Source organism: Cottoperca gobio, chromosome 10 (genome assembly GCF_900634415.1).
Source record: "Cottoperca gobio chromosome 10, fCotGob3.1, whole genome shotgun sequence".
Taxonomy (NCBI): Eukaryota; Metazoa; Chordata; class Actinopteri; order Perciformes; family Bovichtidae; genus Cottoperca; species Cottoperca gobio.
The window spans coordinates 6206646-6266470 of NC_041364.1; the positions used below are offsets into that span (position 1 = coordinate 6206646).

A 59825-nucleotide genomic window follows, 5' to 3' on the forward strand; every position below is an offset into this window, starting at 1 on the left:
ACATTTCTCTTCATTGACAGACCACCACGCATGTTTACTCAGAATGTATATGACTTTGGGCATCAACAGGATATGTAGCTAGAGTACAAGAAGCATCTGCAGGCTACATTTAGCAGAAACAGTTAACTTGTGGGTTCTGCCTCAATCCCATACAACCAGAATTGTTTTTAAATAATAGTTGGTAAATCATTTTAGAACCTTTTGTTGGTATTTAAAAAAAAAGCATTTTAACCAAGGTGTTACGAAATGTTTTATGTTAAGTTTTGTAACATTTAAAGGTTCAATGTGGAAGATATGCCAGAATTTAAACTTAAAACAATAAAACAATGAATTAACATTAACAACAGAATGTGAAGAGGTCACAGTGTTGACCTTATGTCAAAGACTTCTATGTGTTGCAGAGTTGCTACTTAATAATAATAAATTGATGGCTTAAAAAGCTTAAGGTTGTAGACTGGGCAACTAGTTAGCTTAGCTTAGCTTAGCTTAGCTTAGTTTAGCCAGAAGAATGGAAACAGGGAGAAACAGCTATCCTTTCCAGGCCGAACTGGCCGGTGTTCATAGAGTTTTTGTTTTTTAATGTCTGATGTCAGTAGTTACTGTATGGTCCTCGACCGCGGCATGAGTCCGCCTCGCAGCCACCGACAGCACAGAGCAGCCTGTCAGACTGGATCAATCTAATCCTTTTAATTTATCCTCCCAATTTGGACTGATCCTCCTTTTTGTTGAAATCTGATTGGCTCTGTTATTTTGATCGTGACTGCATTGCAGTTGTGTATGTCAGTGTGCATCTATGTGTGAGCATGTGTAACTATTTTAGCACTCTACTGACTCACTGTGTTTTGGTACAGAGGTTAGCAGCAGTTGGCGGTAAACTGTTCCTTCTCACCTCGTCTTGCCTAGCGGGTCTTGTTTTGATTCAGTGCGGTGGTGACGTGCTTATAGAAACTTAGTCAGCAAGACTTCCTAAAGTGTGTTGAAGGTCTTCAGCATAATAAGATTCCATTTTTATTTTTTTCACAAAAACTGTATTAGTGTTAAAATGACCGCCCGCACCCTTTCCCCCGCGCGCATAGAAGGCCTCTACATTTTTAATTCCCGGACTTCCCCCTGTTTGCAGTCATTGTGCTAAGCTAGAATGATGGTTGTAGTTTCATACTTACAGAACACAAATGAGACCGATGTCAATCTTCTCTTCAAACTCTACAAGAAATATTTCTCTGTCCATGTCAAGCCTTTTCTTTAACTTCTTCATATTATCACTGCAATAATGTGTGTGTGTGTGTGTGTGTGTGTGTGTGTGTGTGTGTGTGTGTGTGTGTGTGTGTGTGTGTGTGTGTGTGTGTGTGTGTATGTGTGTGTGTGTGTGTGTGTGTGTGTGTGTGTGTGTGCGCGTGTCTGTGTGCGTGTGTGTGTGTGTGTGTGGAAAATGTCTTAGCCCCTTCTGTGAAACTGAAAGCTAGACAAAAAAGACAAGAATAGCCCCTGTGCATTCACACCTCACTCTGACCACACTGCAGCTGAATGTTCCATGTATCATTGTTTGTCACTTTGTATGTCTGAAAGCATCAACCAAAGCCTCTCATTTAAATTGCATAATTATTTTTATTTATTTAGTTTCAGCAAGTATGACAAAAAGGTTATTTTAATACATTTACCACATAGAAATGTATGTAGTTAAAACAAACTGGGGCTCCTCCCCTAAGATATATTTGATCATCAAACACTTCCTGCGTTCTAAATATATTTGTATTCAATAGGGATGATACGATGCACAGAGAGTTTATGGATCCTGTTCATTTTCAACTTGTGTCCCTAGTTGAGCTTTTACATAATCAGTGTAGGTAAAATATATATTTAGCTTTCAATATCATAAAACCACAATACACTACGAATATAAAACACAATACAGCAATATCTAGAACCAGTGTTTGGTTTGTCCTTAGACCCTTGATTTAGATATGGGAAACATTCTCAAAATAAACCCTTTAATGGGAAAATAAGATCCCTCTCCCAGGACGGAGAGACATGAACATCAGACCAACACTGTTCTACGCCAGAGCTTAATCCAGAAGGGAAGTCATGTGCCTGCTCAGTACAAACAGTAGAGAACTCCTGTTATTGCTCGGTTCAGTGTTTGCACCTTTTCTATTTTTAGCTTTGTGCAGAAATCAACAATTGTTCTATGAGTTTTAAATCCTTCCTTAAATATCCCCCCCTGCTTGATGGACTGTGACCCTCACCCTGCCCACTGATTATTTATTTATCAATTTACTCTTTAGTTAATCTTTCAATAAAACATGGTCTCTGCTATTCCCTCGGTGTTTTGTCATTCACCAGTGTTTGTCATTAAACATTGAGTAAGAATCTTTATTCAATCCTTAGAACATAAAGAATATCCAGGCTAATGTAGGATATATTAAGATGGCAAAGTTGTCTCCAAGAGAAGTTGCATGATGTTTTTGATTACAGTGACAAATATTAGCGTGAAAGAAAATTGTCATTACTTTATAGCAAGTACGCGTACTTGTAATGGATTATACTTTAAGAATCTTTAGTTACTTAGGTTACACTTTTTCATGTACACTTCTAAGTGCAAGACTTTAAAGTGACATTTATAAAAGGAAACGTTCAGCCTTAACAGAGTGGGAGGTGGAAATATTTAGGAGAAAGTGACGTGTTGAACTCCACAGGACTGAATACATTAACTGTTGCTTGTTGGGAGAAACTTTTACAAGCTAGTTGTGTTTCTGAACAAGAGGTCATGAGTTCCTATAAATCTCTGAAGAGCTTGTGAGAATAAATAACGAGGTTAAGTTCAGTACATTCTGTCGTAGACATGTTTTTTTGTTAACATGCTTTTTGCAGAGCAAGTGAAAGCAACACAATTACCTCATTTCTTTTTTTTTCTATATATATATATATGTATATTCAGCTCTGATTGACTATCAGCTCACTGCCAGCAGAGAAGACTTTTGTTCAGAGGGTGTGTCATCGAAGCAGAACTTGGTTAATATTAACTACAGTTATCAACTCATACAGGTGAACAGTGTAGTTGTGTCACTATGAAGATAAATATATTGCCACCACACCCTGTTTGTCTGTCCACAGCGAGCCAGTTTGCACCTGCTACGGACCAATCCTTTTTCTATGAGGGTTTACTCTCACTCTGTGCTCTCAGAGAGCGCGGGCACTGCATGAGAAGATTACACATTTCAATTATAACCATGGCAAAGCACTGGCACATGGTGTGTCTGTGGAGTTTCTGGCACCTTAATGTTGCAGCTTTCAATCTGGACACCACGAGCGTGATGCAGAGAAATGGAGATGCAGGAAGCCTGTTTGGATTTTCTGTTGCCTTCCACCAGCAGCTGAACCCGAGCAGAAAGAACCTGTGAGTGACAATTATAGGTATTTGAGGAACGTTTGAGTTAATGAAATTAGAGTTTGCATCTGTTTCTAACCAGCTGAGGTATATTTCAACAGATTGCTGGTGGGAGCGCCACGATCAAAACACCAGAACCAAGAGAATGTTACAGGTGTTGTTTACCAGTGTGATCTCACAACATCATCCGAGCGCTGCCAGCCCATTGAGTTTGATAATGAAGGTCTGTTTTTTAATTTATTATATAACTCATCTTTGTCTGTACTGATCGTGGCTCAACTTGTTTATTTTCTCCAGAGTTCCTCGATAGTAAAAGCATAAACAACCAGTGGATGGGAGTAAAAGTGACGAGTCAGGGTCCTGGTAAAAATGTAATGGTAAGCAAAACACTCCACGTTTCAATAATAAAATAAAGAAATCTGTCGAAAATCAAAATAGTTGTATCATCCTTCCCTTGTAGACCTGCGCTCATCGATACCAGCAGTGGAGCCCGAGCCCGAGCCTTCATATCCCTCACTTGGTGACGGGTCAGTGTTACCTGTTAGGGGATGACCTGCAGGTCGGGAAGGACGAGAGGACGTGGAGGAGGGTGGTTTGTGATTATGAACATCTAAACAGACGTCAAAAGGACCAGGATTGGTTTGCATACTGCCAACAGGGTCACGGAGCATCTTTTGCAAAAGACAACACATCTCTGATATTTGGAGCACCAGGAGCGTATCAGTGGAAAGGTACATTAGATTTAGAGCTCAGGTATTTGTTTTATCAGCCAAAATTAAGAAGCATGTACGCCTAGTCATTACAGACTAAGTGGAAATAAGCGTTTATTTTCTATCTTTTATTGCATTTTAAGAAACAGACACATTTAAGGTTTAAAAATCGTGTTTACATTCAGGTCTTTTTAACCTGAAGCAATATTTTACTTGACTTTCCATCACAATATCAATGCACATAATGCAACATTTTAAGTCTTATTATTCGCCGTTGTCTCGCTTTAAAGGAATCGTACGAATGGAGCCCTTGGACAACCTGGACATCTCCAGTGCAGAGCGCCGTGAGACTGGGGATATTGACCAGTTCAACCTGAAACTCATTCCTCTCCAGAGAAACAGTTACCTGGGTGAGTTTATATTCTGGTCTGAGTCAGTTGGGGCATTAATTGCTTTATATATCCAATGGTTAATAAAATACTTAAATGGACATATCATTTTCAGGAGTAAAAATCCTCTTATAAGTACTTAGAAGTATAATAAAAGTCTATCTTTATTCCTTCTTATATTGTATAATTTCATCATAAACAGCCTCACATTCTGTCTTCCAGGTTTCTCCACCGACTCTGGTATGGCCCTCCTCACACAGGGCGCGCTGACCATCGTATCAGGAGCGCCCAGAGGAGGATACAGCGGCCAGGTGGCTTTTCTTAAGGCGGACCCTTTAGCACAGAGAAGTTTGTCTGTAGAATTAGTTCTCTCTGGTCCCGGCCTGGCTTCCTCATTTGGCTACGATGTGGCAGTGGTGGATCTCAACGGTGATGGGTAGGTTTACTGATGACTTCTATTCTAATACTTTTTGCATGATCTAAAGATGTCAGTCCGTCAATCCTACACTATGGTTCAAAGTAAAATCCTATGATATTTTGTATGCATATTCATGGTTCCCAGATGATCCTTGCTCAGGATTTATTTACCCCATGAGATTGCCCTTGAAAAAACAAAAAAATGAACGTCCAGATTTACATGAATTTTGCTGCAGATGTAAAAATCCTCAGTGGATGAATTGTAACGTTTTAGTAACCCCTATGGCCTTAACCAGTTCTTGTCACTTGCACACAAGAAATATCCAAATAATATTCAAATCTAATGGGAGACTGCCATGACATTTGCTGACCACATCCATGTCCCCCAGAGGATACACCCTTTCCATTTTGGACACACTGAGTCTTATTCTAGCAACGCCCTCCGTGCAAAATGTGATTTTTTTTTCCAGTTTGGATTTGTAATGCTGGCCTTGTGAATTGTACATGCACACACTACATGCCCAAACCTTTAGTACACAATTCATATCATTACTTTAGCATTCTGCCAAAACAAACAGTGTAAGTGTTGCTGTTTTGTGTTGTTTTGGTGTGTGCAGGTGGGAGGACCTCGCTGTAGGAGCACCGGAGTTCTTTGTGGCAGATGGTTTGGTTGGAGGAGCAGTCTACATTTACATCAACAACAAGGGAAAAAACTGGGAGAAGATTATTCCAACTCAACTTCTTGGACATAAAGACTCCATGTTCGGCCTTGCAGTGGAAAACATAGGAGACGTCAATCAAGATGGTTATGGAGGTTGTGACATTTTTATATTTCTCGCACTGATTAAACGGACAGGAAGTTAAAAAATGTATACTTGTGTTAATCTTTAAATTCTCAACTTTTCATAGTCGACACTTTAAAGTAGTAATGTGTAACATTTGCTGAACTACGTCTGTGGACACGAGGGAATTACAAGTTATGGTACTTATTCTAAAACATACAGCAATATCTAGCTGAAGTTTTCCCACACTAAAAGATTTATCAAATCATAACATTTTCTTTAAATACACTTACTATCTATGTCTCTAATTCCTGTTGTCTCTCCACTTTGTCTTTATACTCATCTTTGACAGATATTGCCGTCGGGGCACCATATGATGGTTCAGGTCGAGTACACCTTTACTACGGTTCATCAGATGGCATCAACAAAAAGCCAGCGCAGGTGAGGTTTACGAAAAGGTCGCCAGTTCAGTTCAAGTCAGCAAAAATAGACATTTTAAATTAAATTCCAATATTTTGACTTTTTCAGGTGCTCTCATCGAGATCCAATAAAGTTTCTCTGTTTGGATATTCTCTGTCTGGCAACTTGGACGTGGATTACAATCAGTACCCTGATCTGGCTGTGGGATCTCTGTCTGATTCTGTTTTTGTGTACAGGTAATTTTACAGCACAGACACTTGAAGAAGATAGATTGTCTGGAGCTTTATGGTTTAACTTGACTTTAAACTTTTCAAGTTAAATATATCCCAGAAAAGAATTGCGGATTAAAACTTTATTGACTTAATTTTCATTCATTTTTGTCTTTGCTTGTGTCTTACATGTCAATTTGTTTAGGATATCTTTTCCTTTCCCAATATTTACCTCCTTTTTATGTTTTAGAAATGATTCACATATCCGTATCAGGCCATCTCGCGTAGCACTTTGTAGACACCGTTAGAAAGTCATGATAGCAAAACCTTTTTTGTTCATGCTTCTTACAACTATTATGCTTCATCTTACCAGATCTCAAACCCCTGAATTGATTTAAGCGGTTATATTTGTCTCTGTTTCAGAGCAAGGCCCGTGGTGAGTGTCAGCAGCTCTCTGAAGGTAACACCAACTGAAATAGATATCACAAAGGAACAATGCGATAAACGAACATGGTAAGATATACAAAAACACAAATGTCAACACAATCCAACGACAACCTTATCGTCTACTGATCCAAAGTGTTATTTTTAAAAGTTATTTTGCAGCTCGGGCATGCTTTACCTACATGGCACATCCAGCATCGTTCAACCCTGAACTGAGTAAGCTTCCTTATTGTCGGTTCAGTATTCTCCATGCTAAATATAAGGTGTTCCTCTATTATAGATATTTAATTTCTTTGTGACATAGATCTGTAGAATATTATGCTTTTTAGTGTACAAATTAGAGTCTTAGTCGACAAAGTAACTAAGTGTTATAAAGATACTCAACGTCAAACTTAAAGTAATGATGTTTTGTTTTTTTAAATAGACAAATGTAATTACTGCCCTGTTTCTTATCTCCATGGCTGGTACTCATTAGTGAAATTATACTTTATGAAGGTATGACATCAAGCCAGCTGTTCAGGAGGAGTAATATTACTTAATGGCATAAGTCATAGTAAAAGTTGTAAAATTGTTTGCTGCAGTAATAATGGTGGTTAATGTTGTAATAACACGAGTAGTGGCGAGGTGATAGCAGTAGTTTGTCCATGTAACTAGTCTATATATTATACAGTTAGTAATATTCCTTTTCCTTCACAGTGCTCAACTACACTTTGGAGGCAGATGCTGAGAGGAGAAAAGTGAGGCTTCCTCCCAGAGTGGATTTTCTGGATTCACCTCGAGGGTCATTGCAGCTGCCTGGACAGAAGAAACAAATCTGCACTGACATCCGAATCCAACTTCTGGTGCTGTTTCATTGTGCAACGTCCCTTTTTAAAGAGTCCCATCAAACACTCAGACTGTACACCTGAAACCTAAATAAAACCTTTCTGTTGCAGCGTGATATTAAGGACAGGCTGCACAGTATCCCCGTCTCCGTCTCTGTGTCTCTGTGGAGATCCAGTCAGACAACCAGGACGAGTGCAGATCTGCCCAACGTGTCTCCTGTCCTTAACCTCTTCCAGCAAATGAGCACCGTCTCAGAGGTATTTACATGTGTTATTATCCATCTGTCTGTATACCTCTTTGTCAGCCAAACTGTGAGAACTGAACTATATAGGGAGCGTACAGTGAGAGAGATATGATCAGAGGATACTGGAAGCCAATTCAAGATTTAAAAAGTTAAAGTTTTGTTGATATTAAAACGATTTTGAATGTGTTTTAACGAAACTAATTTGAATGAGTTGTTTTGTGTGTGATCATGGACACGCCTCCAACAAAGCTGTGTCACTTTACGACTGTTGGTATGTCTTGAGAAAAGTCTTTGACTCGCAGCATCACAAACGAGGGAAGGTTTTGTGTGTGTGTGTGTGTGTGTGTGTGTGTGTGTGTGTGTTGTACTCATCCTGCTCTGTTGTTTTTCACAGATTATCCTAATAAACGAGGGATGTGGCAGGGACAACATTTGCCAGAGTAACCTACAGCTACAGTACAAGTTCTGCTCCAGGGAAACACAAAATAATCAAGATGTTTTTAAATCACTCGCCAGGTAAGTGCAAAAAAAGGTCAACCAAGAACTAACCAAACTCAAAAAAAAGCTAAGCTATGTAACTACGGGTCCTGCTAGTCAAAGCAATACTCTAAATCCAAACTCCCTGCTCCTCTGGTGTTGTGTAACGTCTGCAGAGAGGATGGCGTTGCAGTCATCACTCCCTCTGCTGAAGACATGGCTTTGGAGATCACTGTGACGAACAGAAACGGGGACGACGCACACCAGAGTCACTCAGTCATCAGCCTCCCGGAGACTCTTCATTACTCCTCTATAGTCTACAGCACGGCATCAGTAGGTGTACAAGTGCTCGTACCATACACGTGTTTGTTAGAGTCGCTAATATGGAAAAGTTGATGAATAGCATTATTGGGATTACTGTGTAATATGTATGAAAAATACACAATGTTTTTGTTAGTATTATCCAGTGGTGGAAGAAGTACTCAGTAGAATATAAGTAGAAGTAGAAATACTGTTATAAATCATGCATTTAAAATGTTACTTAAGTAAAAGTACAAAAGCATTTGCATCAGTTTACACAAAAGTGCAGAAAGTATATATTCTCTATATTATATAATTAGATTATTATTACGGATGCATTAAAGTATAAATCACTTTAATGTTTCAGCTGCTGAAGGTGGGGCTAATCTTAAGTAATTAAGTTATTTCCTATCTATCTCCATGATTTATTTGTTGATTATATTTTGTATTATTAATCTCAATCTAAGTAATTAGTAATTACAGTTATTAAATAAATAAAGGGGACTATAATGTTTTCCTTTGAATTGTAATTTAATTAAAATACTTACAGTAAGTAAATTACAAATACCTGAAAGTTAAAGTGCAGTAGTTGAGTTAATATACCTTTTTTACTTATAATGGGATTATCTAAACAGACCCTTCCTGTTGTTTTCTCAATAGAGACACATTTCCTTGTTTTCTGCATGTTCACAGGAAACACAAGTGACTTGTACAGCCAATGGCAAAGGAACAAAAATTAATTGTGAACTGGGAAATCCACTGCGAAGAGATGCTGAAGTGAGTCGCACCGCTCGGTTTCCTCCACATGTATATGAACTACAATCTGCATGAACTGTATCACAGATATTTCTGTCCCTTCAGGTCACTTTTTATGTCCTACTCACAACATCTGGCATCTCACTGAGTACAAAAGACGTCAACGTCACCCTGCAACTTCAAACGTAAGTAGGTTGATCAAAATGGAAACTTGCACCTTTTTCTTTTTCTTAGTGAGCTGGAGATGATTATGAATAAACATGTCGTGTTATTCCTGTGACGCAGGACGAGTGTGCAGTCTATACAACCAGTCGAGGCAATAGCCAAAGTGGTTTTTGAGCTGGAGCTGCAAGTATATGGGTAAGTACAAGACTGTTGTTTCTTAACGTCTTTTAAATTGTGTTTTATGTTTGTTGCCAGTTTTTTGCTGCAGAAATATATCCAAATGTATGTTCTTAAAGCTATTTGCGATAACTTTCGGGCTTGAACATTGTTTTAAATGCTTTGGAAAGATTAAAGAATATAACATTAAGGAGTATCTCTGTTTGTCAGACTAGCCAGGCCTTCTCAAGTGTCACTCGGTGAGAACTTCAGCGGTGAAAGCGCCGTAAAATCAGTGGATGAAATTGGAACGCCGGTTCAATATGAATTTAGGGTGAGCTGTCGTTGCTATCTTACTGTAAAGTGCATTTAATTGTTTTTATCCCCCCACGCTAACAAGTCAAGAGAAACTGCTATAATATGTCATTTTTGCACCAGATAACAAATTTGGGCAGACCACTGAAATCTTTCGCCAATGCATCATTAAACATCTCCTGGCCAAAGGAGAACTCTGTGGGAAAATGGCTTCTGTACTTGACTCAGATCAGCAGTAGAGGTGTACAGTCTGTCCCCTGCTCACCTGAGAACGAGGTCAATCCACTTAAACATGTAAAGGTAATGAGCACCTCTTCCTTTTTTTGTTTTATTTTTCAAAGATTCAAGCAATGCCTGTAGTAATAAACACCTCTAACCTGATGCTGTGTGACATTCAGGGGTGGCATGACCCCTCGAGGAAAAGACGTGACACTGAACATGAAGCTTTCTCTACTGACGGATTCCGATTTCTTCCAAAAAAAAGGAAATACAAAACCCTGGTAAGAAATCATTATTATTATTATTATTGTTGGGATTGTTGATGGTGTGCGCCTCCGAAGTGGGAATTTATTATTGTTCTTCTGCTGTTTGTTTCACGGTGGTTGTTATATTTTCTCTTGTTTCTTAGTTTTTTTGCATAAGTTTTGATTTACTACACACTGATCTTTTATTTCTGTAACCTGCGCATCTCTAGAAGCCTCCGCCCAGGGACTACAGCGGAGCTTCTAGCTATATGTGGTGCAATACATGCATTGTGCATTGTCCCTGATATAATTAAAAAACATTTTGCAGAAAGAAAGGGATGTAGCAACATTGTTCATTGTCCCATGAGAGTGTCTGGCCTGTCGTCCTCCCTTTCAGACCTGCTCCGATGGACTGACGTGTGTGCAGATAAGCTGTCCTCTGCGGGGTTTGGACAGTAATGCAGTGATTGTTCTGCATTCACGTCTCTGGAACACCACATTTACAGAGGTGTTTTCCTTCCATATGTTTGAAATGCATCAGTTCTGACGGTTTTGTTGCTTTTAGATCTTCCAAGAATTATTCACATTTTAGTTTTGTTCCTCTTTGTTGCATGTTGCCAGCCGGTCTGACAACATCACTCTTTTATTTGTTTGCCCTTCCCATTTAGGATTACAGCTATTTGAACTACCTGGACATTGTAGTGGATGCTACTCTCAGTTTAACAAACTCTCCAGAGAATATTGAACTTAAATCGGAGAAGCCTGGGACAAAGGTAAAGCCAAGTGTTTTTGTTAAATGACTTACATACGTTGTGTTTGACGATGAATCTGTTCAGGCTTACATAATGGTTTAAATTCCCTGCGTAATTTTTGCAGTACCATCACACTGATGTAACTAACATGACAAACAGGTGAACACACTGATATCTGTATATCCACAGGTAAAACTTACAGTGTTCCTCGAGAGAAAGAATGAATATTTCACCAAAGTCGCCTGGTGGATAATCCTTCTGACGGTCATCTCGTTGCTCCTGTTGTTGGCAGTTCTTGGCTTCTTGTTGTGGAAGGTAACTAATAACTTCAATGTACAAAATTGTTCTTGTGAAAGAAGAAAGATTGCTAAGATAATACTGCTATTCCATGTATGCAAGTACTAAGGTTATCATACTTCTGGAAGTTCTTTTCATTGGTTCAGTTTTCTATCTAAATTAACCGATTGTTACATTTTTCTGCATCCATGTTAAAGATTTACCGTCATTAATAAGGTATTAAATAAAAACGTCATTCAGAAATGATACAGTAAAAAGTATTTCAGAGGAATTAACGCAATGCATTATATTCAGGTTTCACCTTTTGTATGATAATAAAATTGCAGTTTACTCGATTGCAGTATAGTTAATATTCTCTACATATATAATGTTGTGAAAAGCATTGCCTCTTAATGTGAAAGCATTTAAGTGAAGTAGATAAAGGTAGGATTAATGACTTTTTACTAGCATTTTGATGTAGTACCTCAGTAAATGTTGTATTGACTCTTATATCTTCTGTTCTTGTCAGCGTGGATGCATCAACTGCCTCGCTCACAACAAGAAGCCCTCACATGATGAAGATGCAAAGACAGAGACCGCTCCCCTTAAAGGCTAGAAGGAGCATCAGTTGTACGGGACACATGCCATGAACACAAGATGATAAGGTTTCTCTCCGGCTCAGATATCATCTACTACGTGAACTAATTACGTGATACAAGTTTTTAGCTGCTTTTGTAAAAAAATGAAATGAAATAAAATACATACAAACTTTTCTTGAGGGTTTTTTAATGAAGCAGAAAATATCACTTGTTTGATACCAAAAAACTGTTACAACAACATGAAAAAAGTTGTGCTATACTTTCACCATGAAGGAATGTGCGAGTGGTGGGGACGGATGAGAGGTCGTGATAAGGAACAATTTACCTGAAATTTAAGGGGAAAATTGCAGCCACCACATCCTAATGGGACCGCTGATCATCGAAAGCACATGTGATTACAATACTGTTGCTCGTGACATACTGTGTTTGTAGTTGTGCAACATTACTGTGTTTGTGGTGAAGTCGTGCACAAAGGTCCCTTCTGCCTTTGAAGGGTTTCATTCATTCAATTTGACATAAAAACTCAACAATTAGATTGCTCGTGATTAAAAGTAGTATGTTAATGTTTTAGCCAAAACTTTAGAATGAAACCCTTCTTTTGCTTTTTTTTTTTGTACAGGTGAAATAGCCCGTTTGAGTAGAAGTGTACTTCTGTTACAACCGAGAGAACTTCACGATTCCTCGTTCAACAGAAAAGTGTCCTTTCACAGCATCTATACATTCTTTTTTTTATACCCTTCGTCTTTATCGCTGCCCTTTTTTGTGATCCTATCAGACTTTCATCATCTTTCACTAAATGGTTCACCATTTTGAGAAATACGCTTATTGGTTTTCTTGCTAAGAGTTGGAGCTAGCAGCTAGTTAGCTTAAAAAACGTGACAGACAGTTCGTTCAAAAGGCGCCTCTAAAGATCACTAATTATAATGTTTTATCTAGTTTGCTTAATTTGTACAAAACCTATGTATAAAAACGACAATTTGCAGTTTTACGGGGGTTACGTGTGTTTCTGATCTTTATGCTAAGCTAAGCTAACTGGCTGCGGCATCAATCTTCTCACTTAACTCTTGGCAAGTAAATAAGAGTATTTCCCATCCTTTAAGTTCACTCTCTTCACTCCTCCCTTCAATACTCTTTGATTTTATCTTCATCGAAACACATTCAGCGTACGAAAATTAGGAGCCATCGTCTCTCATTTCTTGACAGCATTTTGTCTTTTCGTCAACATTCAATCCAATTTCACGCTCGCTCGGTATTCATCATCTTTTGTTGCTTTTTAGGAAAAATAAGTAGAAAAGCACGGTATTAAAAAAACATCCCAGAACTGTGAAACCAGAACATACAACAAACAATATAAAACCATCATACAAACACACACATTCACACACACACACACACACACACACACACACACACACACACACACACACACACACACACACACACACACACGGCTCCTTAACAATCTCTGGTTTAGGCTTAAAACGGCACAAAAATAAATTGCTGGTCTTATCGCCTAATAGTGTACGATAATTAAGTGATTTTTGAAATGATTAGTTCATGTAAAGTATCAATAAATACTTGATTTGTCTTTTTTTTATGCCAGAGAAAGTCAAAAGACAAACAATTTTAAAAGATAAAAACACCTTAAAAACCATAATAAGAACAATTAAATATTATATTACAAATAAATTAAAAACATCAATATATTACATTAATCAACCCCTTGTTGTCACAAGTAACCCCAAATTAATTTGAGGTACATTCAAAATAAGCCCCTTGTTTGGTCACACTATTGACTTTTTTAAATCTCCAAGCCAAAATACGGAGGTTTGATTAAGCGAGTAAATTAAATCTTACTACTTCCACAAGATGAAAAATGAACCACAACCGTAATGGAACTAAGAAGTTTGCTGCTGTTTTACTTTTTGTTTCTCCAGCACTGCACACCATTGAGCATCAAGACTACAACGGGTCAAACGAATGGTTCAAAAAGAAGTGGCAGTAGTCATAAAGTTTTGTTTGTAATTATCAATGCCTGGTCTTACCTCCTTCGTGACTTGGGAAGGAGGAAAGTTATTCATTTTAACCTATTTATTTTGTGCTATTAACAGGTTTTATTATTGCTAAATTAGCCTGTTTTTGTGTTTTGTTTTACTGCTGGTGTTACACAATGGAATTACTTTTTTCTTTCTTCATAATGTGCTTGAGTTTCCACCTCCAGATTGTAATAACCAGCTATCTCCACATGGTGGCAACAGTGACCATGAAAGGCAAAGACAACAAAGGAACCAGGGAGAAAGAGAGCTGGCTGGTTGCAGATTGGATCCGACCGTGGCTGTTGTTTTTGTTCCACTTGGAACCGTTTCTCTCTCGGACTCGAGGCGGCTTTGCGGGGTTGGAAGCGGGGCTGCGAGGGGGTTTGTTGTAGGGCGGGGAGTAAGGCCCATAGCCGGGCCAATCATCATTGTACCTTTCACCCTGATCTCCACCTGCTGAGCCACTGCCCTCCTCACCTGAAACAAAGAAAAAGAAAAAGGACTGATGTGTGGAAGGGAAATAAAAAAGGTTTTATACAGATAAGTTATATCGATGGTGATACATGCCCTACAGATCACACACACAGGCAGGGGTGGAGGTGAAATACTCTAGTACAAAGTATAAGTATGTCAGTATAATCAGTGTAAAGAATTAAAAGTAAAAGTACGCAAAGCAAAAAAAGTCACCTGTGACTGTTAAACTATTATATAATTAATTATTATACTCCTGCATTAATATAAGAGCAGGATTTCACTGTTGTAGTTGGTTGAGGTGGAGCTAACTTCAACTATTTTGTATAGTTAAATGAATGCAGCTCATTTATATTCCCATTACGGATTAATCTGCTGATTATTTTTTCTATTTCAATCAATCGATTGGTTTGTAAAAATTCAGGAAATCGTTTTTAACATCTGTCATCTTTGGTTAATTAATAGAAAGTGGCATGAAAAGACTCCAGTGAATGTACTTAGTTACATTCCACCACTGCATACAGTTAATGCATCACTTAATACTCCTTCAAATATAAAGACTGACTGTCCATGAAGTCCATGTCCTGTCCGCTCTGAGCGTGTCTCAGTTTGTTGGTCACCACCCTCAGCTCCATGATCAGCTGTCTGGTCCTCACATCCGGCCTGGCTATGTCCACTTCCACCTCGGGGTTGTTGATCTGGCTGACAAGCCCGTCGCCCGTCACGTCCGGCAGGTACCTGAGTGTACACACACACACAAACACACACACACACACATACACACACGTGAATTGTTACATATAATGCCTTTAAGCTTAAAGCAACCTTTTTGTTCCTAACAAATATGGATTTCTTGAACTATTATATTTTGATACGCTAACAGCATGGTTCTTTGGTCCACACTGAAATGTCTCTACAGCTGTTGATTGGGTTGCCATAAAATGTTTTGCTTTTAAATGCTGAAGGCTGGGGGCTCTTAGTCTTGTTTTTTAATCCGTAGCCGTTTTGCTTCGTTGCTTGGGTTCATTTCTTTCAAGGTCTGTCTGTTGATTTTTAAGTAGAAACTCAGCGGCCCGTAAATTGTACAATATCTACAGAAGAAGCTGCAACATATTTTCCGTTCTACTATATTATACACTGGAATGTCCTCAATATATTTGTTACCAATGTTTTATGAGGGAAAAACAAGCGCAGATAATTAATTAGAGTAAATAAAAAATGTTTGCATTGCATAATCGTAATGTGATGTGAATGATATGTAAGGTAATGATCGGGAAATGGTATGTTTGGCTGCAGTCCCACTTATAAAACTGTTGCAGCTTGAACATCATGAACACAAAATCATCCATTATGCATCCAGCTACACACACACACACACACACACACACACACACACGCGCACACACACAGGTGACTGGTGATGGCAAAATGAAATACATTCAGTTCCATCTGTTGCATCCTTTCCACCTCTGCACCATCACTCACTCCTCCTCCAACCATACCAAACCTCACACCCTCCACTCTGATCTCGCTCACCTCCCCCGAGTCTGCCCGTTCCAGCAGCGGTCCTCATTAGTGACGTCTGCAGCCATCTTCTCATCATTGCAGATGGTGTGTGGGAGGGACACCCAGAAGCCACGCATGGGGCGCAGTCGCTCCTTCAGCTCGGTAACCTGCATGTAGGCGGAAAGAAATTGGTTATGACTCAGAGCTGGTTAGAAGTATCCTTGTTTGGTATGGCTGGCTGGAGGAAGCATATTGAAGCTCCAGTGCTGGCGTTGGCCAAAGTCAAAAAGTGACATGACACTGCTTCTGGGTCAGTTCTTGAACCACGTCTTTTATGTGTTATAAATACATATGAATGCCTACCATCCTCCTTCTCCCTCCTCTGCTCTTGGTTTCATTTATTCTCCAGCACTTCTATCTTTCAATACCACTCTGCAGTCACAGGAGTACCGTCTGGGCTCTGACCGCTGCGCTCTGTATTATTAGTTTCCTGTACCAAGCTTAGACTTTCTTCACAGTTGTTTGTCCTCTCTTTTGCTTCCTGCTCAGTTGCTATGTCTGAACCCTGACTCATGCACTGTGCAAACTGCAGTTTCAACAAAATATATTGATATCACACTCAACTCAAAAATATGAGCTGAACAAAACATTTTGAAATATTTAAATCTGCACTCATCAATACTTTTGTATAAACAATGGGTTAAATGACCATGTGCAATGTGGAAAAGAGCCGCTCGTAGTGATGAACCCACAGGTGATTAATACCCTCCCTGCTGTGTTTGCATCTTTCAGCTCATTGTTTTGGTTTTTCTGGCATTTTCTGGTCCACTGCTCTCCAACTCTACCCTAACAACTCAGCACAATACGACAAACAGACAAAGTTAGCGTCTAGCTGGTGAACATAGTGAAGCATTTAGCGGCTAAAGAGACAAATGTTTCCCTCACGTACTGATGCTTGTCTTACATTTACCAAAAAGCCAGAAACACACTTTTTCAGTGAATACTGTTGTTACTGTGTTTGTTGGTTATGTGTTCGCCACAACAACTTTAGAAGACGTTTGGAGCTTGTTATTCATTAAGATCCATTAATGCATGTTTGAAATGTCTTATATTCACTATATTAAACAAATATGAATGGAGTAGCCACTTCCAGTCTCCACAGAGTCTTCCTCACCAGTCGGTCCAGGTTGGTGCCTGCAGCAGTGGTGGGTTTCTCCTCTGGGCTGTAGGTGCGGAAGGGCCTCCTGTTGCCCCCTGACTCTTTGGGTGAGCGTTTGGAGCGTCCTGGAGCTGGCCTGGGGCTTCCACAACCTTGGAACACCTGAGGTATAAAAAAAACCCATCAAAACCACCATAAAAAGCTGTGTAACCATCATTTTCAAGACTGCTATTTGATCATTTAAGGATTTGTCCACCCTTGGATACTCTTGCACATATATTCTCTAGTCTCCCAGACATAGTTTGTGATAGTGTTGTAAATTAACACTTCTATTGCACTACCTCTCCTTCCTACCACCTGCCTTGTAAACTTCTACTCGCCTACCACACACCGAAAGTGTTGCAGATTAATTGGAAACTTGCAATATAACAGTGTTGAAATGGTTTCTCTAAACCTCCATAATCACACAAAGCTGAGCTGTAAAGCGAAGCGCTGCCTGTTCCTTAGCAGCACGGCGACCACAAACCAGGAGCGTTTCTGTTTCTAACGAGGTGTGGGCGTCTCTCTGGTGGATTAGCTGCGGGGATGTCTGCCATGTTTTAATCATACTGTAAGACTGTCATGCTTCTGTGTAAAATTCATTTTTTACTGCATTCCGTCTTATTAAGAAGATTAAACAATAAATAAATACAAGAAGAACAACTAGTCTGCAAAATAGGAAAGAAAGAAAATAATGCATCCATGTCCATTTTATTTCCCCATCCTCGGCTCGTGCACGCTGCCTTGCCTTAGTGGAGATGCTGACGCTGTTTTCCTGCATGTGCATGATGGCCTCCGACACTTTCACAGAGATGGAGTCAGCTGCTAGCTCCATGTTGAACGGCCCCTCCAACTTTTCTGAAACCTGGTACAGAGCATCTGATAGAGGACAGAGGGAGAAGCAGAAATACAGATAGCAGGGCGATAACGTTAGCTATGACTACGCTCACCCAAGTTCTCATTGTCTGGTGTTACATGCATCGAAAGAACTCTGTTGGTGGTCTATTCTAGACCCTGATGAACATCAAGCCAATGGTCTCAATAGATTTGATTTACATCTGTGTGTGTGAGGACGACAGGACTGGAAGATGAGCCCTCATCATATGAAGAGAAGTGTGAAGAGTAATGGTTGGATAAAAAGAGTACATGAGGGCAAAATGGGTTTGAGTGATGAAAGGTGAGAGGAAGCACTGCACATGAAAAGGGGGTTGGGGGGGAGAAGGAACATATGGGTTTGATGAAAGGGGAAAGGAAACATAGGAAGACAGATCAATTGTGAAGGAGCAGGGAAGCATGAATGATTAATGGAGGAGGAATTCATTAGGAGGGGGGGGTGAAAGTAAATGAGTGACGGAGGGCAATACAATTAGTCTACTTTTAGGTATGCTCAATTAAATAATGATAATAATTGAAAATGGTGCTCGGGCCACAACATCTGTTTCTTAAAGGTCTAATAGAATTGAAACTGTTTTGTGGCTCTTTGACCCCAAGCATGCTTCACAACAACATACTGCTGTGGGATGTGTCGTTCACCCTATTCTCACCCACCAATGAAATTGTTCCATTCGGTGTCCAGGTCGCCCTGATTGGCCAAGCAGCCCTTCATCACGTTAAGGCACAGGGAGTGGCAGGGCCGCAGGGAGGGCATGCCTCGACACAGTGGGCAGTACCACTGACGCATCAGGCCACGCACACACTCTGAATCTGCAGTCAACTGAAACACACAAAGCAGTGGGTCCAAGGGTTTTAGGACATTCAATTTAAAAACACAATATGTAGGTTTCTGCCACTGGGGGGTTTCTTAATCAAAACAATAACATAAGACTGAGGTTGGTAGCGTCCACTGCAGTCAGCTTCTCCCGGATGAGCTTCCTTTATTGTTCATTATTCAGGAGGTTTTTTACCGTCCGCAGAGGTCTCCTTACTCTCCAAAACAAATGGCACATTAAAACCTGAGTGAAGCTTTCAGTTTCTCTGGTAACTTAAGATCCAGACAGCCGATGACCAAAATCCTTCATCCGGTTAAAATATACAATTAAAAAACGACAAAGCTCTAACAATTGTAACGTTAAAAATATGGCTTAAAACTGGACACAAATTCAATTTCTGACAGACAACCACAACGTAGATACGTCGCCATTTCATCCAAATAAAACAGATTACGTTACCTTGATTCAAATTACATATTTCTCTACAAATACATACACTTTAATTGTGTGGTACTAAAAAGAACAAGCGACAAATGATGCTGAAATGATTAGCTGATGAAAATAATAATAATATCTGCAAAAGGTTTATTCCGAGGTAACTCTTTTAGATTTAGGATAGAGAGGGTACATTGTTTTAGATTTGTTTTGACAGCACAATAGACACATGTTTAAAGAACAACTCACCTTTGTTGCTTTGTTAACAATGTCCCGACCAGTGGCCAAGCCCTGAGATAGAGCTCTGGCTGCAATGAAAGCTCTGGACACCTGAATTTAAAAAAGGAAAGAGAGCACAATAATGTTAGTCACATGATCACAATCAAGCTGCATAACTGGAAATACAGTTCTGCTGTATCAAAGCCACCTTTGATGTATTCCATCACAACACACGTACTTGTACGCGCAGCCTGCGGGGCACGTCCCCGAACGGCTGCAGCTGTTCGGCGTGTTTGCTGACACACTCCAGGTAGTCCTCGCTAAACTGATACTGGGGGTTAACCAGAGAGAAGACTCGCTCCACCAGTCTGGACCAGAAGTCTGAGAGAACCTCTGACAGACTGACGCTGCCCCCTGTGTACACAGGAGAGACTGTCAGCATAACGCAGTTCAATGTAATCTGACAAAAATCTGGTTTCTGCAGGGAAAGAGCATCGTATTGCATTTCAGCAGAGTGGATGTTGTTCCAGAGGCTTTTCATCTAAAACACATTAGTATACGCAAGTGCACATGCAATTCCAAGGTTTGAAAGACAGATAACATTGAGACACATTTACCTGACTTCTGTTATACAGTGGCAACGCTGTACAAGCTGTTTGGAGACCTTTGATGGGTGTAGTGTTTGTACATTAAATACTTTGTTAACTTCAATAGTTTGTGAAAAGGCTGAGATGTAGTTAACTGTGGGGACGTAGCACATTTAGCAGTCCAACCACCAGTCCTGCAAATTGTGACTAACCCTAAGGGAGAATCGGTTATGGGTAAACTCTCTTTTGTAAGTGTACGTTGTGCAAAGAAGTACAGCTCTCCTATGTGCAGGCTTCCACACAATATTGCAATCAAAGTAAAATAATTGACGGACACATTTCTTTAAACAGACTAAATAAAATCCACAAAACAATATTTTCTGTTACTTTCATATCTATATTGTCTGTCAAACTCAACACCAACACGATATGTTGTGCTCACTTTTTCCTCTAATTGTGTTTGGGTGCTTGTCATTCTCCGTGCATTAGTCGACTAGCAGACTGATATGCGACTCTCCAGTGTGTAGTCTGCAATGCAGCCTCAAATAAGCCATACATGGTGTTTGGCAGACAAAGACAGGTTGACTAAGCAGCAACAGCCTGCAGACAGACTCGCCAGCGAGCGGCTGTCGTGCCAAAAACAGAGCGATCCGGAACAGAAATAGAAACAGTCGTCCGTGGGAATCTAACTCTCGCTCTATTTTCTCTCCAATTCTTCTTGCCATTTCAATTTTCCTCAAAAGACAATGCTGCCTGTTTTCTGCTGCCCAGAGAGGCTGTGGGTTTACAGTAACAGGGAAGTGGACGGATACAACTGCCTCGGCATCAAGGAGTCATCACAGCTCTGTAGCGGACCCCCTTTACCAACGTTAACCAGAAGCACAAAACATTCTTCTTTACATTTGTTTATGGTGGTGATGAAGACTACAGACGTCAGGTTGTGGTTGAGTCAGCCTGAAACGTCCAGTGCTCATTTCATTGTTTGAATTACTCTTTTTTTTTGGCATTTTGCGTTGAGATTAGAAATGGAAAGGAAACAGTCAGACTTGACACAACTGGTGTCGCTTTGCAAAGACCAGTAGCCCATCTGAATACATAAGATTGATCTTACATTACTTAATCGTTGCAGCTCTACATCAAACTAACCAGAATAATATCTTCGCAGCTCCACAAACAGCTCCTGGAAGACGTGTGCATTCTGGGTGAAGAGCCGGCCGTAGGTCTTGGTAAACATCTGGTTCATAGACTTCTCTGACAACTCTATGAGCTCTCTGAAGAACTCTGCAGACAGACAGGAAAAGCAGATTAGATATTGATTTCTCATCCATGTTATTCCCTTCCAATATCTCAGCCAGGCTTCTCCGTACGTAGGTGCTCAATCACCCCCTCCACTCCAAGATTAACAGCTCATTGGGACAGTTACATCAGATCCTGCACATTGGTAAATGAGTGGATCAATGTGTACTCTATTTAGGACTCGTATGCAGTCTCCCACTGCTACAGCGTCTTTAAATGATTCATCACGTACATTATATAAAAGGATGAGGAGGGGAGGAAAAAAAAAAAAGAAGGTGATGGCAGTCCACAGCAGGTAGGAGGAGAACGTGTAAATTCAGCTCTGTGCTGTAGCTCCTACAAACCTGCAGCCATACATACAGAATTTAAGACAACGTGGGCTGAATCCTCCGAAATACAGTCACTAAAGCAGCGACCATTTGTTAAGAGGGAAATTCCACCGCTTTAATACATGATTAAGTTCAGTTTACTGGCCGTGGTTAGTCTGTGATTTTATAATGTCTGCTGTGGCTCAAACGTCTGAGAAGATAACCCTGATGATGTCATAGTGATGTCATCAGGGTGTACCTCAGCTACGGTTGGCGATTACACATTTATAACAGAAAGTCTGCGTTACAAACTGCAAGTGTGCCGTTTTTTTTTTTTTGAAAGGTGGGCATTTACCAGGCAGATAGGATCCAATTAAAGATTTGTTGCATTATGGGAAACGTAGGATTCTGCATATTAATCTATACTAGGGATTAAATGCCAGGATATCTCGACCTCTGCTGCTTCAATTGTGGCCATTACCTTTATATCCGTCTCTTGTAAGTCGTCCAATTTATGAATGCAATGCTAGAATTTCTGGAGTAACTCTTTCATTTCAGCAGTTCTTGTGTGTCGACTAATCATAAATAAGAACCGTGCAATTCAGGATGTCTGCAATATGCATGCATTGCTGTGCTTTTAGCTTCCAAAGTCAATTTATGTGGCTCAGATATCATCAGACCATCTGAGAGGAGCTGTGCCGTTGGAGATTCTAAATAAGTTTTTAATCAGCTGTCACTCATGTCTTGGTAGATAAGAAGGGATGAGGTGGGGAGAAGCCGAGTTCAAATGTACCCACATTACTTCAAGAAGAACCAATTTCAAACAAGGCAATATTAAACTTAATTTATAACTGTACAAGCCTCTGAGTCAGCCTCTCACCATCAAACCTGCGGTGTCTCTGGGTAAAAGTAGTCAAAAGGAACTGGCTGTTCTCCTCGATGGCTTTGATGAAGTCCCTCTCGCTCTGCAGAGCCAGCGTCTCCTCCATCTGACTGGAGCAGCAGGTGTAGTCCTGAGGACAGAGCCGCAGGTGCTCACCTGGAGGACAAAGGTAAAACCAGGCCAGAGGAGACGGTTCAGATCGGTCACACATGTTTAGAAACATATGGAGAAATTAGATCATTTTGGTTTAATCGTACATAATGTATAATTGGGTTCAATTTCTGGCTGAGAGGTGCTGAAAAAAGTAATTATTAAAACTTTAACAAAAACAAAGACCTTTTGGAAATGATATCAGGTCAATGCAGATGCTTTTAGTGAGAAACTCAATTCCTCCACTCATCAGTCTGTTCAGTTACTGTGGGGAAATCTTATCAAAGATAAAAGTGTGATAAAAAATTGTAATTTCCCCTGCATGAATTATTCAGCTTCAATCTGTCTTTCTTTGTCAGCTCAGGTTGGGTCTTTGATATGTCAGAGGTAATGATATGCAAACGACAACCAGGGGAGAAAGACAAAACAAAACACAGCACTCTGAACGGGGAAAAGGTTTGAATTCTTTGTCTCTATAATGTTACATCGAACATGAATTTTGCTGCTGTTTATACAGTCGAAAGTCCCCCAACTACCAGCCTCGCTGATGTTCTCCTCTGCCTCTTTTGTTCTCTCTGTGTGTCTCACTATTAGCCCTCTCTCATCCCTCTATTTCCATTTCTAAACTGCCTCTCTTCATCCTTAGCTCTCCCAGCCATCTGCTCCCCTGGCCCACGGGACAGGGGAGCCAAGACTCAGGCAGAGATAGCCCCACACACACACACACACACACGCACACGCTCACACACACACACACACACACACACACACACACACACACACACTAAATCCTCACACACACACACACACAAGAGCTCTGCAATATTTCGCCAACATAGAATTTACTTTTTTTTCGGGGAAGCCCCAGGTTTGTCTAAGGGTAACACACAAACACACAGTCATTCTCTCACTGATTTAAATGCAAAGCTGAACCTCCATGAAGTACACTTCATCTTCAGAGACTCAAGAGCTCCATCATTTGCTCCCTCACTTGGTCAGACATCCATATTTAGACTAATGCCTAACCTACTCCCCCTCTCTCCTCCTATCTCCTCTATCCCACCCTCTCACCAAAACTTCAAATTATCCAAAATCCAACAGTTTGTAATCCATGCAAAATGTTTTAATTTAGCAGATAAGAGTATCACCAGTGAACAGAGCCTATGGGTATATGCAGGGTATTAACATTGGACCAGTAGGCAAAGACTAATTAGGGGCGAGGTTCTTTGTTGCACCGGTGTTGGCAATTTGCTCATCCCCTTAATCATCCTATTTAAACAGCACAGAGGGGAGGAGGGGGCGGGTGTAATTTGTTTTAAACCAGCTCGTATATTTTCTCTTGAGGAAAACTCAGCATGATATTCCTACATTGTGTCTCTGGTGGTTATTAGTGAGTGTTGTGCCACCTTGTACTTTTAGATATCACTTTTCTATCGTGACTTGTAGTGTGTATTTTTTATTTAAAAAGGTATTTGTTTGCTATAATGTTCCCATAATAAATAATGAGCGTAATAGTATTGTTTATCCCTGTTGATATAAACAAGAACATCTACATCTCTGCTGCGACATGTATCTTACATTTTAAACTTGATAAAGGCACATATTCCCTTACAGATGAAGATAGGACTGTTCTGCATAAATCCCCTGTGCTACTGTGTGATTCATCCCCACCGCAGGCTAGATGCAGAGTCTTACCGGAGATTTGAGTCAGCGGAGCGGTGCCTGTGCTGTACCCCTTCTCCGCGTACACCTGCCGGGTGTCGGCACAGCTCCTCCCAGCAGCAGCCACGGGACTCCGGGTCCCCGACAGTGCACAGACCGCGCAGAGCAGCACCAGCAGCGGGAACCTGGGGGGAGACAAGCGGGTATCCATCCTCACCGCAGGACACAGAAAAAGACAGCAGGGGAGACTGCGGGTTTATTTAAAACCAGACGGGTGCAGCACCTTTTTAAAAATGAATGAATGAATGGCCGGTTTAGATGCACGCAAAAGTAAAAACAGTATCCCAAATCGTTAGTCGTTTAAAAGAATCATATTTTCCCCCGATAAGTAAAATGAATAGATGCATCTGGGCTGGTTTTTATATCACACATATGTCTCCATCGACCGTGTCCAGATAATTTACAGTCCTTCCTGGGAGATCCGCTGTTGTACGTAAATGGTAAGGGAGTGTGAATGGGGCACTCCCGTCCCTCAGCCTCCTCCAACAAACTCAGTCAAGTGTGCAGGAGTTAGCAGCACAATACCGGAAATAATTTCATTTTCAAAATAAAAGCTAATTTAAAAAATATATTTGAACAAGGCAAGCCAACGTGCCACACAAATACAGTATGACAAGATGTAAAAGAGACAAACTACTCTTAAAAGGTATGTATTTTAAAATATATATATAATTCAACAATATGTTTTCCAAAATCATATTCAATCAATCCTTGTTAGAACAGTATTAATATATGAATAGGAATAGACATTGCCCCCACGGTCCACTATAGTTCTGTTGAAATAAGATGCACTGTCACCCACTAGTTACTATAATAGCCTAAGTTCATGTTTTTGTACCCAAGGTGAGCATATGGGATAGGTGTAGGTTGGATAACCTATGTCGACCTATTCACGCTAAATGCAACATGGGTTTTTTCTGGATAATTGCCTTGTGTAAAAGGTTTATAAGATTTAAGGCACTTATTTTTAATTCCCCTACAGGAAATAACCCTAACCCTTTTTCATTGAAGTTTCAGAAGATTTGTCACTGTTTAATGTGCTGCACCAGACTTTCAAAGTGACAAAAATGGAACTTGTTTTTTATTTAAATTGGAGCCATATAATGAGAATGTTTTAGTTATCAGTAATTCAACAAAAGTACAGTATATGGGATGCATTGAAATAGTTTCATGCTGCTTGCTGACAAAATGCACAAATCTTCTTTTTTTCAGCCCAAATGTAATCTTGCAGTTTGCATCGATATTATACAGGGGGAAATGGAAGTTATAATTTAGATAATTATATTTAGGACTGATATCCAATTGAGGGCTTTATGTGTTTTGTCTGCGTGCTTTTTTACTAAAGAAAATTGTGAAGCAAGGGCAATAGGTATTTTATTTTAAAGGTTCAGACCAGAAGTTGTGTGTTTCACCCCAGCTGGTTTGACTGTGATCGTTAGCCTATCAAACACAGAACAATGGACCGTGCAGAGGAGGACCAACAGGGGAGACAAGGGTGAGGAGCCTGAGGTGGCGGGGCGGTGAGCAGCTGAGACAACCACCTCAGGGTCCTAAAAACTGGACAGACAGACACAGAACAGACAGACTGCAAGATTATACACAGCTACAATATAGCCTTATAAATAACAAATATAGAAACTAATAGAAGAAATATCTATAAAGATGGTAAAGCAATTTAACTTCAAATATGTTACATGGGTATCCCTTTACTCGTATATTCAGCAATAATTACATTCATAATTTTAAATAATTGTATCGTTTTGAAATTCATGTTTTAATCGATATGTTTCTTATTGACGTCGGTTTACGTTACCGGGTACTACCTACACGTTGCAGTCCACAAAGCAGAACTCCTTGTTGTGAATGACCAATGATCGTCAAGTGACCTTCTGGAAGGACCAATCATCTTCTGATAGAGGAGGCGCTGGCCAATCAGCATCGAGCATCACTTTGCGTACTTTTGCGCGCCATTGAATCTCCCAAGGACAGAGAAGAAATCACGATAAACCTCTCAAGAAAGGAACAAACTGACCGGTTATTATATTATCAGGTGGTAAAATTGTGTAGCTAGTTTGCTAATTATGATTATTGATTCATTGATCGCTCTAGTAGCTAGCTGGCTACCGTCTTGAAAGCTAACGTTGTTTTATTTAAGGGTCTCATCTGCTAATAATAGTTGTCCGTTAAAAACTCATGAGATTCATAAACGGACATTTCCTTCATTAGCTAGCAAATATATTTGCCACATTTACTTCATGATATGTATGTTGGTCGACAAAAAAGTAGTTATACTAGTTATAATTATAGTTGCAAGTCCCTTAATGGACTATCTAACGGTATTTTAGCTAATGCGAGGTGTTATCTAAGGGGCAGGGGCTAACGTTAGCTAAATGTGCTAGTCTCTTCCTCACAGTACCGCTGACAAAGTGTTGGCAAAGACCAGCTAACTTGCAGATAAAAACAGTTCGCAATCCCTGGTGCCTCTTCCGCTGATAATGACAAGTGGAGACTCCCATTTTGACAGGTAAAGTCAGACAGGCCTAGATATTTTATTTATGGCTATTTGAAAGTGTTTTTAGCTATCTCTACAGACTCTTGCTCACAGTCAAAGTAAAACCTGAACATATGTTGGTATTGGATCATTTAACAGAACTAAAACAATGTGTTATACTCTAAAAATGTAATAAAGAGATGTCAAAGATGATACGATGTTCTGTTTAAAAACTCCCAAGTACATATCCTGTTTTTTTGCCCTGCATTAGCAGCATAGTCCTGGGACAACACCAAATGTAAAATCAAAACTATGAAAAAGAGGAACAAGGCCAAATGGAATAAATACAGTAATGATAATAGTGTGAGGGACACTTGGAGCTCCTCCATAACTGTCCTCACTGTTTTCCACAACAACAAAATACTGCAATAATATGAAGGGTACAAGTTAATAACTTGTATGCTCAAATCCTCAACATCTTTATGATGATGCCTGCCTGGCTTTGTAGTTTTGTTAGCCCTTTTGATCATTATTTGTTGATGCTGACATTTGTACCTATTCTGTTTTCTTGTCGGTTAGTCTTGAGGAGTTCGATGACTTCTCAGATTCTGGCAGTGACTACGAGGCCACGATAAAAGCCACAAAACGGAAGAAACGGACAGTGACTGGACATCGGGTATTTTTCTTAATTTCTCTTAAAAATAATTCACTCTCATTTAGATTATTCACAATGTAGTAGTTCAGGGCTATGATCTTGCCTAAATTTGGCATTTTATTATGAAATTGAGTTGCGTTATTGTTGATCATCTTAGTTCTTATAAAAAGGCTTAACCAGAACCACAACACTGTGGTAAGCCTACACCTTATCTTGCCATGGCTACCACTAATTCAGTTGACAACATCAATTATCTTGAAATCTGCTGCTGAGCTTCCCTCCTATCTCTTTCATCTCAAGCCACCCAAGAGACCCAGGCAAAAAGCTGCATTGAGGGTGTCCAGCCCCAGTAGCAGTCCCATTTCCACTCCTCCAGATCCCTCCCTGCAGCAGCATCAGCACTCCCGGGGGACATCCAGGCAGGCCTCTCCTAGACATGTGACGAGAGTGAACGAGGGGAACCGGGGCATCAGTGCAGAGGATATCTATAATGCTGTCCACTCTGGAAAGACTGCCATGGTGGTGAGCAAACCCTCAGCTGAAGAGGAAAAGGGGGAAGGGATGTAGAGTAGAGATAAACACATGACTGTAGGGAGGTGCTGAAGGAGGCATGTGTAATGAGAAGAGAAACAAGGCTCTAAGAGCAACAATGAGAGAGATTATCAGCTGCTGTCAGTAGCTGACTGATTTGACCCTACAGAATTGGCTTTGATACGCAAAGAAGTGTTTTCACTGGGTTGTGTAGTCGATGATTGACAGCATGCGTCCATCCCATCCATTGTTGTACTGTGCCCAGTCTCTTCTAGTTAATGACTACTAAAAAAAGGATCACATAACAATAGAAAGACCAAAAAGTGTGGTGAGCAGTAATAAAAAGAGTGTCACTACAGTGTAGAAGAGCAGCACAATGCAGATGGTGATTCTGGGTGAAGGCCCACTTTCATACAGCACATTCAGCAAATCTGGCAAACTGCAGTTCACAAACTGTTACTCTGTTGCGCAAAGGTTTCTTGGCAACATTTTACTCCACACTCCTTTTTACTATATTTCCAATTAATTGAACTTTACATATGTTACACTGTAATTATCCACACAACAATTTAGAGTTGCAACAATAAGTTAAGTCAATTAAAGTCATTCTTCATGCAAAAAATGGCAGAAAATGCTGTTTTCAGCCTCAAACAAGGAGATTTCCTGCTATTCTCTCTTTTATATCATATTAAACTGAATATCTTTGGACTTTGAAAAGCTGTGATGGGACATTTTTTACTTTTTTTCTGACGTTTTATTTACCAAACGATTTATCTAGAAAATGATTATTCAATAACGAAAATAATCCTTAGTTGCAGGCCTACAACAGATGTTCTCAAGTATTGTCCATTTATGTGTAATGGTGCCATGGTTGCCAAAAAGGATTATGCAAAGAAGATGGTGAATAAAACTAAAGCGGGAGAGAACGTTGGGGGAATACAGACCCAGAAAAACATAAAAGGCCAATGGCAGGAAGAAAGGTGAAATCTGAAATCCATAATGTTATTGAAAAAATATATTGGTATTTTATTCATCAACCCTTTTTTGATCTGAACCCAGCGTTCTCATTGGCTGCTATATCCCTGTCAATCTTAAGACGGTGGTGGACGAGTGGCTGGACAGCTACAAGCAGAGCCGAGAGGCGGGGCTGCTGGTGCTCATCAACTTCATTGTTCAATCCTGCGGATGCAAAGGTCAGAGGTCAAGAGGGATGGGGGGTGGGAGTCAAAGTTCAAGAGATTATCTTTCCAATTTCAGCTCAGGCAATGATCAGCAGTCGGCTATTGATCTCCTAATATGGTAACGATGCAATGTCTAGGTGTTGTGTTACTCCTCTCTCTATTGACGACACAATATTTTGTGAGAGTGGATGGAAATGAAAAGAAAATCATGCCATGTCATTTAATTTGTGAGTCAAATAGAAGAACCAGAATGATTGTATTATTACACTTATCTATGTTTAGGTGTTTATTTCCCTTTGATTCTTAACGTGGTACATTGCGTTGAATTGTTTCGTCCAGGTGTTGTTAGCAGAGAGATGTTGGACAGCATGCAGAATGCTGAGATCATCAGCACACTAACCAAAGAGTTCAATGAGGTGAGACGATTCAAATTTGTTTAAATAAATCCTAAAAAATAGAGATTATTCTTACAGACCTGCAAGTTTGAATCTAGTTCATAGTCTTTGTCATTCATTCTCACTTCTAATAATCCTGCTGGATCTCTATATCCCAGAAGATTGTTATCTGAAGTGTAATGGAACTCACTAATTAAAGTCTAATGCTGATAAATGGAAACACTAATGAGTTAATCACTTTGGTTTGCCACTGATGTAATTGTCATTAAAGCAACCACTTCTGCCTCAAATAACTACAGCGAGCACAGTGCAAGATGTTTCCTCCATTTCTTTTGTTTCCTGTCTTCCTCCAGGATTCAGTGAACTACCCCCTGTGCACTCCAGGCCCTCAGCTGAGGCGTTTCAAAGCCGGCCTGTGCGAGTTTGTTCGGGTTCTGGTGCGCTCCTGTCGGAATAGCCTCATTTATGATGAGTACCTCTTCCCCTCCCTGCTGGCTCTGCTCACTGGCCTGTCTGACTCCCAGGTCAGAGCCTTCAGACACACCAGTACCCTGCTCGGTAAGCACATTTGTACAATACAGGTGCATGAAATGGAAAAGTACACACACTCAAAACTGATTGACAAGGAAGCTTTGATTATAGTTTGGAGTCTACACTTTTTGATTGGTGGTAATCACTTCTGTATTATAGTCATTGAAGTCACTTGTTTTAGTTTTTGACAGTGGTGGAAATCCGCCCTCCCGTGCAGTGATACGAGAGGTTTGTCCTCCTGCTTTTACGGGACGAAGAAAAAAACAGCTCAATTCAGATGACATCTGTTTTAGTTGCCAGGGAAGTTCTTTTGTTTTTTTTAGAATGTACTCCTCCTGTATGTCTGGCTTTTATTGTTTCTCATTGTTTTCTTTTGAAAGCTCATCCATTAGATTTTTTTCCTCCCTCAAAACCACAAAATAAATTCAACAGCTTATCCTTAATGTGATTAGGCTGTTAAGTACCAGACATTATCGGTAAGGATTTAGTTTTTATACTCTAAGTAATTAAAAAGGACTTAAAAAAAAAAAGTCTTCCGTCAAGAAAAGTGTTGTTTATGTGACTACCTATTGTGGTGCAACATCATTCTTTTGTGTACATTTTTAAATCAGATTAAAAAATGAATACCATATTTAGTGAAAAGTGTAAAAAATTAGTTTAGCAAGTTTTTTTATAGGATTAAGTTACAATTGTTTTGCAGCAAAGTGGGAAATCTCACCTGTCTATCCCAATCAAAGAGGTTATATGTAGTTCTGTCGGTACGATGCAGCCCATTCAAAATGCTTTTCTCTATTAGCCATGAAGTTGATGACTGGGCTGGTGGAAGTAGCTGTGATCGTGTCTGTTCAGCAGCAGACCACCCAGCGGCAATATGACATGGAGAACAGCAAAAGCGAATCTGACAGATCCTCTGACAGACTGGAGGAGCTGCAGGCCTCCGTCAGTCAGGTGACACACACACACACACACACACACACACACACACACACACACACACACACACACTGGCATGAGTGCAGCCACTTTAACATACCGAACATGCAGGTTGGGACATTAATGCATCTACGTTGGCTGTAAAAGAAACCTCTTACAAGTGCTGTTTCTTTAATGGGAAAATAGACAATTACTGCGCAGAGTGATCAAACTGAAATATGCATATGGAAGAGATTTTTTGCATCCAAGTAGGTCCTTGACAACAATACCAACAGGTTCCTTGCTGGTTAGGCACAGCTTATTTATTGGCTGTTTATTGCGTTTAAACTTTTTTTTTTACCACCCAAATAGTATTTGGAAAATCTTATTATTTTTTACTTGCCAGCCTTGGTGATGGAGTAGAGAAGGTTTAGCCAGAATGCATAACGTGTTTGGTATAACATCACAACTTGCGAAATTTGTGTAATGGGTATGCAAATGATCTGAGTGGTAGAACACAAGCGGTCATTCATTGAGGCTTTATGAGTGTTAACAAAGGAGTGCCACAGGGTTCTATTCCAGGACCACTTTTCTTTATATTTTCTATGAATGAAATAGTTGTAAATGTTAGAAACGGTACAATTCATCTGTATGCAGATGATGACATTTTCTATACAACAGCGCCCCCTGTTGCTCTTGGTTCAAAACTTAAACTTTGATTTCTGTGCTGTACAGCAAACTTTTAATAAATATTAAATTACTGTTAAACTCAGATAAAACACAATGCATGCTGTTCCCTAGAAAACTAGCAGTTCCACTGAAGTGAGTATTACTATGAATGGGACACCGATTGAAAGGATATCCGTATAAATACCTCGGTTTTTAAGGCATGTATTACGCAAAATTGTAGAAATCCAATTGTTCAGTCAACATTTTCATCTGATAAGGACTATAGCGATATCATTTATATGTACAGTCCTACATTCTCGATGCAGTCTATCATTCTGCCTCACCATTCATAACTGGGGGTAGCTTTAGATCGCATCTTTGTTTATTGTACGAGAAAGTTGTGAGAAGAGAACGGCACTGCATTTTATTTGTTTACAAAGCACTTCTATTCAAACTACTTTGGTATCTTACATTTCTCTGCACTAGGTACCAAGACTATGTTCCTCATCATATTAATACTGAGATTGAGGAGCTGGCTTTTAAACACAATGCTCCACACAAGTGGAACAATCTGCAAAAGCTTGTCAAATTAGACAATTTTGTGTGTTTGGTTTTGTGCGTCTGTGACAATAACGATATCGTCTGTTCTACCCTTACTGATAGATTATGGATCACTGTGATATAGGCCGACGTAGAAACGGTGAAATTGAATCCTTAGTCCCTAATACACCTGGAAAAATGTTTGCCCGGTCTTCCTCAAAGCAATACAATGATTGCCCCAGCTGAACCACACTGTATAAAAAAGGGACAGGAGTCCGAGTGACCACTGGCTTTTGCATATGTTTGATATGTATGTGTTGTAGCTGCGGGAGAACAGAGAGGAGGTATCCTCCATGATGAACGGTACGTTCCGTGGTGTGTTTGTGCACCGTTACCGGGACCGGCTGCCTGAGATTCGGACAGAATGTATTGAGGAGTTGGGCATGTGGCTGAAAATGGACCCTGAAGACTTCCTGAACGACGGATGTCTTAAATACCTGGGGTGGACCCTACACGACAAGGTAAACGCATGTACACAGGAAAAGACCGACAGAGTTGAGTAGCGCTGTACCGAATGTCACTTTTTAATTTACTGTCGTTCGAAGCTTCTATTTAGGTTATAAATACTCTTAACAAAATCTTCAATTTGAATAAAGTGATCCATCAGATTAAATAAATTAATATTTGTAATAAATTATTTTTTTCATTAAATCCACTTTGAATCCAAATTGGCAATTTATTTATTTTAATTTACAACTCTAATTATTGAAAATGTTTTGATCACACGATTCGGAAACAATCACACGCAGCCACCACTGGAATCTAATTCTACAAATGGTATGATACTGACAATATTAGTGTAGCCTTATCTTTATCTGCAACTGTGCAGAAATACCAGCTTTAAACAAAATGAAAAGACGTGCATTATTCCAATGTTGATTTAGAATTTGAATGCCAATGTTATGAATAAAGCTTGAAAGTATTCGCCCTAAAAGTCTCACCTCTGTCATAGAGAGGTAGCAGCTGTCTGTCTGCAGCTCTCCGCAGGGCAGCAGTGGACTGCACTGAATAGGGAATTGAGCAGCTTTTTATTTTATATTCATGCTTTATAGTCTTTGACAGCCTCTCACACCAGACGCTATCTGCACACAGACACAAGAAGGTTCACATACTCTCACTCGCACAAAGAGAAATGCCCTCTATGAACAGGCTTGTGCATTAGTCTATGTAGATTATAGTGTGTTTGTGTGTTTGTTACTGTCCTCTCTTCTTTTCTTTAGCAAAGTCCAGTGCGTCTGCAGTGTGTCCGTGCCCTGCAGGGTCTGTACCAGGAGAAGGAATTCATTGGCCGCCTGGAGCTTTTCACCAGCAGATTCAAAGTGAGGCATCCCTCTGGATTGGACTCACCTCATTTAATGCCTCTTTTCGCTCCTGTCTGTCTGTCTGTCTGCCTGCCTGCCTGCCTGCCTGCCTGCACAGCATCTCTTTAATCTATTGTTTCTATTTTATTGCCTGACTGTCTCTCTTCCCAGTATTCTGTGCCGCCTCCCATTTCTTTGCCTTTATCATTCCAGTTTGTTGTGATGGTCTTATCCTTTGTCTCTGGGCGTGTGTCTGGATGCATTAATTGCTGCCAATTACTGATGGTTAATAAGCTTTTCTCAAACACATAAAAAACCCTCCTAAGCCACATGTGCTGCTGCAGATAAATGTTTTTCATGCCATGGCTTGGTGCCTAATCAGTGGCTATGTGTGCGTGCATGTATGTCTGTGGGTACATTTCTGTGTATCTGTGTGTGCCATTTTTATGCCCGTTTGTCTGCTGGCATGATAGTTCATTGTGTGTGTGTGTGTGTGTGTGTGTGTGTGTGTGTGTGTGTGTGTGTGTGTGTGTGTGTTTAAGGAGAGGATGCTCAACATGGTGCTGGATAAGGACCCAGAGGTGGCAGTGGAAGTGGTCAATCTGTCGCTGCTGATCCAACAGTGAGGGGTTTCTCTGTCTCTGATGGTTTCTCTCTCTGTGCTGCTATCTGCAACATGCAGTACAGGAATTTCATTTTAGTAGATCAAAACATATCAAATGTAGCGCCTTTTTTATACAATTTCCTCTTTTTTGCATAGTTTTCAGCTTTATTTACAAATATTCTACAAAAGTTCTATTGAAATGCAGTTTAAAGCATTAGTAATAATGCTATCCAAGTATTTAATTCAGTTAGTCTTTTGTCTGTGAATGTGTTCCAAACCTGAAATGTGAGGAGAGAATACTCAGTTACTGCAAACATATCCTCAAACAATACAATTCAACACGCTTTGTCATGAATGCTGATGACTCAATTACTTGTAAATTAGATTTTCTTTGGAATTAATTAACAGAGATGACAATGTGGTAATGACATTCTCCAATTCCAACTGGTGTGTTTGATTATATGAAAAAAAAACAATATTCACACTGTTTAAAAAATGTTACACAAAATGCTGCAAGAAAAGTTCAGTCAAATATCAATAGAAATCACAAGGCAATACAATACAATGCTTGATGTCGTGTTTTTTATTCCTACGTATGCAGGAGGACAGAGGAAGGTCTGAGAGAGGATGAGTGCGGCCACATCTACCCGCTGGTTTACGCTTCCAATAGAGGCCTGGCGTCTGCAGCCGGCAACTTCCTCTTCAACAAGTACGGTTTCATCCTTCCTTTCCGCACGCTGTCAGACTTGAGTATTGTCGAGTCGAGTCTAGAGATGCACCGATCAAAACCAGCCGCCTGTAAGCTAATCGGCCACGACTGTAAGCGGGCCCAAACACACACCGTCGTCAACGTGGCGACTTTCTAGCTAGATTTTGCGACTTTTCAGACCCTCTTAGTGACACATTTTGCAACTTATTCACACCATCACTGAAAAAGAAATATATTATAATGTAATAACTTCTCATGCATGCTGCTCAGAGTAATCGCAGTCACTATTCTACTTCTCTCCTCCTTAGTCATTAGGTGAAGGTTAGGCAGGAGAACACCACTCGCCGTAGGAGTTATTATAATATACACCCCTTACAATCCTGTAAATAGATACTGATTCAGAAATAGTTTATACTGCGTATATACATAGTTTTAGATCGGCCTACATACACAGTATACAATCATATTTCCTCTGATATGTATGAACATAAAATTGCATTTTTCTACAATTCTTTTCTTTTTTTATATGCTATCAATTATAGTTCTTAGAAAAAAATTAATTTGGAATCAGAAGGTCATGCTCTTAAAATGTAAAAAAGTAGAATTGGCCAAGGAAATTGCAATCGGTGCATCTCTACCAGTCGTGTGGTTATGGGACTTATTCTGAACTCAACAAATATGTTTCAATTTCTGTCCCATCAAAGACATTCCACCAAAAAGAAAACACTAAACCTCTTTTATGAACTTAATTCACACCGAGTCTTGGATGAATGACTGTCAAGCAGTGTGGAACACGTATATACTTTCCCGTGCCATTTCTTTGTTTTTGGTTAATGTAATGTGAAAGATATTTTATGTGTGTACGTCAGGCTGCAAATTGTGATTGACGGTGACAGCGGGGAGAATGATAAAAGTGAAAATGCAGCCTTCCTTCAAATCCTCATCTCCTTCTACATCCAGAGTGAGGTAGTGTCTCTTTCCATCCCCGTCTCCTCTCTATTCCAACCATTGCCATTAAGTTTTCATGATTTAAAGGTAGACTAACCATGACAATATGTATACTGTTCATCTCGGGTTTTATGTAGAGTTTCCTATGAAATATTACACCAGATTTTATTCTTGCAGCAGATGAGCCACTAAAATGAAGACTTATGACTCGAGCACAATCCTCAAGTAGCTCTGTGTTGATGCATGTCCCATCCTGAGACTCTGGATGACGGAGAACATGATTTCGAGTTATTTTTCTTTTTTTTGCCAAACATTTGTGTAGCGTTTCGTGTCATGGGTAAAATAGGTGATGTAGTTCAGAAACAGATTGGTGATGGGCAGCTGTGCATTGACGTGAGGTTGTAAAGTTAATCCCAAATCAATGTATTCACTCTCTTGACAGTTCCATGAGCACGGGGCGTACCTGGTGGACAGTCTGTGGGGTGTGGCGAGGGCTCAGCTGAGAGACTGGGACACTATGACGGCATTCCTGCTGCAGGAGGATGGTGAGGAACAGGATATGAGCTGGGGCAGAGCAGAGAGTTGAGCAGGATATGGAGTCACCAGCCCCCTGAGAAAACACTATTGGCCTTAAAAGCCCAAATTTGGTTGCCTCTGGCACATTCTATTGTAAACTATTGCATATTTGAATGAGTTTGCCTTCATTTTAAACGTGTAGCTTAGTGAATTATTGTCTAGCCTTCATCTCTAGCTTTCAAATCAAATTATTTATAAAATAAACCCATGTCAAAAATAATGATGACTAATTAATTTGTTCATTCATTAAGCCCATAAATGTCTGTGATGCTTATGGAAAAGCTCTGTCAACACCAGCACACCATAATAACATCTATAACTCGTGTTATATCACAGTTTCAACCGTCACCCACTCAGTTCTGCACGTCTGTCTGTGTTGTCAGGTCTGATGTATGAGGAGGAGGGGGCTCTCATAGAGCTGATGATGTGTGCCATCAGACAGGCAGCTCAGGCAAGCCCCCCTGTTGGGAGAACTCAGGGCAAAAAGGTGGTGACACACAATGAAATGCATAATAACTCTATGTTTTTGTGAAGCTTGTGGGCGAGAGATATGTCATTCTTTGGTTTTCAAATATATCCATCATACAAAAAGTTTTAAAGCTACATTACGAAACTTTGTGACACTAAAAGGGAATACATATGATCTACCACATCAGCTGAATCATGTGTACAAATATCCATTCTCCTCTGTTCGTGTCTCAGGTTTCATCCTATTTCAACAGACAGTTTATCACAATGAGCATGAGCAGCTTTAATATTCACAATGTTTTCAAAAGTGGATTCTTTTCATTTGTATTTTCTTGAGCAGCGCTGGTAGGCTGCTCATCTGTGCTCACATTACTTTGAAAAACATCGGAGACGCACGTTTTTAATGATTTCTGAATGCTTTTTGTCCTCACACGGGGTTGGGACTGCTGGCCTGTGACTGTTCACCGATTGTTTAGATGCTGAGCATGAAGGATAAGAAAGCCCAGGAACAAGACAGGAGACGCATCACCACACACTTCATCCCGTTACTGCCACAGCTGCTGGTCAAGGTACACTTAACAAACTTCATAACACGGATATTAGTGATATTAAATCCACATACACACACACACACACACACACACACACACACACAGGCAGGCTTGGGGAGTAACGGACTACATGGAACAGTGTAACGTAATTAGGACACAATAAAAGATAACTCTGATACAGATTAGTAAAAATTAGGATTATTAGCAGGATTACAATTTTTTTTAATCTAGAACGGTATACTACCATATACACGTACGGTAGCAAGTAGTTCATTTTTAAACTTGCTTCCTTTTGTTGTATGTAAGCAGAAAAGAGGAACAGCCTCACAGTGAAGTACACGTTGCACCTTCCAGCTTTGGAAATGCGTGTGAAGTGTGAATAGCATTCTTAACAAAGTAGCCTCACATTTAAATGCGCATAATTTAGTTGCAGCCAGAGACGCGAGGCGGACACTGGGACGTAGTTTCACTTTATTTCCGTACCTAACAACAAAACTAGTTCTGCATAGCCAGACCTCCCACTCTAAAGTCTGTTTACAAGTTGTTTCTGCTGCCGGTGAAACTTAATCTTCTTGCTCCTGCAGGTCACAGCAACAACGAAAGCATCTTAAATGAGCAGCGCAACCTAAAAAAACATTAACATCAAAACTTTCATTTAAATAAAGTCATTTTATCAATATATGTTTTCTCTTGTCTTTATCTGCATACTTGATAATAAGGTATCCAAAAGGAAAGTAATCAGATTACATAACTTTAATATTGTAACACTTTGATAAGGTGACTGACTACAGGTGTTTTAATTTAACAGGTGTATATAGTAATTGTATCTGAATGCATTTTTAAAGTAACCCTCCCAACCCTGTATATTGCTACATCATTACATTAAGGATAAAGGTTATATTATATTATATTTTCATGTGTTCTTCTCCTCCCTCCCTGACTTGCAGTACTCAGCAGATGCAGGGAAGGTGACTCTCCTCCTCAAAGCTCCCCTCTACTTTAACCTGGAGATGTACAACAGCGTGCCGCGGCTGGAGAAGGTAGGAGTGGAGGATAATCAATTACCCTGAATAGATCAAATCATCCTGAGAAACCACATCATGTTCCTTCTGAATCATTACCCCTCTCCAATAGTTTCCTTCGCACATCCTAAAGAACCACTAAACTTGTTCTCCCTCGATCTTTCCCTTATCCCCTTCCCCTCTCTGTCAGCATCTGGGCCTGCTGCTGTCTCAGATATGTGGTATTGTGGAGAAGTACACAGAGGTCACCGTGCTGCAGGCTTGCGCCAACCTTTTCAGCACCCTTTGCTCCGACAGCTACACCTTCTCCTCCCGCGCACACCTGGCATTCAGCCAGCTGCTGGACGGCCTGACAGAGTGCTTCAGCACCTACTTAAGTGACCTGCTGCAGGTGGGACTACACGTCGTACAGGCAAATGTGCCATGTTATAAAATGCATGCACACACTATTTTGTCCACCTCATTTATATCAGTGAGTGCAGGATAAATAAGAGAACATTGTAACCTCCATGAAGAGAAGGATCTCCATTACGCTCAGCTATGTGTGCATACTAAACTAACATCTGGCTGCGTGCTCGTATAAGGGCTGTGGCGAGTAGTTCGAAGCTTCATTCATAATGGTGTCATTCAAATTCTAAATCACACATGCGTTTTTACTCAAACCTTACTGTTAAAAACACTTGAACAGTCTCAGGCTTGCGCAGGTTCTAGTCCGTACTAGTGTTTTGCTGTTGTTGAAAAGCAGCTTCCATCTACTTCAATTCATAAAGACTTTTCTCTGATTTTTGATTCTTTGTTCAGCGTTAAGTCGGGTGAGAAAAACAACGTTTTCTTGAAGAATTCAGGGTTAACTCGGGGTTAGTAATTGATATGCAAATGGTCATGTTGTAGTATTCCTTTAAATGTAACCACGTATTTACATGCCTTTGTTGTTTTTTGTCAGCATGTTGTTTTTGTAGTTTTGTAACGATCTGTTCTAAGAGTGTGTTTGTGTTCTTAGGGTACTGCAGATGACGATGACGTTTACAGTGCAGCCACTGCTTTGAAAAGGATTGCAGCCCTGAGCTGGGTGAGTGTGTGTGTGTGTGTGTGTGTGTGTGTGTTCATATGACACACATGGCACTAGTAGTACAAACTATTTCTTACACGTGTGTGTGTGTGTGTGTGTGTGTGTGTGTGTGTGTGTGTGTGTGTGGTCCAGTGCCAAGGACTCGACAGGCTGGAAGCTGTTCGACCCTTGTCTCGAGCTTCTGAAGAGCAGGATGGAGTCCAGAGAGCTCGACAAGGAGGTTTGTGATAAAGTCACATATTTCGATATTTGAGGGCGAGTGTTGTGATAGAAGAGGTCATAACGTGCACTGGTTCAAAATCTGATTAGATGCATTTCTTTAAGGCTAACAAGTATACATTTTAATATCATAGCATGTTGCTTCACAATAAATAAAATGGAACAAATGCACCAAGGAGCTGAAAAGTGTATTAGGAAATCATGTAAATTGTATTAATTGCCTTTCAAACAAGGCGTTTGTCTTTTAATTGACCTCATATGAATTCAAGCCACGTCTGAATGTGCTCCTTGATGTTGAACTGAAGTACCAAATGTTTTAGTTTGGGCAAAACTAGGAGGACCTTTTTACCTCAAGATTTTTTTTTTTATGATTTCAATGTAGTTATAAATCTGTTTCGTAAAGTTCACTGTAAGATATTTTTTGCACATTGCACTATGGCTGCACGATATGACATAAACAGATATTGAAGTGTACTCAGTTCTGCCTTCAGTAAACTGCTGAAATACAACAAATTGCTCCTTGAATTGAAAACATTAACACTCTTTTATTGAACAATGTAATAGCGTCTTTCACAATCTGTTTATTGATTAAGTTGACGATAATAAAGAAATACATATTTTGTTGCACAGAAATCTCTACAAAAGCCTGATTTTTAACTTTCCTTTTGTATAACTCCAGCTGATGGTGTCGGCTCTGAAGTGTGCTGCCTTTCACCTGATGTGGGCTAAAATGAACGCAGTGAACTCCACACCGGCCGAGGTGCTCATCTGACCGATTATATGTTTTTCTCTCCAACATTGCATTCATCCTTTTCTTGGACGTTTACAAATAGTTTGACCTTCTCTCCGCCTACCTGCCCACGATCACAGCGAAGCCTTAGTGGCCGTGTCTGTGAAGCTCTTCTCGTCTGTTGTTCAACAACTCACCAGCTGCATGTTTTTGTTATTTTGTCATCCTGTCTTCCCTCTCTTGAGGTCATTTTTACTTTTTCTGCAGGACACACACACACACACACACACAGAGAAGCAGCACATCATTTTTACTCATTCATCCATTTGTATGTTGTCCTAAACCAGACTTCCAGAGAAAACGCATACAAATCCCTTTCTTGTGTTGAAATATTTTGATGTATTAATATTAGCACAGGTTGACATGTTCTTCCTGTATGTGCACTCACTCACAAACCACCTGTAGGTTAGATCATTAGCTGTAAGGAAATGATAGTGACTTTTATTTACGATTTATTTACTTAAATAGCAAATATAGGTTTCCATTCCTTGAAAAGTGTCCATCAAGAATCCTACTCTGACCCTGTTGTTGTTGAATGAGCAAATGTACATTTTATATCAAACATTACTTGGATACGTTTCAGTAATTATTCCATTTGTTCCTCACAATTCTTAAATCCCAATTGATTGATGAACAATGTCGTGTTTTGCAGGGGGAACTGAAGCGTCTGAAGATGGACATGCGTTCGTTCTGCAAAGTCTGTGAGACATGTCTGTCTCTGAACCAGACCGAGATCAGAGATCAGGAAAGTAACGTCGTCCCATATGTGAACCCAGTGTTGGGAAGGTTACCTCTGTCTCGTCATAGGTTACAGATGACCTATTTATCCTGTTAAAAATGTAACCAGTAATGTAACTGTTAAATTACTTCGAAATGTAAGCGCACAAAGCCAAATATATGGAGCCTGTCTGGACGTAGAGACGGCATCCTACCCTCGATGGTGTCGCACTCAAATCTGTCCCAACGACTTTGCCGACCCGCGTTGTCTGGAAATATGCCAGATGTTGTATTCTACATATAAGCCTTTTATATTTAATATATTCGGATGCAGCCCCTATGTAATCACCTTTGTCATTTTGGTTAGTAATTAGTCCTTTAATTAATGTAATGGATTACAATTACATTTATTTTGTCATTTCATTAAGTAAAGCCGTTACATGTAGCGGTTTCCTCCTACACACACTAAGTCTGTGTGTTAGTGGCTTATTGCAAGTTAAAAGGTCTTAATCTACAGACCTTGTGAGCAGTTTAATGGAGGAACTATTTTCTTTTTACCGAACCACACACGCCACAATCTGTGTGAAGTGTTTAATGATTAAGTTGTTGAGTTTAGAAATGGTTAATTTAATAGTGAGACAATCAATCTTATGAGAAATGAATTGGATTATTTTTTCCCTTTTTCATGCATATTTCTGACAGCATCCATTAAAGAGCAGGTAGAAGAGTTCCTAAAGTGACCTTTCAGAGTCAGAAATCCTTTATTCGTCCCACAGCTGGGAAATGTGCAGCGTTACAACAGCAAAGGGACAGAAATGTCAAATGTTTTGTCAGATTTGACGTGATTACACATCCGATTTAAGTTTGTGTCCTTCCGTTCACAGGCCTTTGAGCTGTTGTGTGACTTGCTGCTCTTGTACAGTACGAATTCAGTCCGCTCTGAGCCGGCTCTCCAAGCGTTGATCCACCTGCCGTCGGATTCCCTGCGCTCGGAGATGGCTGCTTTCCTCTTGGACTACGTCTTCTCTGACACTGAAGATGATGAGCTCAACGGTACTTTGAAACCAACACCTACTCTTAATAAATGTTTTCATAAACTGCGATACTTTCTAGAAACACTTTCAGTCTTTTTTTGACAATGCTGTCACATATCATCCTCTCCATTTTTTTAAACTACTGAGGTGATCGGAGAAGGGTTTTGTTTTCCTCGTGGATGTGTAGTGTTTTGGAAACAAACTACTCAGTTTTAACGCTGCCAAAACTCTCCCAGAGGACCCTTTCATCATTCATGCCTGCGGACGTATTATTTGATGTCTTAATTTGAGAATCTGCTGCTATAACAAATACAAGCCAAATACCAGTCTTTCATCACGCGTTCTGTTTCGCTTGTCTTATCAAAACCTAACTTTTGGTTTGTTACCGTTACCCTTGCTCTCCTTTCCCTTCCCATTCCTCCGCCCTGGCTCTCCTCTTCTCTTTAGTTGAGGGTGAGGAGGAGATGAAGATGACTCTTCTCCAAAAAAAGCGCAACCAGCTGGCTGGCTACTGTAAGCTGGTCATCTACGGCGTGCTGGACCTCACCGCTGCCACCAACGTCTTCAAGCACTACAGCAAGGTGGAGATGGAGATAAGGGCTTTAAGGGATAGTTAGGTTTCATTAGCCTAGAATTATATATATATATATATATATATATATATATATATATATATATATATATATATATATATATATATATATATATATATATATATATATATATATATATATATATATATATATATATATATATATATATATATATATATATATAAACATTCATCGGCTGTCTGTGTGTCACCATTGGTTGAACATTTAGGCCAAATATGGTAAAGGGACAGTTCACCCCAAAATCAAATATACTATTTATCAATCTAAATTGTTTTGGTGTGAGTTGCCAAGCGTTGGAGATGTCGGCCGTAGAGATGTTTCATGTAGGAACTATTTTCCTTCAACCGAACAATCTAAATTGATAAATGGCACTAAAGGTAAGAGGAAAAAATATGTATTTTTGATTTTGGGGTGAACTGTTCCTTCTTTAATAGTTAAATTGGTGAGTACAGAAATTGTCAAATAAATAGTTAGACCATGAATTTTATGAGAAATGAATTGGAAATGAGATTCTAAAAGATTAATAATGGAGCGGATGTGTAAGAGTGTGGGATGGTGAGAGAATCTGTTTAATAAACCAGCGAGGTGCTGAGAATGAGTCAGAGGGAACCGTGGTTAACAAGCACAGATGACTAGAAGCGAGTGGATTGTTCTTACTTCTTCTTTAGGCATTACTGGTAATGAAATCGACATAACTGAAGTGATTTGTGTGCGTTTCGTTTTCCTCCAGTACTTTAAAGATTTTGGCGACATCATTAAAGAGACCGTGAGCAAGAGCAAGCTCATCAGTCCCATTCTGAGCGCCAAGACGGTCGGTCTGAGTCTGCAGCAGGTGTGCGATTACAACTTTAAATTGAATGCATGAAATACCTTAACTGTGAAATCTGAACCTCTTTTCACCAAGACAATTCAAACCAGTTCTTGAATTGCTTGAGTATTTGTTTAACCATCGAACAAGTGCAACAGTCAGGCCACATCTATAAAACAGTTTGAGTTAAAGTCATGTTTGTGTGTGTGTTCTCAGCTGTTCTCAGAGATGCTGACGGAGGACCACAGCAGGCAGGATCTCAGTGAGATTAGAGACTTGGCCAAGAGGCTTGCCATGAGCTTTGGCATCGATCTTCATCGCGTCCGCAAACCACTGGTGGCCCTGCACACGTAAGTCACACACGTGTCTCTCTGACTAATTCTGTGTTTTATAAATGAGTTTTTTATGTTAGAGCTATTGTGAGTGTTGTGTTTGCTCTTAGGGACGGTGTACGTTTTGCATTTCGGGACCCACGAGAGGGAGAAGCGCAGCACGTGAATGTGGCCTTCTTGGAGATCCTCAGCGAGTTCAGTTTCAAGCTGCTGCAACAGGACCGCGCCCAGCTGTGAGAATATAAAAAAAGATAAAAACATGTTGTGAAATATTTGGATCACACAAGTCGGGGGGGGGGGGAATAACTAAGCAGACGTCACTGGAATGTGATAATATAACACTAATAATATTAGTGTAGCCTGTGCAGACATACTGGGTTTACACAGAATGAATAGACGTGGGGGAAAAAAGACTAAATATAATTTATATTTGAATGTCAACATTATAAATGAAGCTTAGAACTTCTCGGTACAAACATACACTGTGGTTTATTGTATTGCATTGAATTCTACTCATCATTAATAACCTGAAAACTCTGAACCACTCATTACTAACAGGTTTCTCTGTGTCCTCACCTCTCTGTCCCTCTGTCATCCCCTCCCAGGGCTGCGTTTCTGAAGTCAGAGTGTCCCAGTGCTGCCCTCTCCTGGCCGTCAGTCAGAATGTATCAGCGCTCTTTGGAGGGCCGCTCTGCATCTAAACACAGAGAACAGGAGGAGGGAGGCGTCTCCTCACTTGATACCCCTGTAGCTAAACGCAAGAGGATCACTGCCCCGGGTGAGATGGACACAGATGCTAGCTACACAAGAATCTGTGTTTATGGATTCACAGCTCATGTTAACAGTAACACTTGTGGTGAGGGTCTGCAAAGGGTCAACAAACTGTTTTTGTTGTAATTTGGTGAAAGGAAAGTCTCCTTAGCTCTCAAATGTAACTTAATTAGGGCTGCAACCAATGATTTCTTTCATATTTCTTTATGTTTCAATTGTTTTCCTCAATTTATCATAAAGGAAAATAGTGAAAAACGGCCATCACAAGTTCCCCGATCTCAAAGTTGACAATGTTGAGGTGTTCAATTTGCAATGATATAAAACCGTGCAAATCCTCAAATTCAACAGCTGGAAACTGAGAATATTTCGTATTTAGATCGCTCATTAAATTCAGTGTTGGTACAGTTTAAATACAGTTTTCTGTTGGTAGATTTAACTAATCGGCTCTTTAGGAAATGAACCTCTCCTCGTGTCGGTGTTAATGTCTTTGTGAATCCATTGGGCTGAATTTCTGATATTAAAGTGGTAAAAAACCGATTTTAAATTTGAATATTCTTTTGAGATTATAAAATCATAGAATTGTGAGAAACAAATCTGAAATTCAAACAACTTTTGGAAGGTGGGAACAACCACATCACACCACAGACGCTGCCGGTAAACAGGGAATGCCACGTGCACACGTTAGTGAGGAGGTGTCTATTGTGTTGTAGTTCCTGATGCACAAAAGCTATCACCTCATCCCAGTCACAAAGTCTGGGGGGGGGGGAACAAGTTTTTTTGTCGTACATTTGTGACGTTTATCTCAGAGAATATCCAAGTATTTCTTCATGGAAATGTACAACTTTAATCTCTGACTCTTTTCTATTACCTCCCTCCCCCGGCTCTTTTAATTAATTTTTTTTTTCCTACAATGGCCGTAATAAACCTTTTAATGGGCAGGACATTGTGACTAAATCTTCTCTGCAGTTGGTAAAACGCATTTAACTTCTGTCTCCTCCAGGTTCAGTGGCCAGCTCAGCAAGAGAATCCTGGTTGGACAGCATGAGCATCCACAGCAGCCTGCCCACCCCGGCCCTCACCTCCACTGTGCAGAGACTGACAGCCAAGCAGCTGTCTCCCTCCAGAGAACCCAGAGCCACAGAGTCTATTGTCGGCAGCAGCTTAACTGAGTCTGATGATGAAGTCTCCTTAGGGTCAGTTAAGTTTTAGCATGTTCAGTATCTACAGGGATGACCTATTTTTGTCGGTCAACCAGGAAGTGAGCATCGCCCTGTTTCACTCAACAAAAAGCCAATGGGAATTTTTCATTGGATTTTGGATTGTTGCAGAAAATAAACTCTGTGGCAAACAAACTTTTATGATATTTAGACATTAGTTCAGCAAGATAATCTTCACTAATTAACACCACTTTTAGGATTTTTTTAAAAAGCAAAAATGCAATCGCCAGAAGTAAAAAGCTAACGTTAGGCTATAAACAAACACCTGAGCTGAGGACGGACTAGTGTTCGGCATAATGACGTTTAGTAGTCTCATTTTAAAACACATAGAAGCTTCTAAATTTACAAGTGGGGTATTTACGGATGTATTTTATGTCATAGAACAAAACGTTATTTCAGGCATCTAACCAAAAATCCATTTAAAAAAATGTATTGGCTTTGAGGCGAGGGACTCATCTCTGGGTTTTAAGACTCATAACTGCCGCACTTTATTTCAGAGGTTCGGAAATTACTGCCGGCTTCTGTCAAATGCTGGAAATTGCCAAAGGCCAATTACTTTCTGTCTGTCTGGCACTCACTCTTCAATGGAACAATATGTCCAGTTAGTGTTTCTGCCGGTAACATTTGGCCGTGATGGGCCTCCAGTCTGCAGGATAGTTCACACACTTCACTGAGCAGTCAGTGTACAGCGGCAGTAATGGCAGCTACCTTATGTAAATTAATCCATGGGTGACCTGATTGAACTCTCTCCAGAGGTAATATACAGATACAAATTAACTACAGATGCTGGTGTACTACACATATACTGTAGTACACCTACGCCTTTAACATTTACCTGCTGCTGTTCACCAGGTCTCATATGCGAAAGGTGAGGCCCACCAAACGACGCCCGCTCTCCAGCCAGAACGGCCCCACTTCGGATCCGCAGGACCTGAACTCCAACCTCACCTTGTAAGACTGATGTTAGAGGAGAAACTGCTTCACAACAAATGATGTGTGTCTAAATTCATGATAGCTATTATCAGGTAAGAATAATTCCATTAAAATGAACCGTTTTCTCCCCAGACTCTCTCTGATTGAGGACGACGATGCAGAAAGCGAAGAGCCTGAGATTGAGGATTATGAGAGCGACTCTGAACATGACTCTGACTATACACTGGTAAAAAAAACTAAGCAAATGACACATGTTGGTCATCAGGGATATACTGTACATACGATTAATGAGTGAGCTTGTCTACATCATTTGAGAGTTTGGCTATAATATCCAGATTAGATTAAGGTATTTACAGCATTCTCTTTAATCCATGTACTCAGTTTAATTAGCAATTTATAATACACTGCTCTGCCACTATTGTGGACTAGATCAACTGAGCTACAATTGAATGGACGTCTGTAAAAGTGCATTATATTTGTGATTTGTGGAGCTGACTAACAACTCATTAATGGTACATTATTAAATTGTATTACATTTTTAGTTTTTATTTAATTTCTGTTGCTTTTAGTCAGTTTTCAGAGTGCATTGGCTAGTTTTAGTTTAGTTTTTTCACAAAGGTTTAGTTGTTAGGGCCAGATATATGTCTCAGAAGTACGTAGCTACGTTAGCATACAACATACATGGTTGGAGAACTGTGTAGGAATGAAGTTTTAGTTTACAACAAACTAGATGGTAAGAGACATTAAGTTAGGAAAGTGACCCCAGTGGTATATTAATGCAGTTTGAATGAGTTTTCTTTCCTTGACTGTTTTTCTTTTCTTTTTACAAAATAAGATTAAAGGCTGCATTCCTGGCACGCTCAAACTTCTTTTCATCCTGTTTTTGCTCTGCAGCCTTCCACGCGTCACACCTCGGCCAGTGTCCTTGATGAGCTCTTTGATTGAGGGCACAAAGACCTGCACCGCCTGGGGAACATTTGAGTGTACTTTGTATTAGGGCCATCTGTTCTTCTCCATGACCCCTTACCGAGTTCACCCATCAGTGAAGAGAAAATCAAAAATGATTATGAATTTTGGAGACAGAAGTTGTTGCCATTCACTGTTAGGAATGTTTTTGTTTGAAAAAAAAAGTTGCTGAAGTTCAGTTAGATCCCTGTTTGCTGGCAGCAAGCTGAAAGCATCTCCGCCTGTGTTCCACGTTTTGAATTTAGTTTCATAACATCTTTGTTGCACCTTTTTTGTGTGTAAGGCTTGTTAATTTAATGTTAATTAAAATATGTTTAATTGAGCAAAGTAACACTGAAAGTGTCTTTAATGAGATCACAAGAAAATGTGTTTACGAATAGGCATGTTGGTGTGACGCACATAAATGCCTGAATAATATACAAATGCCGGCTCAATGCCATTAAAATGTACAAGATGTCACGATAGTGTTAGTAATGGGCAGTTTGTGTCTTTTTTGGATTAAATAAAGTTAACATTAAAATAAATACTAATTTACAATCTACTACTCGCATTCATTGTGGGGGGAAACAAGCCTTTTTGTTAGGGAATTTACTAATATGAAAATGATCTAAGATCTTTTTAAGATTGATAATGTTTTCATTTATCATTCAAGAACCCAAATAGTGAATATTCATTTTCTTTTTAATATTTTATTATTTAATCAAATGATGTTCAAACTTCACTTTAGCCGTGACTTTTTATGCAATACAAAGAATAATGTATAATAACAAATGTTGAACTTTGAGTTCAAATCTTGGTTAAGATGCACTCTTTACTTGAAAGAAAACTAAGAACAAGTTACTAGTGTAGCACATACATAAACTGTCCCATGTTTGTTGATTAGATCTACTAATGGCTCTTTGTCTAACTCATCTTTAAGTGTTTGTTTCCTTTTTATTATCGCGCATTTAGTAATGTAAGTAATTTTCCTAAATTTCAGCTACAACTAGTACACAGTTGTGAGTGAATTATCTTCAGACAGTGACACCTTTGCATTTAAAATTTTGAAATGCCAGATCAAAAATATATTTCCTGATACATACAACATTTTGTTTATACCTGTTTCATTGTTCTCTAAAATAAGAGTGTTACTGTAACACTGAGTTACTCTCCAAGGTCATTCAACAGTGCACTGATGTTATATTACTTTCCTATCTTACTCGTAAACAGGTGTCTGTGAAACTATTTACATAACAATATGTCTACAAGTAAGAAAAGTAATGTATATTTTCATTAGTGTTACTATGATGTTTATATATTGTATGCTATAAAATTGAAGGGGCTATAGGAATAGGTTTCTTTTGTCCATGACTTGGTGTTTATATAATTTGTACTTCAGTGTGTTTGAGTTCACTTTGGGGTCATTCTGTTGTATGAAATCCAATCATCGCCTTTCGCGCCATTACTGCCTCACAGGGCGGAAGTTTTCTAGTCCCGTGACACACAATCATCCGCAACTTTCGCGCCACCACGAAAGCCCGCCCCTCCTCGCGTAAAGAAGCGACGCAATTGGATGCTGCAGACGTCAGACTCGCGCCACTTCTTGCACCGCCACCGGGGTAGAACCGCAAGCTGCAAGTGAATGAATACTGTTCTCCGGTGATAGTGCAGTTATTAAACCGTGAATCTAAACTGTTTTTGGGTCCGTTGGCACCGTTAGGATTTTGGATTCAAGTTATCTCACGTGAGGGTCCACGTCTGCAGCCATGGCTCGTAAGGATTATGCAGCAGAGAAAGGTAATGGGTTAACTTTCACAATAACGGCATGGCAGCAACAGGTTGGCCTAAAGTAACGTTACTAAACTTTGAACGTGTTCTCTCAAATGCTCTTTGTAAATGTAAGTTACTTATTTATATCATAGGGTGTACCAGGCATAAAATTAGATAATCTTAATACATTGAGAACAAACTAGTCAGGCACTCATCTGATAACTTTTACCACCTCGTTTTTTCCATCTGCATTAACTTGCGTTCATTGGACTACAGTCCTGGAAGTTATTCATGTTTATTGTATAACGTTTGTTAAACAAATCTGGGACATTGAGACTCATAAACTTTGTTGCACTTATTCTGCTCACTTGTTAGCAGCTAGTTGAGCATTATCTGAGCTGTACACAGTGACCCGGATGGATCCGTTTAAACAAAGGAGCAGGCGCCAGTGTGAGCACATGTCCAACAATAACTTACACTTGGTAAAACGGAGCGGAATATCTCAGTAAACAACATATTTCTGGTAGAAAATGTACATCACTTGCGCCTTTACTCTTCTTTATTGTGCAATTTAATAAAACACAACCTCGGAATAAAGTTAATGCAATTGAATAATACGTTAATGTGACATTAGGCATCCACAAAAACGTTTTTTAAGCTAATCAGATATAGTTATTAGAACCGATAAGGTAGCCCGACATGACTCATAAAACTATAGTTAACGAGTTATGGAGTTATTCGGTAAAAGTCTCTTAACTTGGTAATGTGAAGCGGAATCAAATAAATAACATCGGTAAGTTAAAAAAAAAAGTGACATTCGGCACTCTTAGCTTATCGATATCCACAAGGCCAATGCTAAACACTTGTTTCAGGCTTTTTAAGCGTCCTAAAATCAAGATTTCCACTAACTACTGCTAGCTACATTAGCATGCTAGCCAGCAGCTAGCTCTCTCTAGCGGTCTGACTGTCAGTTACACAAGTTAACGTGCCACTTTGCATAAAGATGTACTGACTGTTTTAATAAAATGCTAATCGGCTGTTGCTCAAAGATACTTCAAACGGCTGTTATATGTGGGGGGGGTTTTGGGCACACTTTATGTCGCTGTGAAACAAACAAACGTGTTGTACTTGTATTAACGCTAACTATAACGTTATAGGCACCCCAACGGCTAATATTTTAAACTCAAGGCAACGCTCCATGTCCGTTGGGCTTGAACATTTGTAACATAGCGTGACCATAATTTTTTACTTTTATATATTTTTTAATATCAGTTAATTAATGTGCCTCTGTAACAATGTATTTTAAAATCTATTTCGTCCGAAACTTAATGACCTGAGCCATTTTCCAATCTGTGAATGCAATATATCTGCATCACGCTAAATGTGTAGTTATAAGTTTTATTTGGAGTGAACCGTCAGTAACCTTTAAAGTTATACATTAAGTCAGCGGCCTCTTACCGTTTAGGGATTATGTAAAGAACTGGTTAATATTGATGGACCTGTATTTGCTCAACAGCACTCGGCTAACCTAAGCTAGCGTTAGAAGATGGCTGGCCGTCGTTTTGAAAACAGCCAGAACTATTTTTCAGAGCGGAGGGAGGAGCGGAGGGATACTTGAGTGACTAGGCACAAAAGCCATGTGCTGCTTTGTTTACAATAACATCCTCGAACAGAGAAATAATAAACCACAGCTGCTGATTTTCTGCTACAGCGACAAAGTAAGTGGCGTATTTTAACTATCGTGCTAGGGCTAGTTCCGTTTCTTGTAACGTGGAATTAAATATTGTTAGTTGTTGTGGCTCTTTCGAGAAGTGAGGGATATTTTCTCAAAGAAAAAAAAAAAAATGGACACTGAACTGAGCGCGCCTGTTGTATTTACATTCTCAAACCGAAGGTATCTGCTGCCTAATGTAGGTTATTTTACTATAAAACTCTGATAGTACGTACACTCGAGTGGGATTTGGTTCATGGGGTACACCAGTGGCAATTGTGCTCCAATGTAGGCAAGAGTGACTCATCGAGATTACAGGATGCCATGTTACTCAACAAAGGGGGTAGTCGCAGGACAACAAATTAGCTCCCAGTTTCTAGGCCCACTGTTGGTGGTAATAATAATCAAGCCTTTCAACTCAGAAAAAGCAGCTTTAATATTTAAACAAACTAAAAGATAACCTCATTAAACAATTATTTCTTTGTGTGAATAGATATAGATAGTGAACAAACAATCTCCACCTGCTGGATGTGGCCTTTGTTTTTGTTTTCTACTGTTAAATAATGCTGACGGTGATTTTTGTTTTTTGTTTTTTGCAGACAAATGCAAAAGGTTCCTGCAGGAGTTTTACTCAGAGGATGACAATGGGAAGAAGGTGTTCAAATATGGAGCTCAACTTGTAAGTATATTGACATTAAGTGGATCAACCAGTAATCTATTTGTTGTCTTTCATAATAATGTTTTCCCTCTGGAACAGTAATTTTGGTTCTTTGCTTAACAAAATGTCTTTAAAACTAGTGGTTGAAACATCTTAAGTGAGAACTTGGGGCTCCCGTGTGGCTTAAGGGTTTATGCTTGACTATATATTTTTATTAATAGATTATCAGTCAAAGAAACAAGAATATCCAAAAGATAATATGTTAAAGGGAAAACACTAGTTCCAACATGGTCTTAAGATGTTAGAAGACAAAGAAAAAACAAAGCACAAGGCGTTCATAAAGAAACCAAATTCAGTTTATCACCTCAATTTAAAAATACAAAATTACCCTCTCAAAAAAACAAGGATGGCTAAAATATTAATGTCATTGCAAATGTCATTATAAATTATGTACATGGTTGTGTAATTAAGTGGCCCATCTAATTACTTGTCTGTTTACAGGTGGCGCTGGCCCATAGAGAGCAGGTGGCTTTCTATGTGGAACTGGACGATGTGGCCGAGGAAGACCCCGAGCTGGTTGAAAGCATCTGTGAGAATGCCAAGCGCTACACAGACCTGGTCGCTGACGCCGTCCACGAGCTGCTGCCAGAGTATAAAGAACGAGATGTACGTGTATATGAACAGTTGATCCTGTACTGTTTTTATATATAAAAACAGTACAGTATCTCACAATCGCTTTCATAATCTGGTGTTTCATGACACACACAATCCAAAATGTTTTAGTATTCGAAATGAAACGATCCTGTCGTCATATTTGTTTGTTGTCTCCTGGCCTCTCACACCAGACACTGACTGGAGCTAGCGTAGCATTAAATACATTTTAGATGTCATGCTACACTTTTAGGTACTTTGAAAGCATTTTACTCTTATAAAGCTGCACACGGCACCAATGTATCTGAACTATTTATTCAAATGTAAATGCTTTTGTATTCAGATTGTGGCCAAGGATTCTTTGGACGTGTACATTGAGCACAGGCTGATGATGGAACAGAGGGGCCGCGACCCTGCAGACACCCGAGATGCTCGTAACCAATACCCACCTGAACTCATGAGGAGATTGTAAGTTGAGTCAGATTCAACATTCAATTTTTATTATTCGATAATGGCAGCTATGAATACCTTTTTTATCATGACCTTTTCATCTTCCTGCTACAGCGAGCTGTACTTTAAGGCTCCCACCACTGCTAAACCCAAAGTGGTGCGTGATGTACGAGCGGACAGCATCGGGAATCTGGTGAATGTTCGAGGCATAGTGACTCGGGCCACTGAGGTCAAACCAATGATGGCCGTCGCTACGTACACCTGTGACCTGTGTGGTGCTGAAACCTATCAACCGGTAAGATTGTTTTTAGTCCTGTGATCATTATATGCTGTGACAATACAGACGTTTGTCAGGTGTCATCATAAATAAATATTTTTGGCCCTACAGATCCAGTCTCCCACCTTTATGCCCCTCATCATGTGTCCCAGCCAAGAGTGTGTCACCAACAAATCTGGAGGTCGACTCTACCTGCAGACCAGAGGCTCCAAATTTGTCAAGTTCCAGGAGCTGCGTATTCAGGAACATGTAAGGAACTATATTCACTAACATGCTCAGTTTTCAAACCAATAATAATAATACGGTGAATTGTGTTGTGAGTTTAGCATGTTTTCTATTTTCTCACATGTTTCTTCTGTTGTCCCACAGAGTGACCAGGTGCCCGTCGGTAATATTCCAAGGAGCATGTCCATTTACGTCCGTGGAGAGAATACACGTCTTACCCAGCCAGGAGACCATGTAGCCATCACCGGAGTCTTCCTCCCTCTTCTGCGCACAGGCTTCAGACAGGCTACGCAGGTGTGTATGGGGCTTTTAACCTGGATTGAGGATTAGCGCTCAAACCTCTTGATATAAATACATTTAAAAACTCTGCTCTTTAGGATTTTCTTTCTTTTTTTCAGTGAAAGTATCTAAAATGCTTCCTATCCTCAGGGTCTTCTGTCAGAAACTTACCTGGACGCTCACTGCATCACACTCATGAACAAAACGGAGGATGATGAGCTCGGCAATGGAGATCTGAGTGAAGAGGAGCTTGCGTGGCATCACAGGTGTGTGTGTGTGTGTGATGGCTGGATTCAATACAATCAGACCAATCAGTAGTAACTGTCTGAATGCCAAAACCTGATGATTGTTTCCCTCTTTTAGCAATTAAAGTGATTTGTATTCTCTGTTAAAGAGGAAGGATTTTATGAGAAACTGGCCGGCTCAATAGCACCAGAGATCTATGGACATGAAGATGTGAAGAAGGCTCTGCTCCTGCTGCTGGTTGGAGGGGTGCAGCAGGCACCTAAAGGCATGAAAATCAGAGGTGAGCGAATCGAACCCCAATAATCTCTTAGTAAATAATACACAATGTTTTAAGGTAAAAGTTGTCCCGGTGGCAAATGGGTAATGCTGTTGATTGCTTCTCTTGGAATATACCTGGCGTCCTAATCGGGAAGGGAAATAAAGATTTTTAACGTTTTGCCAAAGTTCAACATCAAATTATCTTAAATTCTTGAATTATTGAAATAAATATGGGTTGGGGTTACTATATTTATTTTTTGCTTGGCACCTACTCTTTAATCAAAAACCCAAGTGTAATAACCTGAACCCTCTTCTGTTTTGTTTTGTCTTTTCTCCCTGAAGGCAGCATTAACATCTGCCTGATGGGAGACCCTGGAGTCGCCAAGTCCCAGCTGCTGTCCTACATTGACCGTCTGGCTCCTCGAAGTGAGTACAGGCCTGTTTGTTGAAGTGAAAGTCCTGTACGTGGTTTTAATATGTTATCCAGTAAGGTTCTGTTCATTAGGGTGAAATAGTAACTTTTGATGTGAAGAGTAACTTCAGGCTTTGGACACTGTAGTGTTGCCTACTTCAACAATCTGATACAGTATCTGAATGTCTTAGTTTGTAATAAATACAAATTAAATGCCGTTTCATCCAGGTTTGCTCACTTTCTCTTGTCCCCCTCCCTCTCTGGTTTTCAGGCCAGTACACAACAGGTCGCGGTTCATCTGGTGTCGGTCTGACTGCAGCGGTGATGCGTGACCCTGTGACTGGGGAAATGACCCTGGAAGGTGGCGCCTTGGTGCTCGCTGACCAGGGCGTCTGCTGCATCGACGAGTTTGACAAGATGGCTGACGCTGACCGCACAGCCATCCACGAGGTGATGGAACAGCAGACCATCTCCATCGCTAAGGTAAAGAGAACGCCACTGGTGGTTTGATTGTAATATTGAAATCTAACCTGTGTCACAGCTCAGGCTAATGTTTTTCGCTCCTTTCCAGGCCGGCATCATGACTTCCCTCAATGCCCGTTGCTCCATTCTAGCAGCAGCCAATCCCGCCTACGGCCGCTACAATCCCCCGGAAGACCATTGAGCAGAACATTCAGCTGCCAGCTGCTCTGCTCTCCCGTTTCGACCTGCTCTGGCTGATCCAGGACAAGCCAGATGCGGAGGCTGACCTGCGTCTGGCCCAGCACATCACCTACGTCCACCAGCACAGCCGCCAGCCGCCCACTCACTTCACCCCCATCGACATGAAGCTGATGAGGTAATGATCTGCGTTACAACATGTTTAAGCGGAGACACTGCAGGTGACGAGGGTAAAAACAATTTAAAACTATCATGAAACTTCCCCAGGTAATGACTTTCATTAAGACGATCGTGATTTTAATTAAGTTTTCTGAAATGTTATGTGAAGAATATCGAAACCCAAGTTTTGGTGAATTTAGAAGAAATGTACAGACACAAATGAACATAGTTGGTAAAATAAACCCTTAATGTGGTGTTGGATGTTTTCTCTGCACTAGTCTGAAAGAAGACGATGCATGTAGTGTCTCCTTGAATTATTTTTATTTAAGGTCCAGTTTTAACAAACCTACCAACTTGTGTACTACGCAATATTGCTAAACAAAAATCTGACATGTCCCTTTAGGCGTTACATCGCTGTGTGTCAGAAGCGCCAGCCTGTGGTTCCCGAGTCGCTGGCTGATTACATCACTGCTGCTTACGTAGAGATGAGGAAAGAGGCCCGAACCAGCAAAGACACCACCTTCACCTCCGCCCGAACCCTCCTCTCTATCCTCCGTCTGTCCACTGCCCTGGTGAGAACTACACCTCAACTGTAGCGAGCTGTGTGCGTTTCAGGAAACCTTCGCAGGCCGCTTGCAATAATTGAAACGGCAGCAGATGTATCATTTTGTCAGACATAAGAAAAACGTGTGGAAGTTTTTAATGTAGTTGCATAAAGTATGGATCTCATCCCCGTGTGTCTTCCGTAGTCCAGTGTGCGATAAAGTGCTTACAGTGCAGGTAGTATGATAACCTGGCCTACTGCAGTGTGAGCACTTCTTTCCCACGCTGGACAAAGATCTCCAGTCTGCCAAACACCGGGGATACACCCACCTTCCTCATCATGACTCAGCAAGAGAAATCAGACAAATGTATCCATGTATTTGTGAGAATGTATTTTGTTCTTGGCTTTTTAAAGAGGCATCAAGTGTATTATGGTCTGGCGTCGGCCTCTGGGTGTCAAAAGTGCTGTTTGTGCAGGTAGCAGTCATCCACCTACTGCAAAACCAGCACTTCAGGCACACAGGTTGGCAATGTGCTACACACCGATGTCCACAAGGGGGCAAACTGCCACCAACCCTACGAGGGTGAAATCAAAAATGTATGCATTTGCTGCACAACGACAGAGCTCTGCGTTTGTTGTGATGCTACAGATGTTATCTCTGGACAATCATCATGAGTGAGCGGTCTGATCCTGGCCAGCTTTGCAGGGTTAGCAGTCAGCCTATGTTTGTTAGGAGCAGCTGTGCAAACCCATGCAAAACTGACCATGGCCAGAACTGTCGTCAATATGTTCACTGATCTTCAAAAGTATTCAGGTTCGCATTTAGTTTTTAATTTCCACCTGTAGAGAGACTAGCTGGTGTTGAGAGGCGGAGACTTGGGCAATTGCCGGCCATCCCAGAGGGCATTGCACTTGTCTCGGTCTGACAGTGCCGGCACAGCGCAGCCTTCGTTATCAAGACAGACCTGACGTCAAACTAAATTTCCTCATTGATGCATTTTTACTTATTTCCATCTCAATCACAACCCCCACTCTTTCCTTCCGTTGCCTCTCTGCAGGCTCGCCTTCGCATGATGGAGAGTGTGGAGAAGGAAGACATCAACGAGGCGATGAGAATGATGGAGATGTCAAAGGATTCACTCCAAGCCGACAAGTCCAGCACCACAAGGTTAGTTTTTACACTTTCTTAATGATAGCATTTGTGTAGTTCCAACTCCATGTAATATGAGCGACCGGATGTCAACCAACCCAGAATCCCCTTTTTATGAGTTTCTTATACGCCTGTAACAGTAGCTGCATGGCCTGGAGGAAGCTGTAAAATGTCTCTGCATTTTTATGGCACTCAGTTCACACGGAAGCATGTTCACTGAGGAGGCATGCGTCTGACATGTTCACACCTCTTGCATATACTGCTCGTTGAGAAAAGCCTCCTGAAAGTTTAAGAGTGAAAGAGGAAAGCCAGGTTTCTTTCTTTTAATGGCTTCAGATTGAAAATACGTACTTTTATTGTCTAAATTACACCTTGTCAATCATCTTTTCATTAAAGGAAAACTTTACGCGTGTTTGCTTTCTCGCTGAAAGTTGTGATTGTTATCACACTCCTGTGATTCATGTTGAGAATGACGTTGGTGGTTATCTTAGCATAAAGACTGAAATCAGGGAAACTGCTAACCTCCCTGTGCAAAGGCAACAAACTCCTACAACCCCTCAAATGTTAACTAATTAATATGCAATAGCTTAGTCGTTTAATCCACATAAGTGCCAAACCGAAATACATGGAAGTATCATCCCATCTGACTCGTGGCAAGAAGCTAAATGCATTTCGCGACGGGTCAAACTATTTATATACTCAGACTTTCTGCAGGTTTCATTTTAAACGAGTTCTTCTGCTGATCTAAAAATCACTAATCGTGTCTCAATTCATTCTGTCCAGGGCTCAGCGTCCGTCCGACGTCATCTTCTCTATGGTGCGTGAGCTCTCCTCAGAGGGCGTGGCAGGCCGCGGTGGAGCCGGCGGGGTGGTCCGCGTGTCTGAAGCGGAGCAGCGTTGCGTCTCTCGTGGCTTCACCCCCGCCCAGTTCCAGGAGGCGTTGGAGGAGTACGAGGAGCTGAACGTGTGGCAGGTCAACCAGGCTCGCAGCCGCATCACCTTCGTCTGAAGAAACCTGAGACGCGTCTTCATGCACACTGTTGCAGCCACCCGAGGGGACTCTTTGTTGTGGGCTTTCTACAGACTTATATTGGGGCTCCGCATTCTTTCTCTAACGCAACTCGAGCAGAAGAAGAAGAATCAAGAACAAAAACAAGAATCCCTGCTGTCGGGAGATCCATCGCTTTTTATGTTAAGATTCCTGTTCCCCAGTAAAGCTCTTGTAAATATGTATGTCATACTTTGAGATTGTGTAGCATCTGCAGTTAAAGAGCTTAAAGCCTCTAGTCTCTTTGACGCGGAGCATTTCTGTACATTTTATACACTGTTATGCAAGATAAATTAACATTGAGCCTTGTATTGTGATGGATAGTTATAATAAATGGATGGTTCAATACTCTGCTTTTATGTGGTTCATCTGGACTCTATTATGGGATGAAGATAGCTGGAAGTTTGCCACAAACCCCCCCCCCCCCCCCCCCTGAACATCTGGTGTATTGACATGATCACTGCTTTCAGGACTTCCTATAACATGCCTTACTTGTAAAACATGCTTACATACAGGGCTGCAACTAACAATTATTTTCATTATTGTTGGTCTATAATTTTGTAAAATGTCCACAATTTCCTAAAAGCCCGAGGCTGTCGTCAAATCTTCCTAATGGTTGTACTGAAGGCCTGCAATGACAGTTTTCCCGGCATAATCATTTAAGCTAAATTAAAAATGGATGTTACAAATTCCTAAAGTATAAACGTTCGACAGTCTTAAACCTGAGACGTTCAGTTTACTGCCACATAAAGAAACGTGAACATCTTCACAACTAAGATGCAATGAGCGAGATGCTGCTTGAATTATGAATTAGTCAATGGCTCATTGTCTAACTGATATGTATAATATGTGTGAGCATCATGTACTTGTAAAGACTTTTATCTAGTATTACGTTTATTTTGGTCGTTTTCAACTTGAACAACCTCACGAAAGAGAGAAATCCTTTTGAAGTAGTGACGAACCAAAGCAAGTTCATGCTGACGTGTCGGCTGAAGCCTTAGCGTATTGCCATGTTTACACTAATTATTTGTAATTCCCTTTTAGATTTATGCACAAATGCAAATTCCTCTTCGTTCATACTGACTCTCAAATATGGAAGAACTTCTGATGACACCATATCAGAATTCAG

At 40.3% G+C, this 59825-nt stretch overlaps 4 protein-coding genes across 6 annotated transcripts; 3 read left to right on the plus strand and 1 right to left on the minus strand.

Moving 5' to 3' along the window:
- Window positions 1–3227: 3227 nt before the first annotated feature.
- On the plus strand, window positions 3228–12189 carry LOC115015010 (integrin alpha-6-like). Its single transcript, XM_029442176.1, has 25 exons — window positions 3228–3394; window positions 3487–3608; window positions 3683–3762; window positions 3846–4116; window positions 4386–4505; window positions 4707–4920; window positions 5519–5715; window positions 6036–6124; window positions 6212–6339; window positions 6736–6825; window positions 6908–6972; window positions 7453–7598; window positions 7692–7838; window positions 8220–8341; window positions 8479–8635; window positions 9296–9379; window positions 9464–9543; window positions 9644–9718; window positions 9911–10013; window positions 10118–10294; window positions 10393–10494; window positions 10856–10966; window positions 11127–11231; window positions 11400–11525; window positions 12016–12189. Exons 1-25 carry the CDS (start codon window positions 3228–3230, stop codon window positions 12100–12102), a joined length of 3165 nt encoding a protein of 1054 aa, XP_029298036.1. The 3' UTR covers window positions 12103–12189.
- A 450-nt stretch (window positions 12190–12639) lies between these two features.
- gpc2 (glypican 2) lies at window positions 12640–25062 on the minus strand. Of its 3 annotated transcripts, none has more exons than XM_029441265.1 (11): window positions 24579–25062; window positions 22731–22889; window positions 21393–21527; window positions 19898–20073; window positions 19690–19770; window positions 18845–19010; window positions 18045–18175; window positions 17273–17419; window positions 16129–16265; window positions 15158–15330; window positions 12640–14598 (listed from the first exon to the last, which is right to left on the minus strand). In XM_029441265.1, exons 1-11 carry the CDS (start codon window positions 24754–24756, stop codon window positions 14321–14323), a joined length of 1761 nt encoding a protein of 586 aa, XP_029297125.1. In that variant the 5' UTR covers window positions 24757–25062; the 3' UTR covers window positions 12640–14320. The 3 variants fall into 3 exon arrangements, with proteins under 3 accessions (XP_029297125.1, XP_029297127.1, XP_029297128.1); XM_029441267.1 differs by lacking the exon at window positions 24579–25062 and adding an exon at window positions 23070–23576; XM_029441268.1 differs by lacking the exon at window positions 24579–25062 and adding an exon at window positions 22991–23101.
- On the plus strand, window positions 24610–48748 carry stag3 (STAG3 cohesin complex component). The gene is made up of 32 exons (XM_029441269.1): window positions 24610–24748; window positions 27005–27129; window positions 27676–27772; window positions 28052–28273; window positions 29379–29475; window positions 29803–29879; window positions 30212–30416; window positions 31186–31337; window positions 32834–33031; window positions 33791–33889; window positions 34414–34493; window positions 35077–35184; window positions 36054–36150; window positions 36575–36677; window positions 37092–37195; window positions 37653–37745; window positions 38675–38767; window positions 38940–39140; window positions 39750–39824; window positions 39958–40038; window positions 40717–40797; window positions 41480–41572; window positions 42429–42597; window positions 43026–43159; window positions 43923–44024; window positions 44217–44350; window positions 44443–44565; window positions 44938–45110; window positions 46104–46296; window positions 47173–47271; window positions 47386–47479; window positions 48148–48748. Exons 2-32 carry the CDS (start codon window positions 27101–27103, stop codon window positions 48196–48198), a joined length of 3657 nt encoding a protein of 1218 aa, XP_029297129.1. The 5' UTR covers window positions 24610–24748; window positions 27005–27100; the 3' UTR covers window positions 48199–48748.
- Window positions 48749–49740: 992 nt separating this feature from the next.
- Window positions 49741–59044, plus strand: mcm7 (minichromosome maintenance complex component 7). The gene is given in 16 exon segments (XM_029442412.1): window positions 49741–49995; window positions 52279–52358; window positions 52839–53003; window positions 53332–53456; window positions 53553–53733; window positions 53827–53964; window positions 54085–54234; window positions 54370–54489; window positions 54592–54745; window positions 55066–55149; window positions 55407–55618; window positions 55707–55781; window positions 55783–55973; window positions 56358–56526; window positions 57557–57666; window positions 58432–59044. Coding segments are annotated over 16 exon segments (2211 nt in total). The 5' UTR covers window positions 49741–49964; the 3' UTR covers window positions 58658–59044.
- The last annotated feature ends 781 nt before the right edge of the window (window positions 59045–59825 follow it).

What these genes read in the sequence shown, in the direction of transcription:
- LOC115015010 (XM_029442176.1), top strand. Translation starts at nt 3,228, where the DNA reads ATGGCAAAGCACTGGCACATGGTGTGTCTGTGGAGTTTCTGGCACCTT. An exon ending in GTCCTGGTAAAAATGTAATG is followed by an intron (nt 3,763 to 3,845) that starts GTAAGCAAAACA and finishes CTTCCCTTGTAG; the next exon opens with ACCTGCGCTCATCGATACCA. An exon ending in CGGAGAAGCCTGGGACAAAG is followed by an intron (nt 11,232 to 11,399) that starts GTAAAGCCAAGT and finishes GTATATCCACAG; the next exon opens with GTAAAACTTACAGTGTTCCT.
- gpc2 (XM_029441265.1), bottom strand. Translation starts at nt 24,756, where the DNA reads ATGGATACCCGCTTGTCTCCCCCCAGGTTCCCGCTGCTGGTGCTGCTC. An exon ending in TTGTTAACAAAGCAACAAAG is followed by an intron (nt 19,011 to 19,689) that starts GTGAGTTGTTCT and finishes TGTGTGTTTCAG; the next exon opens with TTGACTGCAGATTCAGAGTG. An exon ending in GCGTCAGCATCTCCACTAAG is followed by an intron (nt 17,420 to 18,044) that starts GCAAGGCAGCGT and finishes TTTATACCTCAG; the next exon opens with GTGTTCCAAGGTTGTGGAAG.
- stag3 (XM_029441269.1), top strand. Translation starts at nt 27,101, where the DNA reads ATGACAAGTGGAGACTCCCATTTTGACAG. An exon ending in CCAGAGAGCTCGACAAGGAG is followed by an intron (nt 40,039 to 40,716) that starts GTTTGTGATAAA and finishes GTATAACTCCAG; the next exon opens with CTGATGGTGTCGGCTCTGAA. An exon ending in AGACCGAGATCAGAGATCAG is followed by an intron (nt 41,573 to 42,428) that starts GAAAGTAACGTC and finishes TTCCGTTCACAG; the next exon opens with GCCTTTGAGCTGTTGTGTGA.